The sequence below is a fragment of the Chaetodon trifascialis genome, chromosome 7 (genome assembly GCF_039877785.1).
Source record: "Chaetodon trifascialis isolate fChaTrf1 chromosome 7, fChaTrf1.hap1, whole genome shotgun sequence".
Taxonomy (NCBI): Eukaryota; Metazoa; Chordata; class Actinopteri; order Chaetodontiformes; family Chaetodontidae; genus Chaetodon; species Chaetodon trifascialis.
In genome coordinates this window covers 24,492,501-24,564,589 of record NC_092062.1, presented here as the reverse complement: position 1 = coordinate 24,564,589, position 72,089 = coordinate 24,492,501, and the positions used below count along the sequence as shown (strand labels likewise).

Here is a 72,089-nt window from a genome sequence, read left to right as displayed (position 1 = left end):
AAACCATTAGTCCAGAATCTTATTGATCTTTCAAAACCATCCTTTCTCGTGCACAATTTTGTTTTTTAACCAATCACCTAGTTACAATAAAAAACAGTTTGTTTTCATCTGTTTCCCCACATGCCAAGTGGTGAGTGTGCTTCAAAAAACTGTTCCTACAAACTGTTGCTCAAACACATCTAAAGGCAGAATTGTTCAAACCTCTTTTGAATAGCTGCACTCAAAGTCAGGGCCAGAAGTCCGCCATCATGGAGAGGAGTGAGACTTACACAATTGTTCAAACTGTGATAATGATGCAAACTTTCTAACAGTCTGTCCTCAACGACAGTCATGCTATTGCACTTGATTGTGCAAATGACCATAGATGGAAGTAGTTGTGCAAAAAAAGGAGAATTATACATAGCCCAGGTGGCGACTTGTCCAGCTAATCTTAGAAAGTCACAGAAACTGTCAGCTGCAATTCTGATATCAGAAAGATGTGGGGGGTGATGGCACAATTCGACAATTCAAGCCCTTAATTTGAAGCATGCTGGTTTACTCATACCTTACTATGTGTTACACAGATCTATGTGAGCCTTAATACAGGAAGTGGGCATGGTCAGTCTCTGGCTATAGTGCATAACACCTAGACTATACATGACCAAATGGATAGTTACCAGATGTAGCCTACATGGTTGACAAAGAAACTAGTGAAACCTTCAGGCAAAGTGATCTCTGGGACATGAATCGCAAACGATATCACCATGTTCAGCGCGTGACCCCTCTCTCACGCCTTCTATCTCCCTGTTCTTTAATAAAACTCCTCTGTCTGTCTGCACTCTCCCATCCTTTCCTGCCTCCCCCGAGTCCTCTCTGTGATGGCCCAGCCTGCAGGGGAGGCTTAACCAGGCGCCCCCATGCAGCTAAAGAGGAACCAGATGTTCTGTGTCATGCTACATCAAGATGCTCAGCTACAGCCCTGACAGAGACCTGTCACGGGAAGGGACCCTATGCTCCAGTTTTCCTTTTAATCAACAGCACTGTTTAGGCTACCTACATTTGACCCATTGAGAAAAGGGCCATGTTTAAGTTTTGTTATTGATTATCCTGTCACGTACACACATTTGACAGTGAAAAAGTGAAGTTCTGCTTATTTTTGTGATGTGAAAGCGGTGCCCCTGAAGTAAACACCCAAAAAAATCCAGTAAGTGTTTGTTTGCTTCAAGAGAGCCCACAGGAGAACAACTTCATCTGGGCTCGCCGGGCATACCCAAAGAGAAAGCAGCTGGCCTGGGATCAGAGGGTTAAAGGAAGTTCCACTGTGAAATATGTATTCAGTGAAGTAAACACAAGATAAGAGGTTGATAAATTCACACGGACCACCTTTGAAGCTCTTGGGAAATGAATTCAGCACGCTTACCCGTCAAATTAATCTTTGGACAGATGAGAGGCATCTGCTGCTGACAAGGAACCAACTGGACATCTCTAATGTCCTTCCTCTCTTTCTCTGCCATCTAGCATTCCTCACTTTCTTTATACTAACACCTGCTCTTAGGGGTGACACAGACTAATGATCATCACTGGCAGACTGAAATGTCTGAATGTTCAAACGTTAACCAAAGCTCATTCAAAGATGCCTTTATGTCATGACGCAGCATCTGTGCACATCGATTCTCTACAGTATAAAGCGTCTGCGTGGTCGCTAATGAGCCACGATTCATGACGTCGTCCGGTTCGGTCATTAACCAACACTACAGACGCAGACCTGAAGAAGTCTGTTATGAGGCAGGGCAAAGAAAAGGAGGCGTCGTCCTCTGTGATCCACACAAAGACACATACCGGTCCTTCTTTGCATTATTAATGGACCAAAACAAAGGTCCTCCTCCAGGTCTGCAGATGCATGTTGACCTGGTCGCTCTGCCTCATTAGTCAGAGAGGGAAAGGGACAAATAACAACGTGGTAACAATAAAATGTAAGAGATGGGGCCATGGAACACATTGGGTACTGTCCCCTAAAAGACAAAGCCTGGTAGCCAATTGTAAATCTTGTCACCATTGTGAGGCCTTGAGCGCCATTAGCTGCTTGATCTACGGTTAGAGGTAACCCAAGGGCTTTCTCCACATTCATGTGGAACAGCAGTAGGCCACCTGGGACAAGTTTAGGAACCCTGACCTGAATAGACCTCCCCCCAAACCGTAAAATGGACAAGATGGGCCCTTAACTCACTGCTGCAGCTCTATTGTCATTCAAAGCAAATCATCGCAGAGACAGCTGAGCTACGGAGCCACAAGCCAAAGAAATCAGGCCTGCAGACTTTGAGATGGCAGTGATACGTGCCACTCAGCAGCATGCTGGGTGGTTGTGGAAGTACACAGCACGGTTAGCTAAAGACTAGAAGAAATCTGCAAACGGCAGCAAGAATATTTTACTCACAATAAACAAAAACCTTCAAATGTAACAACTAATTAGCCAGTAAACTAAGAGCTATTAAATCAGCTAACAAGCTAATTATTAGCCCACTGGTTTATAAGCAGGTAAATAATCAATTCATAATCTAATTAGCTTTTTAGTTCATTTTCATTTTAGCTCATTTGTAAGATTTGATGAAATTTTGCTTTATACTATTAAAATAATGAACTTTTACAGTATCATTATTGAATATAAGTAAAATAAATCTTGCACCATCACATAAGAGTCTGGTAACCTGTAACGGGAATTATTATTATACTGTTGACTACATCATAAATCATTTTCTAAAAATCACCTACTTAATCACCTGCTAAGTAATTGTTAGCTGGCTATGTTCCTCTAAACTGAGGTCATAATTAAAGCAATTATGACCATCAGATATAAGTAACAGCTTTAACGTGTGATATAGTCATCTTACGACAGCCATAGAACTGTACACCAGGCCTTTATGAACACTGTCACACCCGTGCAGTGCTAACACTGATAACGTCTGCTGAGATAACACGTTCACATTTATTCTTGCCTTCATCGACAGACTGGCCAGGCCCAGGGAGACTGCTGAGACTGTTGATAATTAAACAGCTCTGACCTATAAAGTTTTATGAGTCACTATTTACCTTTTCGGGGTTGACTATACTCAAGCTTTGCCGAAGAAAGACTCAAACTGACAAAATCTACCCATCATTTCACTTGAAAATGTATCTTAAATTCAGGTTTAGAACATGAGCCTAATGAGAGGACTCATTATCATGGGAAGTTTCAGCTCAAAGTTTGCAATAAGGGACCTACAAGTCACACAAATGATCCAAATTAATTGTCCACACTGCAACGCAGAGACACCTGAACCTGTCTCACAGTCCAGGAATGTTCAGGCCAGCTGTAAAACCTCACTGCCGACAAGGGTGAACTCTTACAAGGAGAAGACGTAAACCTGGATCCTCATGTACGTAAGGTAATATATATCAATAAACTGTATTATTATTAGCATATTGATGAACATGCCTTGATAAGGTCTAAGCCTTCGGAGATGGATCTATTAAAGGGCAAAAAATGTGTCCTAATGGTGGCTCAGAAAGCTGCTGACTCAGCAAATATGCCAGAAAGGTCTGGTGTGACGTGACTCTACTAAATGGACATTAGTGTCAGATGAAAACATTGTGATTTCTGACTGAAGTGTGAATATTAGTTAGTTTTTCTTAGTCCTCTAATTGGTTACTGTCGGTCCGACAAAATAAGCCATTTGGAGACATCAGTTTAGGCACATTTTTCTCTGGTTTCTGACATTTTAAAGACCAAATAAGTCATGAGTTCATCAAGAAAATGATTGTCTGATTAATCATTGTAGAGCTATGTGGTTCAGTTCAGTGTGGCTTTTAAAATTTTAGCCCTGATGCTTCATGTTTGATACTTCAAAAGATTTTTGAACTCCTCTGTTTTACAGCAGTATCTTTTTAACAGCCAAAATCTTTTCTGAACTCTTGCATGCCACATGACCTGCAGTTCCATCAGTGGCCACTAGGGGAGAAAAGGGACAGCGGTGCTCTCTGATTGATAGAAGGCAATACCAGTAAAACAATTTGAGTTTTTCAGTAAATTGATGAATTGAATGGCCAAAAAAACCTAGAATTTCTTTGGCTGAGTGCAGCCAAAGTGTGCAGTGTGTCATGAATGTTTGTGTGGGAGAAGACAGAGAGAGAGTAACAGAGGGTGCAGGAGAGAGTGGAGTTTGTATACCAAGTGCTCAGATCTGGCCTACATTAAGTAGACATCTCAGCTCTGGACAGCACTGTTTAGTAAATTATGACCACCGCTGCTGCTCCCTCCACATGCCAGCCTGCAGGCTTATGTGACCAGCAGTACAAACCGCTGTGACCTACTGTGTGCAGCACAGCCCTGGACTGGGAATGCACTTTGCAACTCAGGGTAACACAGATCTCCCCAAAAAAAGCCTGCCCTCAGGCTGTTTATGCTGCATGGTGCATAGGCAGAAATCTGGGCACATCCCTCAGTCTCCCAGAGTCTTAAATTATGAAGGCCTGTTCCCACACTGTGAACCCTCATTAAGCTCTCAGCTGGTGAGAAGGCTCTGAAAGACAGCACTGTCTGGCGAGCTGCCAGATGTTTTATTTCACCAAGTCGGCACATTTTTCACTCTGCCAGGCATACGTCCGCTTCAACAACGTGATAAAAGACGCTTCAGTGGATGGTGGCTGTTAGACTTGCAAAGAGAGACTAAAATGTCAAAACATGGTGAGTGGAGGTGGTAAATCATACACCTGTGTACCTGCTTATGAGCTGACTGAAATGTCCTAAAAAACATAGCAATAAAAAGCCACTAAACAGTGATGGATAGAAGAAGTGCATACGGGTGGAGATGGTGGCATCCACTACTTCTAGGTTTTAAGACTGACAATGATGAGTGAAAAGCTGGGCACGGGACAGAAGGTTTGGGTGATACTCAGTAGTTGGAAAGCAGGGGGTTGATGCAGAACTCCCAGCAAGGCTGAAAAGAAATGAGTGTAACATGTGCGTAACCCCACCCTCTTCTCACACAGACACAGCAGGTTGCCAAAAGGACATTCACACAACATTTGCAGAATTATTCTAAACACATGCTGCTGATGTTAGCAGTAAAAGCTTAACACCGACTTGCGAGGACTGTGACAGGGCTGTTTGGGGTGGGTTGGGGGCTTAAAGCTGTTCCAGCTGTGCTGTGTCCCCAAACACTGGGTCATCTGTGACTGCAGTGCCAAACCCCATCCAACCCCTCCCCTCCTGTGCTACTACACACTCTCCACCACTTTAAATGTGCCAGCATTGATTTGCTATCTGCACAGCTGAGCGCTGGTTCATAGACTACAACTCCTGATGAGATAAAATGCTCCACTGAAGTTTCTCACACTCTTTATTGGATAAGCAAATGAAGGATGTATCATCCTGTTTTTAATGCACACCTCATTCACTGTATTGAAAGTTGCAAGCTAAAGTGTTGAAGGCCCTATAATCCGTCTCTATCACAATAAATGGCTAAATAACAATCAAGGTTTAACTTGGGGAAAGCTAATCTGCTTCAACAGGAAGGTTAAGGTGAGGTTTTTATTGAATTTGATCATCAACACTTTGATTCAAATGCTGCTGAATCCTGATTGGTGCAGGGAAAGAAATAAGTGACACCTTTTTTTCTGTCCACTTCAAACCAGTGAGAAAAAGCAAGAATGTTGCCAAGAAAATGTTCATGTGGGATCCCATCGCTCATAGTAAAAAGCTGATTCAGAAAGCTTTCAGGGCCTTAAATCCAGCATTAATGCTTTGCAGCCTCCTCAAAACAAAGCGTCAAACAAGCATGACTTCTTCCGACGACACAGACCCTCAACTGAGCTCTTCTGTTTTTCCTCGCTGCCATCTACGCTTAGCTGTTAACCTCCGTTGAACCTGCCAGCTGTCCTCTCTCATTACTGATCGACCGACCTGCTTCCCCATGAACAGCCCCCCGAGTGCCACGGCAAAAGACCCCTCCGTTTCTGTCTCTTCTCCTCCTCCCCTCGTCTCCTCCCTCGCTCCTGTCAGAATCAGAAAACATCTGGAGGAGCCGGAAGAGATCGCAGAGCGGCATCGACGGTCCCCTCCCGTGTCAGAGGGAACGTCCAGGCCTGTGTCGTCTCCCTCATGGTTGAGCGGACGCAGCGCGGCACGGTTGAGCGTGATGGGATGTGGCAGAGCTACAGAGGCGCCCGGTCGGACTGTGAACAATTACGGGGATGTGAGAGCAGCGGAGAGAAGGGCTGCTCTCACAGCTGTCACCCACACACAGGGGACTGTCAGGAGATGGAGATCTGTCAGATCACGTTTCACCATTTCATTGCTCACAATTAATTATGGATTGAGTTATGAGCCCATGGAGATGGGAGTGATGTAAGAGCAGAAACTTCAGGCCTGGGAGAGATTTCAAGACTGATAGTGATTACATCAGCTGCGGTGCCAAAGTTAGATGCAAACATTTGGTGCAAATTTTGATTTCTACTAGCAAGCTAAAACACACTGAAAGACAGTCCTTGTGAATGCAGCATCGTAAATCTTTCAGGGAACAAGCCAGCGAGTAAAGGTTTTGCTCCAAAAAGCTACATATGTAGGCGCATCCATTTAGAAAAATATGTCTGCTCATGAAATTATCACTTCAATGAATATGATTCCACACTCTGGTGTTTACAAAGCACAAGAAATACTAGTTTGGAACATAGATGGTAGGTTTTACTTCTGGTTTCACCCAGCAATCCTTTGCAAGAGTGGGTATTACTCTATCGTAGGGTGCCTGTCTGAAAGGGTTGTTTCTCTGCTGGATGGAGCTCAGGAGCTGTGACTTTTTTTGACAACTTCTTCCTCTTTTTCAAATGTTTCTTCCTGAAAACGGTCGAAAAGGAAGTTCCCAGAGACCGTTGGCACAATGGGCCAAACAAGGCGACAAGGAGCAGTAAAGCTAAATTATAAGCCTGACGGTTTGTGTTTGAAGTCTCACACACTACTGAGAACGTCAACTGTCTAAAACCAGCTGCTGTTCAGCAACACACACTCCTTTAACACAGTGCCGGGGGGAAGATGATGTCATTAGCGGGGTATATTTTCCCCTCTAATTAGAAACTCTAGCCTTTCGCCGTAACTTGGGGGTCTTTACATGCAACCATGCAACAAAACGGGGATTAGACAGAGCACATGTTTGACATCCCCCTTAAAATGCAATGTTTTCATGCTGCACTCTGCAGAAGGGAACACCATGCCTTGAATGTGGCTGTGGTACGGCTGAACTTTAAGTGATAAGAAACACATGAGCGGCCCATTGTGAACTAAAACCATGAAATATCCTGCGGCTTCCGCTTGTTCTCCGCAGTCAGCACTGATGTGGCTCAAACCAATCAGATTATACACTTGTAAAGCCTCAAAAATAGTGTCCAGGAAAGAAGAAAAATCCTGGTGTGCTCTTATACCCCATTATATACTCAACTGTTTGACCTGTGCAAGATCATGCTGAGGTCAGCGATCTGCTGGCTGCCGAGCTTCTGTTTAGAAGGCTTTGATGTGGTGAGAGCATGAACAGTTACTGTATGAGTGAGTTTTCTCAAAGGTCCTGAAGTCAACATGATTTAAAAGTATTGCACCACCAACACCATTGTCATCAATACCCCTGCTGGTGCTATGAGCGGGAAGGCAAAGAGCTAAATTACATTTCATTTAGTCATGTTAATGATGTCAGACCTCCTGTCAACACCCCAGACAGAGACTGCAGCTCTGTGCTCGCTGCCCGAGGGCTCCCTGCTCTGCAAGGGGAGGAAGTATTCTCGTCTGCTCCGCCGGGATTGGCATCAAACACAGTTGCAGCCGTATTACAGCTGGAAAATTAGCGCACTGCCACATGAATCGGGGAGAAAAGGGGAACGGTTTACGAGCGCTCCACACTGTAATTTTGCAGGTAGGTCGTCAGTCAGAGAGTTGTTTGTATCCTGCATTTAAACGTGCACAGTGCGAAGGATTGATGTCGACTGGTGGTGTTTATGATCTGTGACTCATTTGTAGCTTTCAGACAGGGATGCCCGCCAGGTCGGAGTGTGTGCTTAAACTCTGAAGGAAAAACAAAAGCTGAAGCAAGGAAAGGTACAGTAGGGAGGAGCCTGAATCTACCTCCTCAACCCTTACACGTAATGTATGATCTGCCTTCATTTTAACACGTGCCTTGAGGGTGATTAGTCACAAACTATGACGAAAGCAATTATCTTAGATTACTTCATCTTTTAAGCCAACATGGGCGGGAACTCCTTAAAGTGCTCAGGAAAAAATGGGGATTTGAGCTGTTAAATGCACTTTGTGGTGAGATTGTTTTGTCAGTTATTTATTTTTATTATCACTGTCTCATGCAGGGAACTGAAAGATCATCCTCTGCCTCTGGAAATTCAGCCTTCATCACTGCCAGCTCATGATCTGCATCACAGCGCGTGAATTAAACCTCCTGCTGCTGCACGCTCAGGCCAAACCAACACGTGCTCACCTATGAATCTCAGGGTGATGGTGTTTGGAGGACATGTGTGGTCTGTTTAGTCTGGCTCCTACTTTGTTTACACTCCTGACCCCACACTGATCAAACCAACTCGGGCTGCATGAGCCTTAAATATATCAGTGGAGAGTGAGGTGAGGGGTGGGAGAGGGAGAGGTGGGTCAAGGTGGAGCTGACCCCGAGGCCATGTGATTGTCTCCTCGGAGGAGACAGTCTTTACAGTTTTAGAGTGGGTGTGTTGCATAATGACCCCTCAGGTCCCCAACTTACTTTTGTTCTTCAGTAAGTTCTCAGGTGACACTGTTTTAGGCTTTATAATGAGCATATGCTCGAACAACTGAGTACAAAACGAGACATGTATTTTTCTTAAATTAACTCATTGGTAGGAAAATGCTTAATTTAGTTTAAGATCACAAAACCTTTCCTCCCTGATTAGATGTTTGGAAGCCAGAGCCTCATTTGAGCCGTTCCCCTGATTTCATCCAGATGTAAATATTTAGTGCAGAGTAGAGTTAAGATGGAATAAACCTGCTGCGCCGGGTCAGCTGTGTCTGCTTTAATCAGAGCGCAGTGGTCAGTCATCTCTCTCTCCAACCCTCTCCATACCATGGAGCTATTACTGACTGGACTTCAAGGCTGAGTAAAAACAGAGAGTCCACATATAGGTTTACAAGGCGGATGATGAATTGCCACACTTGTCAACTTCTCAAAAATAATAAAAACACAGTTTCAGGTCGATCTATAAACCTTGTCTGTTGTTTATGGATTAACCACCTACAAAAAGCCTGACATCCATCACAGACATGCTGCCAAGGAGAATTTGCCTTGTAGGGCATCGGCCATAAACACACCATAAAGATCTCAGGCATGACTCTTAAGAAGACAAACTGAAGTAATCCTGCAGTAAATTGCAAAAGAGCAGACACGTGTGCTTTTCCGTGCGGTAGAGATTTATCCAATTTAGGATTTAACTAGTTTTTAATAATGGTAATGTGATTTTATACCAGGTAGTGTGGTAAAGTCACTGCTGAGTGCCTTAGACACTCAGTACCACAGCACTTTTTGATCTTTTTTAATTACCAGACTATTGGTTATTTGTCAAGAAGGACAAAAATTTCAAGCACACACTTCAGAAAAGATTCAGTTAATGCGCAATCAGTCCAAACCAATCTTTCGCTGGTGTAGCTAAAATAGTGCTGCCACATATTGAAAACAATATGGAAGCAAAAGTGAAAAATAATCACGCAGGATCACTGGTCAGAAGAATCAATTCATACCCGAATCCACCCTGATCGGTACCGGAAAACTGCACAAAAATACACAAAATAACCCAATCTCGACTCACACACCTGCTTAGAAAACATAAAAGTCCGCTCCTTGCTCACCTTGTCCGCTCAGTTTATCCACTCTTGTTGTGTTTGAAATCCTGGAAAGGTGTGGAGATCCTCTCTGTGACAGACGGTCTGCTTCAGCGTGGCGCTGCGCTCTGCGCTCTGCGCGGACTGCTGGCACACTGACGGACCGCTGCATGGCAGCAGCGCGATAAAGAGGGAGTCCCGACCTCCCCGCCGCGGAGGGGGGTGGGCAGGTATGAGGCTGTGTAAACTGACTCCTGTGTAGCCTGCAGGGAGCTGAGTGGAGCGCTGAGGGGGCTGGGGATTAGGGGGAAACTATAGCGTCCAATACTACATCATAATAAGTGAGTTAGCGTCATAAACATTCTTACAGTTGCAGTAGTTTTAGTGGTAGAAGTTCAATCAAATCAAGCTTAAAGTAGTCTGTGCTGAAATGTGTGATTGAAGTGCACATTTCTAAAACTTTCCCATCTAATGGCAGTATTAATATTCATATTAGAAATATATGGTGTTAATGCATTTAGGTTATATAATCAATTAATAACTCTGAAGTTTCCAGGCTGTGAGAAGTCCATTAACACTATATATCCTGATTTAATTCATCAGGAAGATCCCTCCAATGGTACCACTTACTTACTGGAAAAGAAATTTTAAGAACACCTGCAGCAAAATGTCTTTATTAACAATTTATTAACTTATAATCTCTTTTTAATGTATGCCTGGATAAAAAGTTTACTTGCACTGAAGCCAAGACTAAGAGTTTACAGCCATTACAACAGCTTTGTGACGCTGTGCCTCGGAGCGGGTTTCATGTTACCATGTGTATTAGTTTAGCGTGTTGCTTATTGGCACCAAACACAAAGTACAGCTGGTACAGGTACTTGGCCATAAACCAAAGAATTTGACAAATACTTTGAAAAACGACTCATGGCTGAGAATCATCTCATCAAACTGGCAGATTACTTCACTTATATTAGAAATTTAATTTTAATTACTAAACTAATTGAGTTGCTAATCCTACACTGAAGACTTTGAGAGCAGTTTTGTATCATGGTGATTGATTGTACAGCTTGTTAACTAATGCCAATCCGGCATGTGATTGACTGATTGATTGATTGATTGATTGTGCTTCAAACAGTATTGTTCTCCCGTTGTTGATGAATGAATCTCAACTGTGCACTTCACACATTATCTTATCAGACTTTTAGCTTCAATAGCTTCACAAGTACCACATATCATACATGATCTGGGCAGCTTTAGATGTTACACCCTTTGTTGTTGTTAAAGTCACATGTGAGGCAGTTTGATTACGATAACACCAGAAAATGTTTCTATTCCCAAGCACTGGAACCCATTCACACTGCTCATTTTATCTGATTTCTGTGGTGCTTTTATTTCTTCTCCTCTACTTATTGCAGCCTTTCTGAGTGAAAATCACTTGTTGATTAGCTGTTGGTAATTGCTGATTTAGACCATAATGCCGCCATGCTGTTGTCCTCAACTTGTGACTGAAGGCGCAGAGTAAACAGCAAATATTGCAGCTATGCGTTGCGGCGTTCTCAGGGATCATCCTCTCTCCTTCTGTGTTTTCTCTTCTCGCCCTCCTCCCTTCATCCCCTTCGTCATAAAACACAGCTCAGCACGACTGGCTCAGAGAGGTCGGGAGAGGAGGGGGGAGAGAGAGTGAGAGAGATAAAGCAGTGATCCACACATTTCACACACACCTGTTTCTCATTCCCAAGCTCATCACTCTTGACGGGGCAGACAGGCGAGCGAGGAGGCACAGCACACGCAGAGCCACTGGAAATATTTTACTGAGAATATAAACATGCTGCAAAACAGAGCCATGCTGAGGTTCACATGATCTGTACATAGTGCAAACATCACACATTCACTCACACACACATACACATACACACTCTTTTCCGACTTCTTCTGTGGTGCCCCTGAGGAACAGTTCACACTTCACTAAAACTGTTCCTGTGAAGCAGCTCTGTAGCTCACAGGAAAAGTGTTGAACTGATGTTCCAAGTTTGGAAAGTGTCTAAATGTGACACTTAAAAATAGCAAGCATGCTCAGCAAAGCCTTGAAAGAATCGAGGTTTTAAAAAGAGAGATCAATGCACTCCTGCATCGTAGAGGTATGGCATTTCTCAAAATAGAAGTTCCTGTTTCTGCAGAACTGAGCAAGCAGTCACGCTGCATTTGGGGCACCTCCAGACTGGAGCCACGGCCGTCCTGTGCCACATCTGGGTGCAGTAACGCGATCTGCTGATGCCGTTCCCTGACCTCTGCCCTCACAGCCACGACTCAAGGAAGCCACACTTCCTGCTGAGCACTGTGTGCGAGGTGGCGAGCGACCTCAACCTTGTTTGACGCCATATTTGCCCCCAGGAGGACGCTTCCTGTGCAGAGTCCTCTCTCCGCTGCTATGTGCGTGTGGATGGCCGATGTAGCAGGTGGCTAATTCCTAGCACGATTCCTGGTGCCAGTCAACGGTTTAAGACCCTGTTAACTCGGGGTGATAATCCTGCAAAAGTTGTGAAAGATCACGTACTGAGAGGGCGAGAGAGAAAACAGGGTTACATCCAGGGTCCAAAAGGATCTGTGATGATTCAACAGGAGGAAAAGCATTCCCCAATGTATGTCAGTAACTTTGGGTCATGGACCTCAATAAAAACAGAAATAAATGAATGTTACAGAGATTCAAGTGTTCAAATTCCCACATCTTCACATTTTAGCTCCAGCACCTCCAACAAGTCTTTATTTGATGAGCAGTAATCTTTATATAATGGACTTAGACATTGTTTTAGAAATGAAAGAATGAGGCACTAAAATCATGGAAAAACAAGCGTTTTTATATTCGTAACATGTTGAAGAACACAATACTTGATCAAAAAAACCTGGATAAGATGGCAACTTTTGCAATGAGCATCAACCTTCCTCAGTTTACATTGAAGGATCATATTTACTGAAATGTGTGTGACTCACTCAAGCAGTTTACGACATGGTATTAAGCAACATAAGTTAATGACACTGCTCAAGTATCTCTCTCTGCCACACTCCAAGGATTGATGCCCATTTGAAATACGTTTTACATCATCTTATTCAAATACAGCATTTTCCCTTAAGCCCTCCTCGGGGACAGGGATGAAGGCCCCTCCATGCAGCTCCTGTTTACACGAGTTATTTAAGACGAGGAAACTGGATACCCACAAAAAATCAGGGAAATATTAGAAGTGCGGTTGTCAGAGGTTTTATGTACTTTCTGTCTTTCCATGATGCCTAAAAACCTCTCAACTATGAGCTTCATGGTTGAACATACATTTGTGTAAGTGCTCTTCTACAACTTTTGTTGGGTTTTTCTTGAGAGAGAGGACATTTTTTTTTGCAAAGTGAGGACATTTTGACTGGTCCAGACTTCACAGAAGCGCCTTTTGAGGGTTAAAGGGTCACCTCTGACAAATTAGTTCAAGCAAAAACTGTTCCCAGCGAGCTCTAGGGATTATTCAGAGCAACATTCATGGTGGTGGTAAACATCTTAGAAACAGATATCTCAAAACCTGAACAAAATGAAACCTGAAATATCTTTGTAGATTTGGGTAAACCAGCCTTTTAAATAATAAGTCTTGTGATGTTCTATATACTTTTAATTCTCAAGACGTCATTGGCTTTGATCTTCTCATGAGATCATGACAGTAAGAAAAACAATAATATCACATCACATCAAAATGTGCTCACTCAGGATCTTAAACTCAAACTGGTCCTCACAAAATATATGCACCACACACACACACACACACACACACACACACACACTCAAGCTTGAGGATTAATGACACTTCAAAGGGAGGAAGCCGTACCGTGGCCAGCTTCCTGCCCAGGCCCATCTTGGACCATTTGCTGGCATCTCTGCAGCTGATGACAGCCTTGTGAGCCATGTGGTGGCTATTTGGAGGTGCAGAGCTGATCGTCGAGGTATCCACTGATGTAGTAACACTTTGTCTTCTGTAGGTCGAGTTCAATAATAAGGAGCCCAAGGCATCTTAAGCTGTTGTGGTATTACTCGAACTTTATGGAGCCCACTTGTCTTTATTTCGAAACCAGGAAGTGAAACCTATTTATGAAGTAAATGAGGAGGTTTAGTGGATGATAAAAGGACAGATATCCTCAGGTTTAGGCTATTAAATCAGTTGATTAAAGCTGCATTTATCAGCATGTTCATGTTATCAGTGGATCAGATGATTATGTACAATGTGATGAAACTCCTAGAAGCAACTCTGCAGCTCTCTCAGCATCTTTCAGCTGATTGTTTTGGTTTTATGGCCTACAACTTTACCATTCTGGTTCACCATAAAAACAAACTCTAAAAAACCGCAGGACGCCACATGCTCAACACCAAATGGCAGGCAGACACAGTCAGCAACTAGCTGGTCAACAGAGTGGAGCATTTAGCAGCTAAAGAGAGCTTTCCCTGAGGGGGTGGAGACCAAAACAGAGCTAAAGGAGAGTGACTGTTGGATGGAAGTTCATTAAATCGACTCCAGATGAATGCTAATGTTGCTCTGCTTCATTCAACACAGTCACCATATGAAGTTTATAAGGCAATAATAATGATAACATATCCACAGCTTTACAGCTTGTTTATCTTTCCTGTCTATAAATATTGTTTTATTGTGAGGGAAATGTTATGGTTTGTGTTGACACGTGTTGCCTCTCGCTTCAAGTCAGCATCGACCTTTATGAATATTTAACCAAGATCTTTCCTGAATCATTAAAATATATTAAGTATCGTTATGTTGATTTTTAAAAATGTAATCCAGCTAGCATTAAGTGTTGTCCAAACTAAATGCTGATGCTGATTGTTCAGCTGATTGAGACAGCATGATTTATCTGCAGTCATGTCATTTTCACTGCTACAAGTGGATCCAGAAGCTTTTCTCCACTATAAGATCTCCCATCTCTACATGGGTGTGGTGACTTAAGGCCCAGACCTGGTGGTTGACCTAAACAGGCTCACACCGCCGTGTCCTCCTCTGTTTATTTGGCCCTTTGTGCTGACCTTTACCCCTCTCCCCACCACACTCCTGAGAGTTACGGTGCCTTTTGTTTGCAGTTTACATCTGGTGGAGAAAAAGCATGCTCCCAAATTGTTTTGTTTCAGTGCTCATAATCTTGCCAGAAGAAGGAACAAAAAAGAGAGGGAGATGTTCGCAAAGTCCTGAATCGTACATCAGAATTGTTGACCCAGCGCCACGGTTGTTTGGACCTACATGAAGCATTGTTTTGTTTCGGCTCCAACATGCCACAGCTCTGATCGATGCCTGGGTTGCAGCTGAATCCGAGCGAGGTGTGAAGTGCTGCGTTGTGGATCGGAGCCATCTGCTGACATGTCTCTGGACAGCTCTCATTGTGTGCCGAAGAAAATATGATGGGAATTCAAAGTGTACGATGAGAATGGCAGGAATGCAGTGTGTAATATTTCCTAAATATTAAAGATCAATATTTGATCTTTGAGTACAAAGACAAGCAGCTCACACATAGGGAGACATTCCCTTGGTATTTCAACTTGGCTCAGGGATTCATGGCCTTTGGCAGAACATCTTTCCTGAGGCGAAACAATACCAGACGTCGAAGGGCCTCGCCAGAGAAGGAACTGGCATTATGAAAAGCACGCTGCAGACAGACTTAGAGGTCAGTCAGCCAATAGGTCTCCACATAAACAACCCAAACCAACACATTCAGGGTTTCTGTGAAAACAAACACTGCAAAGTAAGGGATCAGGTTTTGTATGTGGGTCAGTGTCTGTCAGCTGGATGGCTGCAGACGTTGTCATGTCTAGATGGCACCTGCAATAATACTGAACACTGTAAAAGTTGGATCGTTTGTTGGAACAAGGCAAAAATGAGGATGTTGTGAATCTGTTTTAAGAACCCTTTTATGTTGACCTATTAAAGTCCTGATATTAAAGTGATACTACACCCAAAATCAAACATTTGTCTATTAAATACCCACCTTGTGTAGGCCTGAAAGGTGGCTGTAAAAGGTTTTAGTAGTTTGATCCATCACGAACAGCAGCAGCTGTGGTCAGGTTGAACTTTCAACTTTAATGTACTGAGGAGAGATTTGCCCGGTAAAGCACAGAACACAGACTCAAACATGAGATAATAAGATAGTTTACTGAATAGATTAGATAGGTAGAAAATTTGTCAGCGACTGAATTTAATTCAAGCTGAACACGTGGTGTTTTTTATAGAAGAGGAAAAACTCTTAAAATCACCTAAACTAGTGGCTTTTGAATGCATCTAAATTGTTATGCCATATTTTTCCATCTGATGATCTCAAGCGCATTTTTCACCCTTTCAGTCCCTATTTTGCACTTTCTCAGCCTGAAGACTTCTGGACAGAACACCAAAATCATTTTGACGATGTTTTTTACTGCTGAAATACCAAGTCCTGTAATAGAGGATGAATCTGGACAGTCAGCGCTTACTGGAAGTAAGACAGACTTCAAAGGTCTTAATCACAGAAGGAGAGCCTTCCCATACATACGGAGAATCTGTTAAACAGCTGGCACAGAACAGATGTGGATCTCGATCCAGGCTAATCGCCTCAGTCTGCGAAACATACAACCTTCCTCTCAAGACACAGCAGCTAAAACCTATAAACCAGGGCCTATTCTACATCTACCACCAATTAGCATCATTATGGAGCAGTCCACATACTAAACAGGCCACTTCCACCTCAACTGTATCCCTACAGCAAAAGGCCTAGGTGAAATCAAAATGGTTTCCACATGTATTCTGGTTGCCTGGTGATGTATGGCTCCTGTATGCTAGCTAATGAGCTACACCGAGCGATAGGGTCATCTAGGAGAGATGGTCGGCAGATTGAGCCTAAATCCCACAATTAGCAGACAAGCTAAACAAAGCCTCATCTAAGGAGAGCCATGCCGCAGCAGCTTTTCCTGTTCACCCTCAGATGAAGTCGACTGAAAGAGGATGTTGTCCGTCTCTTTCTGGTCCAATAGCTGTCTCTGATGTATCCTCATGGCCTGCAGGTAGATACAAGCCTCATCACCTGTCCTGTGACAGAGGTGTTGAGCAGGGTAAGTGCACTATTGTCCCCTCAGGGGTGGAAGTTCAGTCTTCCTTTGTGCTTCTCCCTCAACGGGAGACACAGGCCTTTTACCACGTCGGGGTCCCAGCCTGTGGGGACACGCACATTCACATTTACGTCATGTAGCAGCTTTTTGAACAGCGGGGTGGTCGGATGTGAATAAACTGGTGCTTATCAACACCTGTTTTGTCCCAAAACACAAGACTAAGTGGACATATCTTGTAGGGACTTAAGATGTGGTGACGTGCCACAGTTTGCTCGTCTCCTGTTCGTTCCTGATTGTTCATGCAGTTGATTTAAACTTTAACAGATAATTTAGAGCAGAAGTCTCTGCACGCTCAAACTAACAATGGTCTTGGTATTGAAGACTGCAAGTAAGCATTATGATATAATCTGAAACGTGGGGTATAGTTAAACACATTTCAGATTTTAATTAATGGTGGCTTGCAACTGTTTGGATCCGCCATGTGTTCACCAAACGGAGCCATAGGCTTCACACCCAGGTGCCAAAGTGTTCTTTGCCTTTTTGACGAGGACGGTAACAAGCAACCAGCATCTGTGCCAAGATGTGAGTTGTAATTCAACCAGTGTCCAAATGACCACGAAACCACAAGTCATGGATCAAAGCCAGGGGTATGGATATGACGGATATGAAGCTCTTTCATGTTTTACTCTTGTACTTGCTGAGGCTTAATTTGAAACGACAGCCATTTATCAAACACACCATTTGAATTTACAACTTTTTATGATGTTAATTCTATTGAGAGAATGTCTGTTTGTCTCTAATGAGCTTGTGGCCCCTGGGAAACAAATTTACAGTCGCTTGAAAGATGTGTCCCCACCCGAACAAATGTTTCATGTTAACTTGTTCAGCTCTGACTTTTCTGAATGTGTCCCAGTGGGGCTTTTGCCGGCACTGTGCGCATCCTTGCAGGAGCTCACCGCGCTCGCAGATCTTTGATTCTGCTCTTTGGCAAATGTCATCCTGATGCTGGCAGTCTGTGTGATCCCATGTTTCATGGCTGTCAGTCACAGAGGTGGTCTTAGCTTTCAGCCCTGTGTAGTTTGAAAGAGAATGGATTTTCCCAGTGCCATCAGTGCTAATCAAAATCACATTGTCTATAGTTATTGGCCCGTGGTGAAACTTGGAGGATTATCCTGAATTTAACTTTGATTAGCCTGGGTCCTTGGATTGAGTTGCCCACCGTCCTAAGCTCTTTGATCTGCTAGGGCTCTCGCAGGAAGCCTTAGTACCCCCTAATCAGCAGTTTGTGGACCAGTCCAAGCTTCCCTGAGGGGTGCATGGAGAAGACTGACCCACGGTGGAAGCATTAAGGGGTGAGACAGGGCCAGATTGGCAGACGCACAGTCTGGCTCCAGCCATGGATAACCTCAGGGTGCTCCCACGCCTAATGTCTCATGGTCATTAAATCGAGGAGCCTCCGTTAAACTGGACACAACTGCTTTTGACGCCAGGGTCTGACACACTGACACCCTTTATGTGACCATTACAGGGACCATTGCCCAGTGCAGAGTTCTTGACATGGAGGGGAAGTTTGACAAAGCTTGAGGGCAGTGGTGAATCCACAGAACACTCACCTTGACCAGTGGCTTAATTGTGTAGCGCATTGTATAAAGTGCCAAATGCAGTGAGTCTCGGTGAGGAATTGACTTTGTGAAGGCACAAGGAGAAATTGTAGAGTTGCTCAGCTTACTTGAAAAATAGAAATTGTGATTTTGACAGATAAAAATATATATATCCACTGTGTTTAGGAAAAAAATAAACTCGCAGAAACCATTAAACTACCAGTTACAATAAGCTGACTGCACAGGGCACATCGCCCATCAACACAAGTCAAACATGCTTCTCCTTGCTTGAAGTCCAGGTCACATGGTCACATATTAATATAATTACAATTTGTGAGGTGCATTAGTCGGCTCCTGTCGGCCACTATCTTTGCAGAGAGTTGTAACATCTGAACGCCATGTGTTGTGATTCAGCGTAAAGGAAGCCAGCAGAGAAGTGAAAATGGATAGTTAAGGTAGTGGATCACTGGCTGAATTGATCAGCCTCTGGTTCTACTACAAATGCAAACTTAACCTGAACTGCTATAAAAAAAAACAAATGAATCCAAACAGCTACAATTCTGTCATTGCTTGTCTTGTATGGAAAATGTATTGTAACATTATTCAATTGGATATAATTAAATGTGTTCAGTAACACCGAATTACAAATCCACTCAAAAGATCACATTTGGAACATCTGAGGGGAGAAATGACAGGAATCCGGTTTTGCTCATTGAATTGATTCTAGGACTAAAACTCGCGTGAAGGGTTAAGAGTTTGACTCCCACTTGGAATTTTTGATATTAATTTTTAATATTGTGAACTTCTAAATAAATGAAAGCATTCACATTTTTGCTGATACCCAGCAGCCTGTACTGCTCACAGTGAAGCATCCTACAGATGTTCTTGGGATCAGACAGTCTTGGATAGGCCTTGATTGGAGACCTGAGACCTTAATGACCTCAAAACAGTGTCAAATGGAGCTTGACCTGCATCTCTGCCTTTTGCCTCAGACCTCCCACTAGCAGATTGCTTTCAAAGGTCACACAAGTCTGCTTTGTTCAGTATCTTCTGTCATTTTCTGCAGGAACATTGTGCTAATTGACCCTTGTTGCATTGTGGGTCACAGAGGAACCTCTTCTTCTTGTTGTATCTGTTCCTGCTGAAACTGTTATGTATGATTGTCCTTGTACAACAGTGAAAGTGAATCTCTATTTCTTATTGTTATACTTTGTTGTTCTTCACCGCATCGATCTTACATTGATTTGTTGTGCTGTGAGGTGAAAACAAAGGTAATCAAGCACACACACTCGACAAGACTGTAAAAGACAAGTAGCACCATGTTTACAGATAGTGCTACGAGATTACTGTTGTGATATCACTAATCAGAGATTAGCTACAGCAAAAAAACACCATCATAACTTCAAATCTGTTTGTCCTCTTGTTATTCTTAATCCTTCCACGGCTCCTTTTATCAGCTGGAGGCTTCTGTGTTGTCTCCGGGGACTTTAACAGCAAAGACGCTATAAACAGGAAACAGAGCCCCTCTCTGGTTTCGTATTATTGCTCCCAGGAAGAGACAGCCCCGTTTCAGTGAGTGACACAAACCAGAACACACACACACACACACACACACACACACACACACACACACACACACACACAAACACAAAGTCCAGCATCTATCTATCAGCAAGTGTCAGGCTTTATTTACCTACTTGACACCTTAATCCGACCTCTTGTCGACACAGTGGGTGGAAATTTACCTCAAATTTTACAGTAAGTGCCCTGAGAACATTGATCCAGCCTGAAAAAGTCCAGGAGTTCATAATCCTGTTCGACAGAGACAAACATGGATGTGAGACATACCTACTGCAGGCCGTGACTTCTCATGGTGATCAGAATTCGGAGAAGACGCGTGAAAGGGAGGAATTTTTAGTGGAAGTCTGGTGATTCATGAATGTGGAAAGTAATGCAGTTCTGTTATTACTCCACTTCCTTGTTCACATCAGTCTGTTTTCTTTTGATTCTCTGGACCTGATATTTTAGGAGAAGGACAATTACTTAAGTCTGAACAATACCTGTGAATCAGTGGGGAACTTTTCCTTGATTAACAAGAAAAGCCCCGTGGAAATGTGCTCCACACATGCTGATAACCACGTCATATGCATTATTTATTCCAAAAAGTGAACTTTCCGCTGAATGCTAGCGAATGGCGGATTGAATGCCTGTCACTTTTGAGAGGAATTTGTCTCTCTCTAACAAACCCTACCTCTTCAGCTTCTGTCACTTGGACAAACACACACACCCACGTACAGCTGAGGCTCGTCCGAGTGGGAGTCCAACCTGACTGACTTGCAGCTGTGTCTGTGGGAGTTGGAAAAATCCAGGAGAAAAAAAGAAAACACAAGGGAGAGAAGAGGAGAGAGGGATGAAAGGAGATAAGAGGAGGGCTGGAAAGGAAGTGCAAGTGTTTATGTTGGCCCGTCTCCTTCAATCCCTGGAGTTTTATTTGACATATGTGTTTGCATGTCGTGTGTGGTAGAATATTTGAGTGTGTTGGTATATTAGTTGGCCATATCCTTTGTGTACCTGCACCATGTTCTTGGGTAAGTGAGTCAGTGTTGCAGCTTAGTGCTAATGGGACTGATAGCAGTGAATGATGAAGCGCCTCTAACTGACAGACCGCTGAGGGCTGATGTGTGCAGGACTGTCAGGCATCAGTAAACTGTGAAATGATGACTCATAACTCTTCTGATAGAGCCTGACTTTATGTGAGGGGAGAAAGTCCTGTGTTGCTCTTTCTACTACTTTCTTTTTAAAACATTTTTGAGAAGTAGGTCAACATGAATTACATGGTGCAGTGTAGTTTTAGATGGATTTCAGGGATGTTTAAGCTACTGCACGCAGTCTTTTACTGCCTGCAACCGATCATGGACTCTTACCTGAATTCATCTTCATACTGAAGAGGCTGATGTGTTCATGGTTGTCTGGCATCATGTTTGCACAGCTGATCTGCCCTCTACACATTACAATATGCATCTCTAAACTCTACTCTACTTCTCTACTTCAGGTTTTAATCAGCATTCGTGCTTGGAGAACACACTGCTTCTCTGCTCATAGTATGAAGTCACACTGTACACAAACACAGAACCCAGCGGTCGATTTTGTCAGTTCACAGTTTCTGTAGTTTTATTCAAACAAGATGGACGCTGCCTCAGAAATGTTGACAAAACAAGAGAAAGTCTGTGTTACTTTAGGCAATTCTACTTTTAACAGAAAGCAAGAAGACAAAAGAAAAGTATGTCACCGCAGCCAGTTGGAAGATACAGACAATAATATGGTTTCCAGCACAGTCTCAGTCAAAATATTTGAAGCCACAATATGTAAAATATTACTCCAATAATATTAAAACAATCTCACTAGAGTTTGTAAAGGTTTCTTTTATTGCAGCCATGGAAGAAATCAAATCAGGAACAAAGTGCAGGAAAGGAAACGTTATCAGTCGTCTGTGCTCACTTACATTCTGTCTGCGTGCATTTGAGTACATGTGTGAACAGCCATGAATCTGCCTCTTGGTTGAAAAAAATCATAGCTTGTAATACTGTAAGGCAATAATGAAAGTGAAAACAGCCACACTCGCATCTGAGGTTACCAATAACCATAATAATAAAGATACAGAGGTTGTAAAATGGAAATATAAAGCGTGCTGAGCTGATCATTTCAAGGCCCACAGCGCTGCTCTCCTACATAGACTCTCCTGTTTTCACGCGAAGATGTGGCTCATCAATAATTTTGCAACTGATGGTGATGATAGACCGAGGCTCTTATTACCACACAGACTTAGTTACAGAAGCAGTGACCCGAGAGCAGCAGCTGTCCTCAGATAAACTCTGGACGGCTCACTGGAAAAACTCGTTTATCATTGAATGCAGTAGGTCAAAATTAACATTTTCACACAGTTCGTGCGCAGAGCTCACATGGAGCTGGAGCCTGCTCCGAGAAGCATGTTGATTCAATTATCTGACTGACTGAACGAGTATATGTTGAAGATATGTTTCCAGGTTTTATCCAGATAGAAATAAAATATGTTTTTGTCAACTGCTTAGATTCATACAGTGGGAAATAGAAGCACAGGCCAACTAACATGGTGATTGTAGTTTGTAGATGATTCTGTAAAACCCTGTAATCTAAAAAGTTTCTTTTTCTCAGACAGTCCTGGGAATGCAATCTTTAAATACTGCATATTGCATGTTTCTTCACATTTTACTTTGCACGTATGCATAATGTGCTGCTATGTTAGCCGAAGGGTCTGACCCTAAACTAGTCCCTTTAAATAAATAATAGTATAGAGAGCTTCAACCTTAGCCTGAGCTCAGCAAAAGTATGCTATATGCATACTTTTGGAACACGAGGTACAGACATGTGTACATTTTCTGTCTGTCTGCCTCTCTGTTACGTAACGCAAACATACCCATTAAAATGTGTAATTGCTGTTTTTTGTTATAGCTTGGATTGTATTTATGTGTAAATGCGTGCAGACATACATAAAGCTGAAGCTGACACACACACACAGACCATTCCCACCCATCTGAGAACACACACATGCACACACCACATCACACAGTCCCCTTACTCTCTTCAATATTAGGAACTGCGGTTCAAGTTCTACCCCAAACAAGCACCATGACACGCTCCTTTGTTTCTCTGCCCCCCTTTTCCTTATGATCGCTGACGTGTAGAAACTCAACAATCGCTCACTTTTCTCTCGTCTTCCTAAAACAGCACAATTGTTATTTGTTTCCGTCATCTTCCTTTTTGTTGTTGTTGCTGCTGCGGACCACAGACTCAAGACAATGGCTCATTCAGAGCAGGCCTTGTGAGTGTATCTTCTTGTACGAAACGCAGACGATGTGGTCAAGACAAAAGAAAAGTTCCTGTGTTGCTGCAGCGCAGATTGAATACATCTGGATGACCTCTTTCCCGTTTTCAAAGGCTTTTTCTTAACTCCAGCAAACTGGCTTTTAGTCAGTCTTTTCGGAGCACCTTTCCTGTCTGAAACAGCTTTCACGCGCAGTTTGGAGATTGAAAACAGCACAAAAGCAGCTTGACTGTGGCTGTTCATGTAACATATTGTTAATCATCTACTTTCCTGTGCAGACTGAGTCAGCTGCAGTGCTCCGGTCACAAGCCTGTTTCTCCTACCTTTAGGCTAACACGTCCTCTGTTTTGCACCAGACTAAGTTCCTGTCAACATTATTGTTTTCCTCACAGACTTGTGTAGTAGATGACATCTTCATTTGGAATCCATCAGTGGGCAGGGCTGATTACAGAGCCGTGTTTGTCTATTGTGTTGCTTCCCCTGGTTGCCAACGTGTCTGGCTTTCCAGTGGGCATTGTTAGTGGCTGTGACTCAAATGAACACTCGACACAATGTTGTTTTAAAAAGCTTTACCGAGCATTACGCTTTACAATGCCTGTTGTGGTTAATGGTTAAATCTACTGCACTTTGGGCTTTGTACTTGTGTTTTGTGGCCTTTTTTTTGTTCAGTTAGATCATGTTGAGCTGAGCTGCCAGATGTGCCTCCAGCATCTCTCTTTTTCCCATTTCAGAGGTGGTGAACCCTTTTCCTGTGCCCTACTGTGAGCAATATTAGCTTTAAAATGTTGACGTATTTGCTCAAGCTAGCTTTGAATCTTTATTCCCTCCACGTTCACTTGTATCTGGGTCTGAATATCCTGCACTGATGTTGTTTCCCTCAGGAATTCTTAGCATCTTTCTGATTTCAATATGCAGATCCTTATCCCTACTCTGCAATCCTGCAGAGTTCAGCTCAGCCCATGCCTGTGTGCTCCCACCCTCGGCCACTCTATATACACTGGGCTTTGTGGTTTTGGGTTTGGTCCAGAATGCAACTCTGCGGTCAGCCACTACTTAGACAGGCTGAATGAAACAGGAGCTCAGTTTCCCTCTCCTCACAGTAGCACCTTCCTAACATGTCATCACATTTACACAGACAGACACACGTCAGCAAACTGTGGCTCATACTCAACTGTAGAAAACACTGAGGAAGACTCTGGTCCGACTCCATCAGCTCCAGAGTTATCAGGTCAGCTGAGGCTGAGGCTCTGTGGTGCCTTCCCCCCAGAATGAGGGTTTAAGACTGGGTTAGAGCTCCACAGAGCCTTGGGGGTACAGGGAGAAAGCTCCAGTGCTCTAATGCAATATTCAAATCCAGCCTGTGTCTGATGTTACAGCGTGCCCCACTGCTGTAAAGCTGTCCTGTCTCATCACCGTCCATGCTGAGTCACGCTCCCGTCGCCCCCGCTGCCTCCACAGCCTCTTGACATTCTCTGTAGCGCTCGAGGGCCGCGGGGGTGAACACACATGCAGGAACATGGACAAACACACATACGTGCGTACATGTGTTTTAAGACAAACATTAGCAAGCCAGCTTTGTGCACATACACACGTGCGTGGGCTACACATACATGACCACATATGCTTTGAGCAGAACATTGAAAGCATGAATCCTGTTTGACCCACTTGCTGAAGATGTACAATAATGGCTTAATGCAGCTACATACAGTGTATGGTCCTAATTTGAGTTAACTGGCAGTGAATGTAGACACAGATTCTTCGTAACTGCATTGACCTTAATATAGAACCTCACCCATGAGGACCCTTTTTAGTAGCGCTGGTAGTGTTTTTACTCAAATACTTACGTACAATTTTGAGGTTTGTCCTGAAGTATTTACATTTTACTTTACTTAAGACTTCACAACACTGCTGAGAGAAGTATTGTACTTTTTACAGCCCAGCTTTTATTTATCTGACAGCTTAACTCATACAGCATTTGAATCATATATATATAAATCAGTTTTATAGTATCGGTCGACATCTCAGCATGTAAGTGAGAAATGTCAATACAGAAATCCCACGAGAGGTGCGTTTGAGGTCCTTCAGACACACTGTCACCATCACAACAGACTGTAAAATGATGATATCTTGATCACAATTCTTTAAAACTTTCATTGCAGATGTTAAGTGTTTAACATCATCAAAAGTGGAACAAAAATGCCACTTAAATACTAATGAATCAGTCATAATGCAGCTGATTATGACTGATGATGTTCATTGAGTTATTTATCCTCGCTCCAGTAAAGCAGCTTTTCAGAACCCTCCTGAGTGAACAGTTTGCATTAAAGCTTTTTTCATTTGGGAGGAAGCATAATTCAGATATACGGTATGGTGGACAGAGATACAGTGAGAACCAGGAAGGATGTGGCCTCTCCTGTCCCGAACTGTGCCAGCTCACTCTTCCTGCCTCTGTCCACATACTAAATACTGTATGTTCACAGGCAGGGTTCACATTCTCTCTCACTCATAAAACAAGTCATCACATTGTAACAGTGAGTCTATAAACCAGTTTTAGGCATGCCCCTGTAGGTCCCACAGCTCCCCTCGGTATAAACGTGCCATCTCCCAGAAATAGTACCCTGCATATTTTATGAGGACCTGTATTTTTATCATTCCTGTGCTGAAATTGGGGTGAAGACGAGTTTTGTGGTTCTTTCTCTGCAACGGGCTGCTCCTTTTATAGACTCAATGGTCACTGTGTCTCTCTCATGTGGTGTATGCTAAGAGGCACAGTGGCAGTGAACCCTGGAATTGACTCGTCACCCTGTGCTGACACAGTGGCAGCGGTTATACGACTTAAACTGAGAACTGCTGGACTGATTAAAGAGGGCAGCAGAGCACGGTGACATATTTAGCAAAGCAAAGGTAAATGACGGTTTACTTAAGAGTAACAGGGTTTAGAAAGAAATGTACAGCGTCATGACACAGTGAGCCAAGACGGTCTGTGTATGGGTAAGAGTCACATCAGTCAGAAAAATTCTCATCTTCCCTGCCCAATCAGAAAGCAGCTCATGTTTGAAGAGAACAACCGAAGCGTAACATTGCTGTTTAATGTTATCATCTGGCAAATTGTGCATTACGCACATGCCTGGAGATATTAATAACGGCTCTGACATAAGACAAAATAAAGTAAAATTTACTCTTAAAGTGTAGAGCAGGTTGTCCACCAATCAAAAGGCCGATGATTCGATCCCCGGCTCCTCCAGTCTGCATGTTGAAGAGTCCTTGGGCAAGACACGGAACCCAAAATTGCTCCTGATGCTTTGTCATTGGTGTGTGAATGGGTGAATGTGGCATGTGTTGCAGAAAGTACAAGCGGTCAGATTCGAAAATATATAAATAATATATAAATGCAGTCCATTTACGATATATATATATATATAAATTGAGACCTCCTATGAAACAGTCAGAGCTGTGTGGATGTAATTGCACAGTGAAAACAGTTCCGAATCCAAATGACGGGTTATTCTGTTTAATAATACATGAAAGAGGAATTTTTTGCCTGTGGTAAATTATACATGAAAACTGTGGTGGTGAATTACAGAGCCGCCATGTCAAGGTACAAGCTGGAACATCTCCTCCTGGCTGGCTGCACCTAGCTGAGAGGATGATTTGTGTTCACACTCGTAGGTTGTGAGAGCGACGGCTGAGTCAGAACGCCAACCACTTTGTGAGTGGCGTAATGTGTGTGTTTGTGGGTGGAGTGTGGATCTGTGAAGTATGAAGAGAGCAGCAGATAATGGGCGCGTGTATTTGGATAAGAGAGAGAGACCTGATGCTCTTTGTTGTTTGCACTCTTTACGTGTGAATTTCTCTTTCCCAGCCTGTAGAGGTACTGATATATGGCTCAAATCACAACCGGCCTTGACTAGTGCAGTCTGAGCTAAGCCAATCACTGTCTCCCTCTCATCCACGGCCTTGAGGATGAAGTCATAACTCCAGCAGATGTTCACTAGCAAACATCACTTCAGAATTAATAGGTCCCTCTACAGGTTAAGTAAAAACTCAGCCTGATAAATTGTGGCATAAACAAACTCGCTGAGTAAAATAATCCAGTGGATAATCAGTCTTCTGGTGTGCTCTAAATTCTGCAGGCAGTTAAAATATTCATGGACGGCGACGTGTGCCTTACCTCTCAAGTGCTCAATCCATGCTGAATATAATGTCATGTGTGTATACAGTGGAATACCTCCAAGCAAATTTTACAGCCTGCTTTGAAGTTCAAAGTGGGCTCCCTTCCCCATCTCGTCTATTCTGGGTGGTGCCAGATGTGACCTGGGCAGAATCGCTGAGCGAGCGCACCTTTCATGGTAATGAGGTAAGAGTTATGGTTTGCCCCGGAGCCAAAAGGTCTGCCTGGATCACAAAGAGAAGAACACCTTGGAAACCTCGACCTGACAGCGCGGAGTGAAGCCCGGCTCGGGTGCGCTTAATGGCTTTTATTAAAACAGTGTGTGTGTGAGCAAAACAACATGTGATGTTTCATTTTGGGTAAGGCCACATGGCTCCCATCTGAATATGATTTACACCACTCAGATATTTAGTGCGTCTTTGCTCCGGGATTCGAGCCTGTCCTCACTCAAGGAAGGGAAGTCATTTCTTTTGTGATGATAGACAATGACTATTATTTCATATAAGTGTGTATTTTGTTGCTGCTCCTGTCATAAACTGTCTCTGATTTCATGTTAACAGAGGATACATGACAGGAAAGTAAAAAAAAAAAAAACATTTAGTATGTAATGATGAACAATCATTAGAAAATGTTTCATCCTGTCGACAAGACCCAGAGTTTGACTTGTGTGCTGTCATGTTAAATTTCTAGAACAATGGCGCCACCCTCAGGCAGAGAGTCGCACATGCACATTTTCACTACAACAAACAATGACGTCTGGTCGACTTTGACTTTGAGGGGTGGCGCTGCATCACCAGAAGACAGTTGGAGTGAGTCAGGGGTTTTTTTGTTTTGTTTTTTTAGATAAGAATGTCTGTTGAAATATATTCTGCACTCAGGTGGAAAGAAGTGAGCTTAGCGGACTTCTGTGGAGGACGAGACATGGAACAGAGAACTGGAGGAGGGAGGAGGGAGGAATGAATGCTATCTAATTAATGAAGCTCTTGCCACAGTGGACAGGCAGTGGGTGTTGATCCACAACAAATTAAGCCCACAAACACATTAATTTGGTTGATTTTGTCACTTCCTCATTTGTCACCAGTTGGTTTCCTCATCTGGCAATTTCACAATGCATTTCTCCATCGTTGAGGTAGGTCTTGCAGGTTGCGCCGAGAACTGAAAGAAACAATGAAGGACATACAACGTGAACACAGTTTGTTTGCACATGATTGCATTCTGATTTTATTTACATTTTAAACAGTAGCCGCAGTTTTTTTGGAATCAGGGTTGTAGATTAAAGAGAAAAATAAGAACAAGACAATGCAACCCACATTTTATAGTGATTACAAGAGCACTCTAGCCAGTCTAGCATTGCACTCCGACAACATTGTCACTGGATCAAAATCCATGCAATAGAGAGATAAGGATAACATATTATTATTATTATTATTATTATTAGTAGTAGTAGTAGTAGTAGTAGTAGTAGTAGTAGTAGTAGTATACTTTCTTCCTCCTTGTCAAAACCTTGTGCTTACATTACTCACAGTGCACCTTGATCTCCATAAGTCAAGTAGTGGCTAATATACCCTCAAATTGCTATCCTCAAGTCAATACATCCTCATATCTAAATGAACAAATAGGTCGATTTCCTTTAACTCTCAAAATGACAAATACCATTGTTACAGAATACCGATGACAAAAGTCTACCTTTGTCAAGGCTGAAGTACCAAAAACTGTTGTTCATCAAATGGCCACTTGAGACTGACTCCAAAAGCAAATCGATCCCCATAGACCCCCATATTAAAATGCCCAGCTTTAAAGCAGAAATAAACACGTTTACAGGCTTGTACAAGAAATGGTTTTGGTCTCTTTAGCTAATTTCTCTGTTCATAACAACTGTACGGAGATGACGGACAGCTTGATGTGTAAAATCAGTGGAGTCACCCTTTAAGACGACACTACAAAGAAAAGAAAATCATTTTGTCAAGTAATTTTTGCTTGGTGTTAGGCTTACAGTTAAGACACAGCGCCACGCTAATCTGCACACACCTCCTGCTGGGTGTGGCATTTCTCTATGCTCCACATTATGATAGTTCTCGGTCATTGAACAATCACTGGCTGCAGCATGCTGTCAGCCACAGTAAGCTGCTGAAGACATTCACGTCACACTGGTAATGTCGATTCTCAGCAGCCACCAAATTACACCAGAGACATTATGTTGATCACTGTCTGACCCTTGGCGTGCTTTGACCACATGGCCATAATTATGAAAATAGGCCTTTGCCTTAATCTAAGATGATGGGAATGATACACTAAGGACACCAGTGGTCTGCAGGAGATATACTTATCGAGCATGATGTGATCTGGCATTAGTTAGAGCAGTGATATTTGCAATGGCTTAGAGTAAATGTGGGTGAAGAGGTTTGCAGCAAAGGAACCTGTACGAGCAAGAGACAGAGAGAGTGAGCTGGACGTTGTCTAGATGCTTCAGCTCCATGTCAGAAGTGACTGTGCCCAGCGAATCCACAAATGACCGCCTCTGCCAAACAGCATGTGATTAAAGCCGTCCAAATATTTTGCTTATGTCTTTGCTGACAGACATGCTGTCAGAGCGCGTCATCATTTACAGAGCTTATGCGAGGAGGCGTCATGTCACCATTAGTTTTTACAAGTCTCATCCCAAATTCCTGCTGGGTTTTTGTCACAAATCCAGGAGATGACAGCGCTTGATCCTGCGGTGAGCCTCTACTGAAAAGCCACGCTGATACATACAGCCAGGAACACATCAGTGATGCAGACAGTTTCTGAGCAGCAGATTCAGTAAAGCAGTCTGCAGATAAACTGTAAATTTGGTGGATGTCTTACTGAAATAATCTGACCCTGTATGTGTATGTAAAGCAGGATTTAAGGTCCCACTCTACAAGGTTTCACCATAAGAGCCTCTTTTTCCAAATGAAACACACATAAAGACAAACAAACAAATAAAACAAATTGCAAACCACAAAGCTTGTCAATTGCCTTGTTTTTAAGTCCAGTGGAAATAATAAAAATTACAGCCAGCTTTTTTTCCCCCCTGAAGATTCAAATGCTGCCTGGCAATAATTGACTTGTTTTGCTCCACATCGCGTGGTTTGTGGGAGAAGACACAGTGACTACTACCATGCAGATAAAGGCAGAAAATAGAAACATCAAAGCTGACGTATAAACCATTGGGGTCAGGGTGAGCTTGGTAGAGTTTTACGATCTGAAATTGTGTAATTGCACAGTTCAGAGGAGAAAATGGACTTCTATCACTGAGACTGTACTTTCTTTAGCTTCAGGAATATGAAAGACAGCCTCCCAAAAGCAAAAGCAAACAAGCTCTGGACTGCAGGCTTGGTCACTAGGGTTCAATAAAATTGTTTTGGCCCATTCTTGGATGAATACAAAGCTTTCAACAGGCAACTCCTTCTTCAGGCGGAGGATTTATTTTAGTAGAGTACAATTTATCTTTGATCAAATCTGAATTTCTGGCTTCAGCTGCAGGGTGCAGAGTGGCCTCGACTACAGCACTGAACCCATTGGGCTTCTGGTTCATGTGGCCTCGAAGCACATATTCTACCTTGCTATAAGTAGTCTTAGCATAAAAACGATAGACCAGGCATGTGTTTAGCCCGGTCCTCCTGAGCAATTTCCCTCATATCCACTAACCACAGCACCATGCCTCCTATTATTTTCTCCAACGGTTTGATGAAGTTTGGAATCATGTTGTAGAAATCTAAGTTCGTGCAAAGCTCTTGGCATCACAACATCACCACAACAGAGCTGAGGGGGCAGATGGAGGTTCTGTATTTATGTGTTCCAGCAGACTTTAGAGAGGTTACCACGTCTTTTGTATGGGGAGGTAATTTACAAACTGGTTTGGAAAGTCATGCTTGGTATGGTGTACGCATTCGGTTTCAAAGTCACTGTGCAATAGTGATAAGAACAGCAGGAACCTTCCAGATACACTAAAAGGGCTGAAATGACAATGGAAGCATTCCTACAGTAATGTTGTTGACATGTATTATCAAACCATTATCTTAAAATCTTAAACTAATAAACACCAGCATAACAGACACACACGATAACATGATGAAACAGCGGGATGAAAGTGACAGTATCAGCAGCAACATCACAGCATCTAACAGCACCCCCGAGAAATGACATGCACGAGTGCAAATAATGAAGACCTCCTCTCAAAGTGCAAACTGCTGCTGATCCTGCAGATATACGAATGAATGTTGTGTGCCCAAATTTCATGGCAATCCATCTGATCGCTTCACTTTGTTTTTTCAAATCAAATGTCTATCTCAAGTCATTTTAAATATACCCACGCTTAATATACGCTTAAACTTCAACTAATCCACTTTAAAGTGTCCTGCTACAAGTGACAAAACAGACAGACAGACGGTATGAATCGTGAAAACTTCTGAAACTCTGTTGTGGAAATGGTTGTACTACTCACAGCTGAATAAATGGAACACTGCTCCCAGTAAGCCTTGACGGTGTGACAGTGAGGCGCCATGCACGATAGCAGGACCCAGAAAGTGGAGCAGCTAAATTAAACTTAGCCTCCATTCACTTTATTATTTACACCTGTGCTTCTCCAACTGTGAAATGTCAGAATACCTTAAAAAGAATAAGAGTTGAAGAATGAAAGTAAATGTTGATTAAATAATGAAAAAAACAGTATACTACAAAGATCACTATGTACTCTATATTATCAATCTATGAAATGAAATCGTGACCGTGTCTGTCAGAGGAGGTACGTGGCTGTCTACACCCACCACAGGACTTAGCAGTGACCACAGTACAGAGGCACTGGGTGTTCCCTCTGTGCTGTGTTTACCAGGATCACGATGCAGTATCTCAGTGTGGTCGTAACTATGTGGACCAACAGCAACAGGAAGCTGTAAAACATGAAACACCTTAAAGACAGAGAGAGACAGAAGTGACGAACGGCATAGATGCTTTATCGCCCTAACTATGACCGTGATGGTGTTTAAGTGTGTGTGTCGTGCAGCACACTGTTATCACCACTGACCATACCTTATTAATGCTGCACCTCAGATCAGGCTGACAGACCAGACATTATCTAATTTTTTGCTTAACAGTTTGGCCTCAGAACAGTTAATGTCTTTCGTGTTGCCTTCACTGGCCAGAACTTGTCTAAAGGTCCAGAAAGCAGCTATTTGAGCTCAAAACTATAATCAATCCATGTGAGTCCTCATTTCTGGTCTTGCTGGCCAAACGGTTGTGGGCTCCAGGCACTTTAGACAAGGTGGAACCACTTCTCGACAGTTATTACTGTAACTCCATGTTACATCACAGTCGAGACAAATTGACCAACCGGAGGTTGTTTGGAGTCTTATACATCAATGGAGGGAACTGGCTGTGCAAAAGATGAACTTTATACTTGGGCTGCAACTAATCATTTAATATATAAAAGGTCCACATAAAAATGAAAAATGTTCACTGCAATCACTCCAAAACCTCATATTTGAGAGGCTGAAACCAGCTAATGTTTGTCATTTTTTGCTTGAACAATGACTTGAACAATCAATTTATTAAATTTCTTTTATTGCTCAATCAAGCAATCATGGCAGCGCTACTTCATACAGTCTGGGACACCTTTGTGCTGCTTCAGGGTGAGCTCTGAGCAAAGACACTGCTGCCTCCATAAGCCTGTAATGTCATTTGAACACCTGTAAAACAAGTCACTGCTTTTGTTATTAGGGGAATTATATGTTGCTAAATATGGAAGGCGCGCTTGGAAATTCACTAGTGGGTTGAGTCATAATTTTGAACTTGCAATGCGAGTCGTTTCCAATGCCACTCCCACAGCTACACACCAGGAACAAACACCAAAAAGAAGCTGGCATGCTGATCAGTGTGACTATACTGCGTGTTTTATGTGTTAATACATGTGCTGTACTGAAGTGTCCTTAAGCAATACTGTGCTCCTTCCTGCTCCAGGGGTCCTGGTTGGCAGCTGAAACTGACCCCTGACCTCTTAAAGGAGATTTACAGCCAGTTTTCTATTACAGCTATATTCAATTTCTGCAAATGTCTGCACCCTGGTTCCTCTGTCGGCCATTGTGAATATCACTGCTTAATGTTAAAGCTTTGGTGACATCTACAGAAAAAATGCTCTACTCTCTGGACTGTGGTCTGTTGTTGACCTATGACCTGATGGAAGCTGGGTCAAATAACAACCCAGTGACGTCAAAACCACATTACCAACACAGAATATCCCATTCATTAAAGGACTGTAAAGGAGATATTTCTTTAAAAGGCAATAGTTATGAGGATGCTTTTCTGTTGAAGACACCTTAAACCTCCATTCCTATAGGTGTCACTATAGTCCCCCATCCCCCTCCCCTTCCACTGTACTCCTCCTCCTCCTCCTCCCACCCACCAAACCTCCGCGAAAGGGTGTGCGTTTTGAAGGTTGTATGAAGCTAAACACCACCACGGAGAAGAGCAGTCGCCACTCGGCTTGGCAACCCGTGACAAGCCTCTGAATCCGTGGCGGAGAGCACCCCAAGTCCTCCGCCATCCTCCCTTTAGAGCTGAGCCCCCGGTCAAGGTCCCGTCCTCCTGGGAGCACGTTGGAAATACCGCATAAACGGACTTTAATATATATGTATATATAACAAAAAAAAAAGTTAAAACACATAGGGTACACGGCAAAATGCAATGTGGCAGCAGTGTGGCTTCTCTTCAAGGTCAGTATCTGAGCACCGCCGCCTCACGGACGAGTTTCTCGGGCAGTCGGAGGGAGGAAGAGGCGTGGAGGGGATGCCGCTGTGTCTCGCTTGCCTCCAGCATCAACAATGACATCTTTCACCGACATGGACATTGATAGTCACTGACAGAAACGGGCAAACTTGTGAAACACCGCTGTAAAAAAAACAGGAGAGGTTCGCTCTTTACAGCATCGTTGTCTGCCCTGTGGTGAAAAGAAACTCTTTATAGCCTTTTGACATTTCCTGCTTTCTTCCAACGGCCTGTGCCAGTGCAACCGTTTACCTGAGCTACAAGCCTCAACACTGAAGTCAAGCTAGCTACCGTGGACTCACAGAATGGGCTTCTGGTTCGGTTTAAGCTAGTCGAACCGGCCGTTAAAGTCAGTTAACCAGAATGTTCGACAGTTGAGGAGTTGGTTAACTAACGTAACGTTACGAAGTTGCGTCCACATTTCTTGAACTTCCTTGGTTGTCAAGCGGACTTTTAGCAAATATTTTCTTTTCACGCTACATCGGCTTTTTTTGCTCGACAACATGCCTTCGATGGCGGGTTCACACAGCCCGGCTGGCTTCGGGAAGACGTTACCAGAGCGGGGACTGCTCCTGTTGATGGTGTTGGTGTTTCTGGAGGGCTCCCTGCTTCCTCTCGGAGCCGCCAGCTCTCCGGATGTCAAACATCATGCAAAGTCGGACAACATTACATCGCCGCACGCAGGGCATAACCTTACCAAAAAGCCTTTCCCTGTGCTCAGCCTCGATTACCATCACATTCAGACCCCGTTTGAAATCTCATTATGGGTGCTGCTCGCCTCTTTAATGAAATTAGGTGAGTATCATGTCACGTATGTTATGTTAATGCTGCCGGACGCCCGGTGGCATTTGTGCTCAGCCTTTCCAGGAAATGCAAGCTAAGAGTGTGGTAATGGCTCCAGGTGTAGTCATTCCAGGTAAGTTTTCCATTATTGCAGCCGGTTTATCAGATGCAGAATTACCTGCATGTCCAAACAAATAAAGGTAGAGTCTTTTTATCTGACAGCTCTTAGACTCAGTGACATGTTGAAGAGCAGACTGGGTCAAACTACTGGTGATCAGATAATGGACTTTTGACTCCAGCAGAGGTAGCATAGATACATCAACCGGTATGATAGTCTTCATTCAGATTGCAAGGCTGCAGAAATAGCTATTGATGTGCTCATAATGATTGACAGAAAGCTCAAATCTACCACTTTACAGCTACACGATGATCTCTGACCACCAGGCTTGCTGCCTTGTGTTCTGCACAACAATTCAAGATGCCACTGGCACGCTGACCTAACAGTTTCACCAGAATAGCTCAATTCAGTCAAGACTCCGAGGGTAAATCTGCATTGCTGGTCACGCAGATTACTCATCAGTTCTGTCAGCCTCGTGTGGAGAGGGTCTTTTTCTAGTACTGTTCTTAGTCTCTGCTACAGTGATGACTAAGCAGCTTGATGCAGCAGTCTGGATGTCAAACAGCAACATGCTGGCAAGTTTTCAACACAGGAGAACCTCCTGCTACGCTGTTGTGAGCCTTGCAGCATTGCTGTGAATGGTGTCTCAAAATTGACAAGCGAATTTGAGTTGGGCCGCTTTGTGATTTTCTTTTGTGATTTGTGGTTTGAAGCTTTTCCCTCGCTGTGATGCACGCTGAAAGACTTCTGTCCAGCTCTTCAGGTCCCTCATCAGCGTCTTCTGTGTTCTCACCTTTTGTTGAGTCTCACTTCTTCACTCCTTCACGCTCTCTTTCCTTTCCTCTTTCTTTCTGTGTACTGTCCTGTCTCTCATAAATCCATCCTCACATTGTGCTTTCCACAGAACACTGCATTGCCCCCTGCCATCTTTTTCTGAGAGCCAGCAGCTTGTCAGTTGCCTGTGACATCAGAGGCCTGACTGAGCTCCAGCCTGTGGCGAGGAGACGATACTGCCTCACTGTCTGGGCGAAAAGCCCGGTGTCTCTGGGGGGAGGACAAGCAGAGAGGGACCACCTGGCCCCGGTAACTCTCTGTTGGGACGCAGCTCAAGGGCATGAAGTGAACATGAGAGATGAGGATGAGGAGAGAGAGTTTAAGGAATGATTAAGGTGTAGAAAGCAGGAAGGAGGCAGAAAAGAAATCAGACTGGAAGAGTGTAAAGGCTGACAGCAGCAGCAGACAGTGGTGACCTTAAGCCTCTGATTATCCCAGGAAGGCTGAAAATGGACTGTGGATAATTCAATGTGGCTGCTACGCTGCTCAGCCTTGGGCCAGCGACTGATTCACGTTCATGGACCTAATATCTTACAAGCCTAAAAGCACATTCTCCGTCTATTTATCTCTTAAGCAACCTTGCCTGTGTGCACTGAGCACCTCTCTTGAATTGATTATACCCAGTGCAAAATATTTTCATATGAATCAAAACCATGGGGATGTAATTTAGATCAGATTATGCCCTAACAGTAGGTGGCAAAGTCCTTATTTTTATGAGACATCTTCTATTTTGGCCCCTGTAATTAGGCTGCAGACTGGTATTAACCAGAAATAACTATTCTTTATCAACCTATGTCAAATGCTTTATTTGGCACTGGAAGCCTGCTACATAGTAATAAAGTGATCCATTTTTTGCCTTTGTTCAGATGAAGGGTGTGTTTAAAAGGATCTGTTTAGTTATAATCAGGAGGAATGAATGCTAGCAAGCTTTATCTAAATAACGTTGCTCCACATTTATTTTGTGAATGTAATATGTAACAAGACACTCATAAACAAGACTTACCCTGCAGTTATAAAGAATAATGAGTACACTGTAGTAGGGTGGAGTGTTTATCAAACATCTACCTGGCGCTGACTTTAACATTGACCTTTTGCATAGGGTTTTCTGATAATCTTCACTAGTAATACATGTGTGGGCAATGGCTCACACCTTTTGGCAATAACCTTGATGGTTGTGAAGCCGCTTGAGTCCCGTGTTCACCTCCTTCCAGCCAGGTTCCCTGTAACATGTCTGACAAGTCCATTTAGACTTACCTTCCATTTATAATTCACAACCGGCCAAACAATTTGAAGAGAAGGTGTGTGTTACTTCATTGTGACACTCCATGAAAGCCACACACCGTTACAGGGTTGCTGTTATCTGAGTACGGTTTTTGTTGTAGTGGGAGTTGGACGGCAACCTGAATCCTGATTCCTGTGAGTAAGGAGTGAAGAAGAGGGAAGGAGCATCAGCTGAGCAGAGTCGAAGAGAAATGAAAAATATCCCCCTTCTTTTTTTAGTTTGTCGGGTAGTTTGTGATGCTGTGATATGGATCTCTTCAGCAAGAATGCAGGATGTGGAAGCACTTTTCATTTCTAGAACCTTACTTTATGGAGACCAAGCCAGACTGTGCAAAGCTTGCAGTGATTTAATGAGTAAAGTAGGGTATTACAGTACACTGTGGTATGAAAATTGATGTTCAACCAAAAAACAAACTACTTTTTACTTGTTTTCAGCCTTTTAAGGGTAATTGTAACTGATAATAATAATAACTGTATGATAGCATGATATTTACGTGGATGTTATCTTACAGTGAAACTCTCATTGCAACACTGGAACATGGTCATGACAGTGTTATTACCCCTGTTGCCAAGAATGTTTTGGCAGTGTTTATTTAACAGGTTGTTACCAACACAAACTTTGTTTATTATTAACAGTATCGTAGTATTTGTAGTTACAGTTATTATATATGCTATGCTCACTGCATTTGTCAAAAAGTAAAAGCTATTAAAGCACACCCAGAAAGAAGAATGACCACAGAGGAAGTACGGATATTTTTAGAGTAGTTGAGTTATTTGTTATTTTGTGTTTTTGTTGTTTATGTAGACAGCAGGAAGTGGCATTAGGGGAAATGCTGGAAGACTGTACTCATTCCAGAGGTGTGGGAGTGAACCACTCGACTGTGAGTGGGCATCTAAGTGCAGACTTTGGAAGCCTGAATGGTGAAAAGTGCCCTTTGTCATTATGGTGTAGAAAACTACACGACAGCCCAGAAATGCAACTTCAGCAGGCATAGATTGACCATCTGCGTTAAACATTGCTGTAACCTGGTTTTAACCAGATACAGTGAAACCCCTCTCAGATTTTATCAGTTGTACTAGGGCTTACAGATATTTATTGAATTCTTTTGCCCACTCCTTTGGTTGTTTCTGGTTCTGTCACCTAAGGAACCTTCGAATTACCAGACATGAATCTGTGATCTTAAATCTAGTTTTATGGTGTGTACTTTAATTTTCTAAGATCCATTATGTCCTGATTAACATTATTTCAGGAATGCTGCAGTTGTTTGACTCCTTTGTTTGCAGAGTAAATGGTTCTCTCAGAGACCTGCCCATTTCTTTAAGGACTGCTTTATCTACAGTAAACGATGATAACTCAGGTTTGAGATATAGTATCACTGGGTTGACCCACAAACCACCTGTATAATCATTCTTGAACTGAACGGGTCTCTCATAGCACTTCCTGCTTCAGTTAATACATGTTTTAAAATTGAATTAACATTTTGTTGATGAAATTGAAATTTTAAGGAGTGCGCCAGAATCAACCAAGGGTTGACTTATCGTGAATTTACAGTGTAGCACTTAGTGTCTGGCCATACTTTGATTGTTAAGTATGATTATTAATTTACGAATTGATACATCTGTTGTTTTGGAGTCCTGAGTTACAGGATTTGACAAACCCATTAAGAAATATGAGCCTTGATATTGTCCTTATCTATAAGGCCTGTGTGGGAAGGTTTCCAGGTCGGCCATCAGAAACCACACCCTTGACAAAGCTCAATGTTCCACAAGTTGTACACATCTTAAATGTGTTACCGATGTTCTCACTTTTCACACTAAGTTTTCCTAAAGAAAAAAACTGACATACCCCTCATCTCAGAAATAGATATCTTTGCCTCACATTCAGTAAGACTATTCAATATAGTCAATATCCAAGACATTCAAGTAAGTCACCTTTAAATCAATAACAGCTATTGACTGGTTTCATGGTTCTCCTTTCTGTGCATGGGTCACTGGGTTGCAAGCAATAATCATCATTTTAGGTGTCTTGGGTAAGGACATTGTAGCTATAACTGATTGCAGTTGACGCTATTTTCTGTTTGATTTTTTTTTTAAAGGCCTTATGGGTAGATCAATGGCTTGGACTCTTAGCCATCATAGAAATAACGGCCTTATTTAAAATGTTGTTGTTTTCTCCATGAAACAAGACTATCTCCTGGCAGTCACAGGACAACCATAAAGGTAGATACAGTGTTCGCACTAATGTTAACTTATCCTTTTGTTTCCCCCTGAGGCCAAGTCTTTCCCTCTGTTTGCTTTCACTCCATTGAAAACATCAGACGCTGATCACTAGAAGGCTTATGTACAATACTGCTTGAAACAGACATTTGATACTGTCACTGGATTGTACTCCATTCAGTAGTTATAGTGGAGGATGTGCTTGCGAAATGCAGTAAGGATCAAACCTTGCGAGAAATCACCCACATGAGCCTGTAGTATTGTGCAGATATGGCATCAGGGATCATACTGGAATATACCAGCAGCAGGCCATTATTAATAATTTAAACCAGTGCTGGTCTTGCACAAGCAACTTGAGAAGCACAATGATCTGCATCACACAATCAAACAATGCCCCACAAAGGCTTGTCTTTTACACAGCACTGTCGTCGGGAATAAGGCCTGCATCACTCTGAAACACAAGTGTTTCTTGTCCTTCCTGTGAACCTCGACGTGTTGCACTGTTGGCGAACTGTCCAGCCAGTTACACATCTTGATTTCTATGAAAAGAATCAAACGAATGTATCATCAATCACCTTTTGTAACAAAGGAACTGTTTAAGTGTTTTCTCTCTTTTGTGTTTGCTTGATACAGCAGACCTGGTTGCCAGAACTATACAATTAGTCACCTGGCAACAGGACACACTTCCTGGCTTTGGAAAAGATGGTGTGTAGCCAGTGCCAGGCTGGTGTGACACTGGGTACACAAGCAGAAGTGAAAGAGTGGTTACCCTTGGGTGGTTTTCAATAACCTTGTTGCATAAAGGCTCTTAGGAGGGAGTGGGGCAAAGACACAGCGCATGCCATTATTGATAAGCAGCCAAGATGAACCGTCTGGCCTGGTCATAAAAATCTTTCCATGCATTGCATCATTTTTTTCCTTTTTTACCCAATACATTGAGTGCACCTACCACTAATCTCCTTCATACATATGTCTTGACTGCAGTTGTGTGTCATGAGTTACTCTTTGAATTTCACTGCCCTCCTTTCCACTATCTTATCTTCCTCCTTTGAAGAGCACTGAGGGCCATAATTGGAGTCACGCAGGAGAGATTTAAGAATGTGTTAACTGTCACCACTTGGCTGAGGTTGGACCTTTCAGGCTTCCTCTACTGAGCCTTTTGTCCCTACATCCTGGACGTGTTGAGAGTTTTTACATGTAGCGTTTCATCTGCTTCCTGGTTGTCCAGCATGCACAGTCTTCACTTGTCCCTCCTGGTCAGCCATGAATGATAATGGGTCCTTTAGAGTGTCACTGCTGGATTCAGTGTTGAGTGTGCGACTGCTCGAGGCACCAGCTGTAATAATGTTTAATCCATCCAGTCATGAGCTGTTTGCCCTTTCCTCGAGGACAACACTGCCCATCTTGTTATTGAAGGTTTGGCGCAGAGCATGGTCATTAGACCAGTTTAGGTATTTTCTCCCCTTGGCAATGGAAAAAGCATTCCTGTGACCTGCTGCCCATTCCACAGCTTCTGCTGGGGTGAGCAATATGTACATTGTGTTATGGTAATCACTGCAGTATTCAGACTTACATGATAAAAACTAAAATTCATTTCCTGTAACCATTGATTCAAATGGTTATAGGCCAGTGTTTTCCTAGACTAAAATGCCACATTTTTTGCAAAACCTACAGACTCAAGAATGTAAGATCTCATGCTGTGACAGATTTAAGATTAAGCTTATCTTGTATTTAAATATTTGTGAATTGCGAGGCTTTGCTATGATATGGAAAGATGATAAGTGATAATGTTGAATTTGCTGGTGTTTTGTTTGGAAAATCTATCACCGTCCTCATAAGCCTGCCATTTTTTCCAGTTTATTTTGGCCTATTCATGAATCATGATTGAGGGAGTGAAAGCTGTGAACCAAAAGTACCCTTGCTAAGGTTCATTACTTAATGTCACTCGGAAGGACACTTCACACAAGGGATTATAGGACTCCTTGTCATCTAATAATAGCCCCACTTGGTTTCCCATGCCACCCTCTGGATTCAGTCATGTTTCTTTTAGTAGAGCTTTGAAGTATGGGTAGTTCTAGTATGAATATTGAAAAACTGTGTGTGACCAGATGGGCTTTCTCAAGTCAAATGATCATTAAATCTGAGCTGCTAAGTGGCTAACAACAGAGGAAGTTTGTGAAACTAGGCCCCTTCCAGGTATAATGGTGTTTGGATGTAGGAATTCTTGAAACCCTGCCCACCATTGCAAGTAGTCCCTGTAGGCATTGCTGAAAATAAGCATGTGTTTCTAGTCAAGACGCTTATTTAAATAAAGTTGTAAAGAGCATTCCATTCTCTGTGGTTTCTCAGTCACATGCTGTAGACATGAGGCTATCGCTTCTTAGACAATATTAGTAAGCTGCTGTCCTCTTGGCCTTCAGTTTCTTATAGTAGTGCAGCCTTATTGCCCAGTATCATACAGGTAGAATTTGTTTGCTTAGAAATTATGAGCACGTCCCCTCACGGTCTGACTTTTAGAAGTAAATAGTCTTTATTTGCAGATCTGGTTTCTTTGGATCCAGTAGCACCTTGCTGTATGCACTGCCATCTGCTGCCCTCTGTCCTTGTGCAACAGGCTGAACATGCTTGTTTTCCATTAAACAAGAATGTAAAATACAACATTTTCTTTGTTAACGAGGGAATCTTTCCTACCCACATTACATTTGTAATGACGCAGGATGATAACAGGCTGATATAAACTCTCAGTTGCTTGCAGAATTTGTGTGGAAGGCACTGTAATCTATTCTGTTCTTCTTGGAACCAATTAGTTTACTGGAGGTGGGCAGGCCCTCTTGTGTAATCTGGTGTCCCCCACACTGAACGGAGATCTCTGTGGTGTTGACGTCACTTTGAGACACAGCTTTTTAATTATCTAACAGTGTCTGCAGTGGGCTGAGATATTGTGAACGTTAATGAGCTAATTTATGGTGTTAATTTAGCTCTCATTTTGAAGCCTCCAGTAGACCCACAGATTGATGCTTCCTCCTGAGGAGACAATGTGCTTTGCATCATCTCAGAACTTGCTGCGGAATTTACATCCTGCTCGCCACTTCAGCCTTTAAGGGGAATCACATATGGTTTCTGTTTCCTGTGTTTCTAGCAGCTACCACAGAATATCTTTGTTAACCCACCTGGCTGCTAAACCTTTGCAGAGTTTTGGGTGGTGCCTGTTTTCTGCTAAAGTGCATTGAAAAGAGAAGAGCATTCCGCCCACGACATCCTGTTGTAGGGAAATTGGGTCTCCTTAGACCATTTAAGATAAAGGCTTCCTCACTGTCTTTCCTCAGAGCTCCAGCTGCATGCAGCTGTATAATCCACAGACATGCATTTGTTGAGCTTGTGTGCTGGAACACTGATAGTGTTGTCCTCAAACTGGCTGAGCATAAACACCCCTCCCCCTACCTCAGATGCCTTGTGTTCCTGCAGAGGATTTCTCATGCTAAACTTTCGCACACTGTTAAGACAAAGCCCTGCTACATTGACATGATCAAATGAAAATTCAGAATGATTCCAGTTGGTATTTGTCAATTGTAAATGATCTATTAATTTGCAGTGGTAATTCATGTTTACTGGCAGCGTGTTTGCAAGGACTGGCCGTTGCATAACAAACTGTGCAATGTACTAATGAGTGAATATTAATTAGCTTCTCTGGGATCCTCATTGTGCAAACATAAGCAAACTGGGCCAGGCTGTTCACCTGCCTGCCCCTCCTTCCTTGCTCAGGAGGGAACGCACCCTGTGGCTACTGGGCAAGGTGGTGTCTGCACCATCCAGCCTTTTACTAAAGAGCTTGAATTTTGTAGCTGTGGTGCTTATTGACGTGCTGTTGTCGGTGCTTTTATCCAAGCTTCTAACAGCACCATGGGTTAGTATTCTTTGTGCATGTTACCATTTGAATGTAAAATTATCCGGTGGGTGGACAGCATATTTCCATGTCTGTAGCTTAGGCCGTTTGTGAAAAGCAACTTGTTGACATGGCTCAATTAACATGTCAGTCTCTCTCTGTGCCTGGAACGCACAGACTTATTGTGTCATTCACAAGGGCATTGAGTCCTTACGGGGCATGTAATGTAAAGCAGGTAGCATTTCTCACAGGTGAGCTATCAGATGCGATTGTATTTGCGCATAATTCTAAGTAACTGCAAAAATGTGTCAAATTCAGAGTGTTAATAAAGTTTCGTAATTGTTTGCAGTGCTGCCATTTTGTGTCTCACCATGATCTATTCATGTGATCCATTATGTGTCATCTACCCCTATGAAGAAGATAGTCAGTGTGTGGACATGTAGCCCTATCTGGTTCATATTTCTGTGTGTGTTTGTGTGTTATTGTTATTGCACCATGTTGTCAGCTGGTACAGTGCCAGCTTGAAAATGACATGTCCCTGTGCTGCCGTCGTGTACAGTAAATATAGCTGGGGAAAGACTTGTCACTATGGGATGCACACTGCTGTCTCGTTAAAGTTTTCATCTTCTTGTGCTAACTACTTATGCACAGGCCACAGTTGTCCCCTCACCTCACTGTGTGTATGTGTGTAGCCTTGTCCGTGTTTATAGTTTCATGTGAAACCTCACAGCAGCTCAGGGTGATGATATTTGTGGCCCCAGCCTGTTAGAGTCAAAAGGCAGCCTTTTATAGTCAGACAGCTTTCGTCGTTTGTCAGGCAGTAAGTCTTGCTGCTTGGCATTAATAGTCTCTGGGAGCTCCCCTGCAGAGCTGCTTGTGCTGTGACATGTCAGCCACGCAGGCTCAAATAAGAGCAGATAATTGCAAAAGTTTATTTCAATTATATGGAACTCTTCAAAAATTGGATTAGTACGTAAACCAGACAACAAATGGAAGTTAAAAATAATCTCTTCTCATTTCACTGGCAGTACTTTTTATGTAAACCTTCATCTCCTGAATGTGGGCTCATGGCAAATATACTGAAATGGGGAATGGGGAACTGTCGTGAGATCTGTCTATAATAAATCTTTTGCATACTATTTCCATTTTCTCCTTCGAGATTTGAAAAGGCCATGGTGTTAGTTATGTGTCACACCAGTAACTACACACAACATACACAATACTCTCCCGAACGACAGCATCGAGACCGAAGATACCACTTTATATTAAACACATATGCAGAGAATATTGCCTGTCAAAATAAGCAATTGGGGCCAGGCAAGCTCTGATATGTCTGCACAGCCTACACAAAAATCACAAGTGTTTCCCTCTGCATTTCTAACAAACATTAAGTCTGCAGAGTACTGATATTTATGCTGAAATTGAAATTGATGTGTACAAGCCCTGCATACAGTAATGCTTCTTTTTTTTTACCTGAGAGAGCTCTGCATCATCAAACAAGCTGCTAAATCTAAAGCAGAGGTTAGAATTTGTTACCTGGGTGGTGCTAGTACTCACTGAAGTGTGGTATGTCACTGCTGATTGCTCTTGTAATATTGTGTTAGGGAGTATTCGGTCTGCTTTCACTGTGTTACCTTTAATAAAGTGAGAAAAAAAGATGTCAATAATTCAAGTTAATCTCATCACTCAGGCAGAGACACACACAGAGAGACAGACAAATACAGATAAGGCCTAAAGCTGAATCCTGCAGTGACTTCCAGATACAGAAAATCACTCTCTCATTCTTGTCCTTTGTCTCCCTCCATTCCTTTGCATTCCTGCATTATTCCAGGGTTCCACCTGATTCCTCGGCTGTCCAGCATTGTGCCAGAAAGCTGCCTGTTGATTGTGGTGGGCCTGCTGGTGGGGGGGCTCATCAGACTAGCTGGAGAAAAGGTCCCTCCAGTGCTGGACTCCAGACTATTCTTCCTCTGCCTGCTGCCTCCCATTATCCTGGATGCTGGCTACTTCCTGCCCATCCGTCCCTTCATGGAGAACCTGGGCACCATCCTGATGTTTGCTGTTGTGGGGACCTTGTGGAACGCCTTCTTCATCGGTGGCCTGCTGTATGCCGTGTGTCAGATCCAGCCAGCCAATCCATCCAACCTCCACCAGCTCGAGCTCCTGCCCTGCCTGCTGTTCGGCTCCATCATCTCCGCTGTGGATCCTGTTGCTGTGCTAGCTGTCTTTGAGGAGATCCACATCAATGAACTGTTGCACATCCTGGTGTTTGGCGAATCACTGCTCAACGACGCTGTCACTGTGGTGAGACCTTCATGCTACCATTTGCGCACATAGGCCTGTCATGATAATTACATTCCAGACTTGTCGTACGATATATGATCTTGATCATTTTAGCTGGCCTCGACAGTTTGTTTGTGTTAAAATGTCATCAGCATTTTACCCAACGTGATGCCAGAATAAATAGCAGGGTTTTCCTACCAATTTTGGACGCAGCACTAAAGTGTTTTTTTCTCTAAACTGAAAGAGCAGAAAACACTGTGCTTAGACATGTTTCACTGATATTTCTGGTCGCACTGCTTCTGCCCTCTTGTCTGCTCCCTGTGGCTGAGTTTCACCATGGGTGGGGCTTAGGCATCCCTTTCACACACATACACACACACAGCAACAGTGAACCACGTGAAGTGAAGACAACATGTTTCCTCAGGCTATTGGGTGCTTTTCCTGATGACTGCATAATTCCAGCCAGAATGTTTGGAAGAATAAGTCCAAACGGACTTGGTTTCAAAGCCACACTGTGTAACTCCATTGTGGGAATATTTTGGGTTTAAGCCTAATGAGAGAGGAGAGCCCATTAACGTGTTCGAGCTGGTATGGCGACTTTGTTTAAAGTCGACATAAAGTAAGTGGCAACGAAAAGTGGCAATTCAACTAACCTAAAAGCTCATTTAAAACATAACCATGTTGGATTTTTTAGATTTTCTTTCACATTCCAAATTCCAATGTCTGATATCTTTATTAAAAGTTCATTGCTCTTTGAAAGGGTGAGCTTGCACTATTATGTTATCATATTATCATGATATCAGATGCATATAATGATCTTAAAATAACAATAATGTTGTTTATTGCAGTTATTTCTGGGACAATATATCATCCAACAAAAGTACAGTAGTTATCATGACAGCCCCATAAAGACAATGCTGAGGTGTGAGGCCTTGGTTGTAGTTCCTGTATCATTAACCATAACTGGGTGGCACTTGTAACTCTTCAAAGGAACAACAACACTGTCTCCGTATGTGGAGGATCTTGACACAAGTTGAAACTTTGGTGTTTAGCTGAGCAGTCTGAGAAACACATGAAAACTGTTTTTCATGGAATTTCACTTTTAACCTTTGCTTAAGCTGTCCACACACAGCTAGTGATCAACTGACTAGCTTGATACCACACCATAATCCTCAGCACACAGCACACCAACTGTTTGCTGGCCTGTTCCCAGATAGCACCATCTACATTAAAAATTGACTGTTAATGCTCGCATTATAGCTATCTCAGACACCAACCTGAGTTTTAACAGCCAGTGTTTTGGACAGCTAACACTTGCCAAAGTGAATACTGTGTTAAGTATTTCCATTTTCCCAATTATTCCACAGTGTGTTCCTCAAATACTCATTCACCTCGGGCTATTGTCTGCAGGTCATGTAGTCAGCTTTGCTGCAGTGCGCACTTAAACAAGTTGGACTGCTGTGTGCTGTTATTTATGATAGCCTCTGGTGAGAGCCAGAGCACAGCTCATCAGCCTCAGAGTGCTTCGCAGTTGATCTGCACGATTAGTCTGTCATCACAGGAGGCTGTATGTCTCCATGGTGAAAATGCGTGAGAATTATAAGTATCTTTTTATCCATTTGGTACAAGCCAGATTTTGCAGTTGTGCTTTCCCTTACCCACGTCATACGATGTGCTCTGCCTTTATATATTCGAAAAGCTTTAAATTTGCTGGTTAGTAAGTGCTTTAACCTCTGTATTACCTTTTACTATAAAATGTCCACTTAAAAAATGTCCCAGTAACACAAAAAATACAAAAAAGATTGCATTTGTCTTTAGTTCTTGATGATGTGATGGCCTTTGGGACCTGTGGTTGTGGATTTGTGAGCTTACCGGTTTTTTGTGTTTGTTTTTTGCAATGTGTAACCACTCCAGAGGCCAGTCTTTATTCTTTGTTCCTCTGCTGAACATAGCAGGTGGTGTATAAGAGTATAGCAGGTGCAGTTTTCACTACCCTAACAGACCTTTTTTGGCTTTTGTTTTAATTTGGTGGAAATCACTCTATCTGTCCTCTTCTCATTTCCTCCCTTCTCTCTCCCCCTCCTCCTTCTTCAGGTGTTATACCACCTGTTTGAGGAGTACGCAGGTGTTGGCACAGTGACAGTGATGGATGGTTTCCTGGGAATCATCTCCTTCCTGGTAGTTGCGGTGGGTGGTGTTCTAGTCGGAGCCATTTATGGAATCCTGGCCGCCTTCACTTCACGCTTCACCTCCCACACCCGAGTTATCGAGCCACTTTTTGTCTTTGTGTACAGCTACATGGCCTACCTGTCAGCTGAGATGTTCCACCTCTCTGGCATCATGGCGTAAGTTTGGGATTGAAGTTTTAGGACTGAAAATAATTTTCGTACCTGCGCAATCCCCAGAGAAATGACTGTATATACTGAATAATTACTGTGGTGATCCCCTGACCTTTCTTTAGCACCACCATGAGGCTAACATCTTTGGTTTAGGTGGGCTGCCAAGAAATTTTGTATATCCTTGCAGAGCCACTATTGTGGCTGTAGACTGCTAATCTTGCTAAATCAGATTTATTTCTTTCATCTGAACCAAACATTTCAAACAAACACTAATGAATTACCTGATTTTCTTAAGCTCTACAAACTGAAAATGAAGAATCCTACTATATCTTTCTTTTACACATGCAGCGTAAGCATTGAGTCCAGACATCTTAAAGCGTGTTAGAACATTGGCACCATGTATTTTGTAGCCATGTATGTAGGATCCCTAACATCGGTAGCACTGCTACATTTGTCTGCCCTGTGAGCCACTTCAAACGGGTTCAGCATTTAGAAATTGACTATCTACTTTATGTCTACTCTCTGGTATGTGTGAAATACTCCAGCTGTTTCAGGGACGTCCCTCTTGTATTGCGTATTTTTAATATATGGGTCTATGCGCAGTGATTGGATGACGTGTTCTATATGCAACCTTGCCACAGCAGGAAAAATCTATTTCAGTCTTCCCCCTATGACAGTAACTCAGCGGTGCATCTCCGTATAACCAGTGATATAATGAATTAAACTGATCTAAAGGCACCTAAACCAAGCCTGAATTTACCGGCACTCTAACATGCTCTGAGGTGTCGTTTCTCATCAGCTCCTCCAGCACATGTCAATTAATTTTCTGTTTAAGGTGCTGGCAGTTATTGATGCTGCAGACAGGAGGTGATGATATACTGAGTCGCCCCTCTGTGTCAGGGCCAAAGGATGTGTAGCTTCAAGGACATTCTCTTCCAAAGCCTGTGGCTGTCTCCTTACACCTCACATCAAAAACTGGATTTGTCGAGATGTTTTTTTAAACATATATATATACATTATCAGTTTAGAAAGGGGATATACAACTTACTGGTGTGAATCCCTTTCATTGTTTCCCTGTAGGCTTTAGAGCCAAGCTAATTATGGGAAGAGGAATGGGGACGGTGAATGTTGAGCAGCTGCTGTGGGTTATGGGGCATGGATGGCGTTCATTTCTGGCCTCCACGTTTTTCACATAGAAGCATTTCATGACACCAGAATGGAATAGAGAAGTGGTCACCAGGCAGGGGTGGAGATCATGTTTCCATAGTCAGTGTGAAACTCAAGCTGGGTAACTACAAAACTCTGATGTCACTGTTAGTGACAAGTAAAGTCAAACTAATTAGCTTCTCTCTGTAACATTCATAGATTCATCTTACTTGGCTTCATTTTGATACTATGTTCAATAATGTTTCATTTTGGATCTCCTCTACACGCACATGTCTTTGAACTGAGCAAACGTTTGCCTCTTGTCCCCCCAGGTTAATAGCATGCGGAGCAGTGATGCGACCTTATGTGGAGGCCAACATATCCCACAAGTCCCACACCACCATCAAGTACTTCCTGAAAATGTGGAGCAGCGTCAGTGAGACACTCATCTTCATCTTTCTGGGCGTGGCGACGGTGGACGGACCTCACTCCTGGAACTGGACCTTCGTCACCGTCACTGTCATTCTGTGTCTGGTGGCACGGGTTATAGGTCAGCTCTACTGCCGTTTTTCCTTTATTTGTTTCACCTGTGTACACTATTGCTGTATAAAACGACTGTCAATATGCAGCAGAGGGCATGTTCCTGCAGGATTTTTGCAAAAATGGTTGGCCTTTGTCGATTATTATCTTTGCATGAGAGAGTCCCTTTAGATTATCTCTCAAAGTGCTTTTGAACATGTCATTAACAAGGCGTAAATGCAAGTCAGAAAGCACAAAGGTGAAGTTGCACAGCATTTATTGCCAGAGGAGGTAAAAGTATTATAGTACACTTTGAAGGGAAGTTAATTTACACGGAAAGGATTTCTATGAGTGTAAAAATACATTGTTCTCAAAAAAGGGAACTGGGAACGCTGACAGGAGTAAATATTTCCACTATGTTTCATCAGACGGCTGTCGGCGTGTGAGGAAGTGCCTCCAAGGATTTCCATGTTGACTTTAAGCCGTCACAAGTCCTCCTGTTGATGATTTGTCATGCTAGAGTTATTAGTGTTGTTGGAATAAGAAAGCGAAAGAATGATGAGGTGTTCAGCCACGCCACGCTTAGTTCTCATCTTTAGTTCACATTTTTAGGAGCTGATGAGGCTTTGAGCAGACTTTCTAAACACAAATATGCTGTCTGTGACTGAGTCGTTGCAGTCGATAATCATGCAGCTCTTACTTGCATCACATGATACAAGATCTTGTGATGGAAAGCAGTTCAAGTTGCTGTGCAGTTAAAGGGACATTCTTGTGATTTTGACACGGTTTAAGTTGTTTGCTATAAATCTCTTTCACAGTACTGCTAGCATCTTTCCAAAGGGTATTTTGTTTTTCTTCCATCTGTTCATACATACATCTGCACATACGCATCATTCTCCTGAAAGCGATATCTCAGGAACGCTCAGAAGGAATTTCTTCAAATTTAGCACAAACGTTCACTGGCAGTCACAGATGAACTGATTAGAATTGGTTGTCTAAGGTCAAAAGTCAAGGTCACTGTGACAGCAACTGGTGACATTTATGCCAATGTCAGTGGCTGTGTGAAAGATGAGGAAAAGCACACTGAGAAAATCCTAAACATGTTACAGAAAGTATATCATGGCGACTTTCATCTACTATAAGTCTGTAACATTTACAGAAAATCACAAACAAATCCAACCTCAGTCTCTCATTACATTGTCCTTCGCAGGTGTGGTTGGTCTAACCTACGTGATCAACAAGTTCCGCATCGTCAAACTAACAACCAAGGACCAGTTCATTATAGCCTACGGTGGCCTGCGAGGTGCCATCGCCTTCTCCCTTGGCTTCCTGTTGAAGAGGGAGCACTTTCCCATGAGAGAGATGTTCCTTACCGCCATCATCACTGTTATCTTCTTCACTGTCTTTGTTCAGGTACAAGCACTCAGTTTATCCTGTTTTGGTCTAAACAGACTTTAGAAGGAGAAAATCTCTTGTTCCGCCTGGATTACTGTGTTGTAACCTTCTGCAAGCATTATCATGGGATGTTAGTGTGATCATAATCAATGCACAACAACAGTTTTTGGTAAAGTAAGGCCTATTTAAGCAAGAGATTCCTGCACTTTCACTCTTCATTTACAGTGAAAACATTCCAGGTTAGACAATCTTCATCCTCTTGTGCACTATTCAAAGTAAGAGACAGTGTGGATTTTAGTCATCACAAACTATATAGATTTGCAAAAAAAAAAAAGCTCCTTTTTGGTGGAGTGTATTTGCCTAATAAGTCTAGTTTCAATTTTCACTTCCATCAGTGTTTAAGTTCGTACTGACCAGTACACTAACAAACCCAGTCTGTCTCAGAGCAAACATGTTATTTGCAACGTTCAGTTAAATGGGTGAATCTTGTTCCCACTGGTCAGACTGAGGACTGAACATCAAAGGAACCCTCATGTATTTGTAGGAAAAGGTCAGTTTATTACTTTGCTTATAAAAAAAGGTCTTGTTGATGTCACATCAGATCCTCAGCCTCAAGTGGTCAGATTTTTCTCGATGTTTTTATCTTGAAGTAAGCAGCTCCAGATGGTTTAGGGAAATGCAATAACAGCTTCAGCTTTGAAGTACACAGACAGACAGACAGACAGGCAGGCAGGCAGGCAGGCAGGCAGGCAGGCAGGCAGGCAGGCAGGCAGGCGGCAGGCAGGCAGGCAGGCAGGCAGGCAGGCAGGCAGGCAGGCAGGCAGGCAGGCAGGCAGGCAGGCAGGCAGGCAGGCGAGCCAATTCATTCATGGAATGTGAACCCTATCTAAAAGGAATACATACATGGTTCATGTAGAGGCACATTCAAACTGAGTGAACCTCAAGATAACATACAAAAACAGTACAGGAAGGCAAAATGATGACAAACAGGCACTGAGTGCATAAATATATTGTGTGCGTCCATTTCAAGCACCACGTTGGAAAAACCAGTGTCTTCGTGAAACTGAAGAACTTTGGATATGAATTGAACCCAGAGTGGAGGCAGCTAAAATAAAACCTTGACACGACATGTTCTCTCCTTCACTGAGGCTAGATCAGAAACATGTTTTATTCATGCTGCTGGATCCAGCAGTGGCAGTGTGATGCAGACCAGGAGGGAGAGGGTAGAGGCCCTTTTCCCCTGCAATGTGGAGTCAGTTAAAAGTCTGACTCTGTGAGGGAGAATGGGATGGAGTGTGTGTTTTAATGGATGTCATTTCCTTTCTTGTGGGTGCTTAATTGTGATATGATTGTCCTGATTAACTACAGTATAACCAGTTAAGATTTTACTTTTCTGGATTGCCTGTAGATTGATTGGCTAGATGAATGTCTTCGGTTTCAGAATTTTCATCTGAGTAGCATAATGTCATTTTATGTCTTATCCAGCCCTCATTTTGTATTTCTGTATTTATGAGGACCAAACACACAGCCACACTCTGGAAAGATGAGGATTCATTGTCAATTGAACTGAGGTTGCTGGTCTTCACTTCTTTAAGAGGATGGATTTGTGGGACTCAAACACTCAGTATGAACATGAAACATTAACTTTCCCAATGTTTAGGGTGAAGACATGCATGTAGTCATTGAATATCCGAGTGTCATGTTTTGTGTGTTTGAGTGGATGTGATAGAAGAGTAGGTTCCTTTGCATTCATGCCTGGTCGCAGGACTGGGTACGATTAAAGAGCATGAATCTTCTGTTATCCACTTTAGGCTATTACAGTTAACCAGATGGCCTGCTTAATCTCTTTAAGAGGCAGAATGATACCTTTGAGCTTTTAGGTGCAGACAGGCACGAGCACACACACACACACACACACACACACACACTCACACACTCCTGGTTATAATCCGACAGTAGCCAAACATCAGACTGATGTTTGATTTTGCATTCCAGGAGCCATTCTGTTGTGTTTTTCTTAATCCTGTTGGTAACTGACTGAAATAGACCGCAATGAGTTAAAGACACATTTTCAGCCATTTTAAATGAAGTAAAAAAAAAGAAGACGACTCCTTGAATTGTTTGCTTATCAGCGTGAGATGAGTGTTTAGTAGCCCTGCTTTACACCTGCTTTATACACAGGAACAAACACAGTGTGTACACACGGTTTAAGTGGTTCAGTAGTTGATGTATGCACTCAGCAGTTGTGTTTATGATCAAAGGTCACAGATTATAACCGCAGTGATAATTTTAGCAGTTCGGGATTTCTCATCAGCTGAATGTGATGTGTTGCCTTACTTACCCCTTACCCACTTGTGTGCTTCAAAGAAAGTCTGTGCAGGGAACAGATATTGTTTTGAATTGCTGATGATGAGAAGGATGTCATTGTCTCTGTCATAATTAGACGTCGATTTGCACGTTTGCTAAAAATGTTGATTTTTTCAAGCAGGAATCTGTAATGCTGTCACCCTCTAAAGATTGAGATTTGCAACAACAACAGGGTTGTTGTGAAAGGGCATGTGAAGGTCTGCTGTGTTTGTTTATCAGCACTTTTGGACTTTTTGCCAGATAGTGAAGTGTGATACGACCGAGCTTACTGTACGCTTGACTTCAGTGAATGAAACTGCAAGCCTCTTTTTTTAAGCTATCTTTAATGGCGGTAGAAATAGAGCTGCTGTTCCACATTACTACATTACACACTGAAAGATTGTAAAACACGAGAGACACCAGCTTTAAAGCACTTATGCAAAACCACATGCAACCTTCTCATTTCACTCTTGCTTAGAGCGGTTGATAAGAGCCTCAGTCTGTCTTGAGCTAAGGTCAGGAGGTGTTACCGTGAATAATGTCTTGTTCTTCCCGTCCTTCTTGCAGGGCATGACCATCAAACCCCTGGTGGAGTTGCTGGCAGTGAAGAAGAAGCAGGAGGCCAAGCGCACGATTAATGAGGAAATCCACACCCAGGTACGACTTTTCCCCTTCAACCGTCCTCAGCCTTCATGCTCAGAATCTGATTTCTTGATAGGTTCATGCATATTAATGATCCAGAGCTTTTTGGTATGCAGTCGATAAATGAAATGTCAAAATGGTTTGAAATGTTTTGAACCACTGGTCATCTTCAGTGTGAATGAATGTGATGCATTTAAAAATGCTCATGAATTTATCAGTTTCCTCTTTTACAGCTACCTTGTTGAGCCATAGCAGTGCATTCTCACTTCCTGCCACGTTCATGTATTCACACACTGGCAGAAATGCCAATAATAGAAATAAAAGGGACTGAGAAATGCACAGCGTTTGCACAAATCATTACATGTTCATACTGAATTTACAGTCATTTCAGTTGTACTTGTATAAAAATTGACATCCTTTTCCATCAAATTTTGATTGCTGCTTCCACCTACTGGCTGTGTGGTGGTACTTCATCTCAGTAATTGAACTGTACAGTGTGGTGGTGCAGCAGTCAACGTCCATCCAAACGAAGGATGATTGAATGATTTTTACTCTGTAAAATGTAACTTGAACACTCTCTCTCTATCCCTCTCTCTCTATGACACACACACACACACACACACACACACACACACACACACACACACACACACACACACACACACACACAGAGGTTTCCAGTTTCCAGTTTAAACACACCCATGACTGACCACCATGGTCCACAATTCCTGAGTGTTTTATAGCTTCTAATACAGCTCAGATAAGTACATACATGCGCCCACCCACACACACACACACACACACACACATACACACACACACAGCCTGTCTGTGCCTTCGCGGTAAGTGACCAGCGCTCAGGGCTAGAAGAGGGGGCTGTCCTAATGGCTTCTCCGCCTCTGTAAAACACCACAGATTAGAGTTAACAGAGCTGGCTGAGGATACAGTCATAGCTACAAAGAACAAATAGAGTGCTCCCCATTTATTTATTTATTTTGGTAAGCGGTGAGGAGGCATACATATTCCACCTGTTACACACATGCTGCAGATCCTTAAGTGATTTTACTGATGTTATTTATAATTTAGTGGAAATTGCATGACGTCAGATTTGTACAATGAAAAGTTTTTGCCCCTTCATGCTTAGCACAGTCACTTATATACACATATAACTATAAATGTATACACCCAGAAAGTAGTAGTAAACATCCATGTCATTCATTTATGGTGGAGTGTGGGGGATGACTTGAGTCTCACAGCTTGAGGAGAGAAGCTGCTCTGTAGTCTGGTGGTACGACAGTGGATGCTTCTTTATTGCTTGCCAGACGGTAGCAGCGTGAACAGGCTGTGGCTGGGCTGGCTTTTGTCTTTTATTATCCTTTGGGCTCCATGCAAGCACCTCACTGCTGTCACTGATGCTCAGTGGATGGGCACAAATGATTTCCATGGCGATCGTAATCACCCGCCGCAGAGTTGTTGCTCACAATGACAATGGAATCACGATACAGGTGATATACTACTATATGTGCTACATACAAATGAGGTCCATTACAGTCCTGTATGGATCATAATAGTTGTGCGACTGAACAGGAAAACATACCCTCAACTTTTAAGATCTTTTTTCAGAAATTAGCATTAATCCTGTATTTGTTTAATGGAGGATTTTTGGATTTGCATACTTTAATAGTTGGGTTAAAATGAAATGATTTGTAAATGGAATGAGCCTGAGCCCTTTTTAGCACACATACAGCAGCATGTAAACCTGTGCCATTATGTAAATGACATTCAGATGTACAAGAGACTGGTGAAAGGAGAAGCTGCAGAGTCAAGATGTCTGTAGTAAAATAAGAATTCATCTTTGACCCAGTATCAGTATAACCAGAGGAGAATGTGTCATAATCTATTGCTGTCATGTCTCCTTTCCTTCCTGATCCTCTACCATTAACACTCTACAGAAACCTTTCATTCTGTCGCTGCTTTTTAAAATTAGACTCTTCACCCCCGCCCCCGCAGCGCTGGGCAGTCTTTCTATAAGTCAGTCAAAGCAGACATAAATTCTGTGGTTCGCTTAATGGCGTGTTCCCATAGCAACACTGCCCGTCAGACTGTCATCTGCAGGCTGAGAACACCAGGGCACCCCGCGGCCGGCTGCAATCTGAAGTCCGTCAGTACATTTCTCTGGTTCTGTCAGCCAGTGTGCTGCCACTGTTAACTAAGCAGCGTCCAGTCAGTCACCTGGCTGCTGCCGCTGCTGGTTTCCTCTCATGCCCATCATTTTACAGCTTGTCACCTGCTGCTGTTGTTGATTATGATGTCGGTAGTTTTACCTGAGAGCAGTTTTTACTGTGAGGAATGGTAACTGCGGTGAAGCGAAAAGGTACAAGATGCAGCTGAGGAATGTCTGGTGCCAGATGATTACTGTTGTTAATGATAAGTGAGAGGTTACACACAAAAACAAATTCACATTTTGCCTCCCAAGTGGTGCGTTGTATCGACATCAGAAGAACAGCAAGTGTTGCAAACATCAAAGAAATAAGCAACAGTTACATTTCTCTAAATGATGTTGTGCTACAGCAGCGGGGTCCTCGAAAGTCATGCATATTAGATATAGGTTTGTTCACAGGCAGATTACTTTTTTATAACGTGCTAACTCTGTTTCATAATGGATGAAAATACTCGACGGAGGAGGCCGAGGGCCAGGCTGAGAGTCTGATTCACTAAAGTCTTTTTTAAAACTCTTTTTATCCACAGTTCCTGGACCACCTTCTGACAGGGATTGAAGACATTTGTGGACACTATGGACACCATCACTGGAAAGACAAGTATGGATGTGACAGTGATCTGACATTAACATTTGTTATCACTAGACAATGGGCAGCATTATTTCATTACTAATAAACCATTTAACAGTTTTTTCCAGTTACTTTGCCCCTCATGTCAGCACTCTCCCAGCGCTCTCTATCCTGCTCTTACCCCCATGTCTGTCTTTTGTCCCTGGACTCTCTTTCCATCTGTTATTCCTTTCCTCCTCCCAGACTGAACCGCTTCAACAAGAAGTATGTGAAGAAGTGCCTGATTGCAGGCGAACGCTCCAAGGAGCCACAGCTCATCGCCTTCTACCACAAGATGGAGATGAAACAGGCCATTGAGCTGGTGGAGAGTGGAGGGGGAGTCAAGCTGCCTTCTGCGGTGCCTTCCACTGTTTCCATGCAGTAAGTACTCAGTCTCCACTGGCTCAGCATAGCAGACAGTCCACATTTAAGGCCTTCAACCTGAAATAACAGGCAGCGGAAACAAGTTGTGAACACAACATTGACATATTATCACCCAGACCCCATGAACCGCAGCGCTTTCTATCCAAGCTCTAAATGGAGCACAAGTAGCAGTTTCATTTTCATGCATAGTTTCACATAAGCTGCAGTACTCTTATAGTCTGTCATGTCATGAGGATATGATGATGGCTTTAGTGACTTCCTAAGATTAGTTTCTTTTTTTATCATTCATTAGTCTGAAAATCTCTTTTTTGAAGAAGATAGCACAGCATTACATCGTTTGCCAGTTTGCTTGTATGTGTAACCTAAAAAAAAAACAACCACTGTAAACAGCTACACAGACCTCATTAATTTCACATCTGCAGTGCTGCCGAGCTGCTAAATTTAGCCTTGGTAGGTCTTAATATCCAGTGTAAGAGAGTGAGTCCTTCTGTACTAAATGTAAGTAAAAGCTGGGGACTGGTGGGGATCCTCAATGCTCACACTTAGTTTGTGTAAATGGCACTTTCTTTTTTCACTTTACTGCCCTTAAATCAAGCATAGACAAGAACAGACCTGAACAGGTCACTTTCTTTATTAATGTTGAGTATCACAGAATCAGCTAATGTCAGCTCTGACATTTCCTGGTTACCCATTTTCCAGGTCTCTATGCTAGCCACGTTAGCTGTTCATTCACAGGAGCTGTAACTACCAGCAAAAACTGTTCAAAAACTGTCACCTGATGGTTAGACACCAGGAGGAAATAATAAAGGGAAATGGGATATTCAGTGGTTTGATTATTATCACAACAGATTGTCATGTGTTTGGATGAAAGCAACTTTTTCTTGCATATTTCTCAGGAACATCCAGCCCAAGAAGCCTCCTCCTGCCAAGCCTGTAGAGAGAGCTCTGCCCCAGCTGCCTAAAGGCCGAGAGGAGGAGATCAGGAAGATCCTCAGGAGTAACCTCCAGAAAACACGGCAGAGGGTGACACTCCTATATGAATAACTGGAAGCATTATAACATGTGCATTTCTTATTGAACAGCCCTACTGTGTTACAGTTTGTTACAGAGTTAGAATCAAATAGTACATCAACTCATGCATTAAAGCTGCAGTAGGTAAGATGGAGAAGAGAGCAGACTTAGCCTGAAAATTTGAACCAACACAAGTTCCACATCACTTCCCCTCCCTCACCGCTCCGGCGTCTGCGCGCCCGCCGTGACAACCAGTAACGCTAGCCTTAGCATCGGAAACAAGCTAACTCTGCCCAGCCGCTACATCACAGTCGCTAACATACCATACATGCTGTGGAGTGTTACCGTAACACTTACCATATTAGCTTTATGGTTATTTGTTGTCTTAGCCATATATGCTGTTGTTGGCAGCGTCAGTATGGGCATTTTCTCCTTTGCGGGTGGCTGTTGCTCCACCATAGCTTTCACTAGCCTCCTGACGCCGCTCACAGAGCTGTTGAACTGAGCGGCAGCCAGCAGCATGAGCAGAGGTAGGGGCGGTTCACAGCGTGTGTGAGTAGTGATTGACAGATGTCAGACACTCCCTCAGACGCTCCTGATTCTTGCAAATCGCAGTAGGAGCAGTAGGTGGGACCAATGGAGCTGGGGGTTTTTCACAGATTACATGTTTCATGTACTGCTGTCTGGGCATAGAGACAGTTTTAGCAAATATGGCAAAACAATACTTTTATACAAGTTACTTACTGCAGCTTTAAGTGTTACTGACTTTAATTTGTAGGGACACAGAAAAACACTGCATTGATTAACACAGGTTAATAGGTGATGGCTCTCTTGGGGCAGTGGATGAGCAACAACATCACTGAAGGAGTCCAGCATCTTTTTCTTCTACCCGTCTTTGTGTTTGTAGTCTTTCATCTGCAAGTCTTTGAGATAATCAAAAGCAAACAGTGCAAAAGCCTTCTTTTTGACTTTCATCTTTTCCTTTTCAGCTGCGCTCCTACAACAGACATACTCTGGTGGCTGATCCGTACGAGGATGGCTTCGGTGACTTGCTTATGAAGAAGCAAAAGATGATTGAGCTGGAGAAGAAGGTACGATTGGCTCAGCGAGGGCAGCGCCTCTTGAATGAAGAATCAGCCCGAGCCAGCTGTCTGCTTTGTCAGATGTTATTGACATGATTGAACAAAAAACAGGTTTTGTTGATTAGTCAGCGCTGAATAAGACATTTCGTAATACCATAGCAGTGTGCCCCAGAGACTGTTGTGCAATCTGGTGTATAAGAAAGTAGAAGTTATACTGCAGGAAGCAGCTCGTGATAAATCCAGAGAAGGACGGTCAACTCCAAAAACTGACAGATGAAGATCAGCTCTTCTAATTTCATTCCAGGCCTCCAGCAGTTAAATGATTCAGCCAAAATTATGATTTGTGCTCTAATTAGAGTCCACCTTCAGTCTCCTAAATTAATTTTCTCGACACAAACGGGGGGCTGATTCATTTGCTCGATTGAGTGGCCCTTCCACAGACTTCCATTTCATCAGTCTGTAATTACATAATCAAAAGAGACTCTTGTTTTGGGTAAATCGAATGTACTAGAAGCTGTTGCAGACTCGACAGGATTCCTGCTAACAAAGCAACACATCATTTTAATGAAGTTTCTCTAAGATACTGATCAATGCTGAGTTACTGACTGATTTTAGCTGAGCTTCAGTTGTTTCTGAAACAATTCAATGAGGCACAGTGTGTATTTTTTGTCATTTTTCTGTCATTTAAGCTTTACACATTAAAGCCGAGAGAAATCAGATAAACACACAAAACATACTGATCCAGAATATTTCTAAATGTAGAAACATGAACAAAATATTTCTGAACATTCCATCAGTAATTTCAACTATCCACTATAATTTTTTTAGTTTTTGAGATACGCTGAGAAATGAAAGGAGTGCAAAGATGTTTTGATAGATTCATCCACACTCGAAATATGTCCCCTGTGCTGACATATTGTTGTTTATTGTGATGTCATTTCTTGGAGTATCTTTAAATTCTTTAGATCTTTAAAGTCTTCGCAACCTAAGATGAAAGGTTATATAAGTTAATAAACCATAATAATTGATGAAAGTATTGAAATTGTGTCACCGTGTTTTGCACTGAACATAAAGTAGCATAATGACATCAGCACATGTGTACAATGTGATGACTCAAGCAATTATGGTTCTTATTTTACATCGATTAAAAATAGGATCAGGCAAACAATGGTCTCCTGCAGGGGGGCCACCGGTGGGAGGTCTGTTTTCATGAGGTTAATGACTGTGGATGTTTCCAAAAGTTGCATTGTATAACTGTTTTTCTTACATTCAGATGGTTAAATCATCCCATAAACAAACAATATCCCTGTGTTTTCCTAGATAAAAGACATGAGTAACTACCTGACGGTGCCTGCTGCTCCTCCTGACTCCCCGACCATGTGTAGAGCCAGACTGGCCTCAGGTAAACACATCCATCTTGGCCACAGCCAAATGCAAACACTCAATAGCTACCGCCATTCCACTGAAAGGTACAACGGGAAGCAGTAGAAAATTCGCCATGTCACTGATGGCGCTAACAGGGATCAGACATATTTTGTTAGGCTCACAAGACAGCTTTCACCAAACAATAAAGAGACTGTAGAAAGCACTGCTATTCACAGCTGCAGCAGTAGATATTTCCCCACTGATGGAAAATATACGTTTGCAAACCAGTGTGTGGTTTCATTTTAGGCAGAGAAACTGATTTCAAACCCGCTCAGCAGCAGAAAGGGAACACAGTCTGTCCAGGTATGTAGTGAGTGTAGAGAAGATTCATTTTGAGTTGTGATAACCCAGCAGCAATCCTAACATGCATGCGTCCGTTATGTTGCTTGTTAACATTGATTATTCATCACTAATGAGGGGATCTCATGACATGATTGACAAGGTCAAATTCAGATTATTATAGCCAAGGAACTGATTAGAGTCAAGCATGATACACATATGTTGAAATTTAAGCCTGCGGTTTTCATGTAGGTTTTAGATAAAAGTGGAGTCATTCCAGCATGTGTTGCATTATGAATAATTTTTGCCTTATTTTTGTTGTGATGTAAAATATTTGGAAAGGTCTTGAAGCCTGCTGTTGTTGAGCTTGTACAGTGACTGTACTTGTAGCTTTGTTGACCTTAATATTTGTTGATCACTTTCTTCTCCCCTTGTACATCATATGTTCATGCACGCTGAAGGAATGCCTGACTGATGTTTGATCCCTATTTAAAGCTAATTCCTTGATATTGTACCCTTGTCCTGCCTGTAGACCCCCAAGCCTACAGCATGAAGCCAGTGTCAGACAGTGTGCCAACCATCCAGGTAGACCTTGCCTCTCCTCAATCTCCAGACTCTGTCAACCTGATGGATGAGTTCAGACAGGCGGGCCAGCAGCAGCAGGAGGGGGAGGAACAGGGCCTGATGATGAAGCCTCCCTCTGCGCAGAGTGGACCTAACAAGCCAGGTGAGGCAGATGGATCCAGAGAACAGCAGAAGCTGATGAGGTGCCTGAGCGACCCGGGTCCCAGCGCAGACGAGGACGAGGATGAACCCTTCCTGCCTTGATATGGCAGACTGGATGTGGAGGGGTCAGACTGTGTCCCACCTTCACTGGTTAGATGAGAGAGGGCTGCTTCACTGCTCTGCTCTAAATTATTTTCTTGGTTCAGAAACCAAACAAGCCAAAACTGCTAATGTTGTACAGACCAGGAAGAGAAAGCAAAAGAAGAAAAGAGGGAAAGAGGAGGAAAAAAAAAAACATTAGTTTGTTATTGTCATTACTTCTTTTTTTTTTTAGACAGGATTGGAACAGCAGCCGCTGCTCTCTGAGAGATGATGGAGTTAATGATTGATAGTCTGAGACATTCAGGAGAGAACTATGCATTACCAAAGGTTTGGACTGTTTCAGTGTCAGACAATGTCATTTCTACTGTCACACATCTTTCTCAATGATTACACAGTTGCTTTTTTTTCTGTTTGTTCATGATTTTTGTCTTAAAGCTACATTCTTTGAGACATGCTGGGCCTCTAATCCTAAATGTAATCAACAAAGCAAACTACTTCAATCCGGTTTTCACTTTCAAACATTGAGTTTAAGCCGTTTGATTTAATCCAGTATCTCACTGAAACCTTCTTTCATTCTGTCACTTGAAATTGCTGGATATTCAAACATTTAGAGTGTAGCTAGTTTAAGATATTTGGCCTTATTTTATGTCAAACCCTTTCTCTTGGTGCAGTTTTACCTTTATTGTGTTTAAAAAGGTATTTTAATTTCAGGGTTACGCATGTCTGTTTGCAATCAGTTTGTTACAGTGTTCGTGGGATGTGGGTTGAAAGCTGGATGCATTTAGTCACTGTGTAAAAGAACCAAAGTTCTTTACAGTCATGCATACCTTGTCCTATGGCTGTGGAGGGAGTTACCGTGTTTCCTCAAATAGTGACCGGGACCCTTACTTACCTCAACTGCAGAAGGTACGAGGCCTTAAATTGAAGCAGGCTTGTATTAGAGACAGGCCTTTATTCCCTCTGTTTGCTAAGTATAATTGCTCATATTTTACTATGAAGCCCCATCTGTTCTGTCTTTGCATCACGCTGTTAATACAAACTCAACACTTCCTGGATCTGTTTCAAATTAAAAGCCCTCTAGTGTTTCAGTGGGCAGAAACCCCTCATTTCTTAAAAAGGCTTTTATTGTGAAACATTTGCAGGAACTTGTTAAAGAATACTCATTGACTGGAAAGGTTCCCATGCAGCACTTCCATCTTGTGGTGCCTGTATGTTACTACAAAATACGACAAAGTCACCTCCAGTGACTGAAACTGGGACAACACTTTAGATGAGTCAAGCAGAACTATTATATTTTAGACTTTATGAAAGCAATGAAAATATATGTTATTTTTAGTTGGCATGCACATAAAATGATAGTCACCGGGTGTGTTTGTTTTTTCATCGGCTGATATTTTAGCAGGGCCTTTTATTTGTTTGTGTTGACCACGCCCCCTGCCAATATTCAAAACCTGGCTTTTCTTTGACTGCCAGTCGTTATTGGAGGAAATGCGGTATGTGAAATCCCTCGCTGTGGTGTAAAGAAGTTTTGACCTACAGTACAAATACAGAGTAAAGCTGAGCGAAGGGGAGGCTTGTGAGGCAGATGGTGATGCAGCACAGATGTTTTGATGTCAGTGATTATGCTTGAATCCCCATCCAAGTCTTCTGAAAAGAAATCACACTTTGTCATGTCACATTTCTGTGTATATGTTTTATGTTTTACCTCAATTTTAGAACCCCCTTTAAAACTCACTCAAGTAGGGGTTGAGTTGTTAGAGTAAATATATCTCTCTATATGTATACAGTATATATTAATGTAATTAACAAGTGCCCATCTGAGTCACCGTCACACTCCTCATCACATGAGCTGATTGTAACATACCAAAATAATCAGTGATCACTTTCTTGTACATGCCTATTTGCATTCTTCAGTTTTTGTTTTTTTTACTGTTATCAGTTTTTGTCCGACATCACTGTTTAGCTGATTACAGGACACAGCAAGTGGAGGTTAGTTTGTACAGGAGTCCATCTGCACCTCTTAACCTTCTTGAAATCTAAGACTGTAAGCATGTCATGGCAAAAAAAATCGAACTCTATGCAGTATAGATGTGTAAAATATGTAAATGAATTATAATATCCTATATTTATGAATACCCTTTAAAACTGAAGTCTTGTAATCTTGTTAACATGAACCACATTGAAACAAACCACTGCAGAAGTCAAACGCTAAAATCAAACATGGGCATTAAAAGAAATGGTCACAAAAAAAAGTTTTTTGCACATCTGGGCAAGACTTAAAAGTTCACTGCAGGCACGAAAAAACAATCTAGTGTTTTGTTGTTACTGTAAGTCGTTCTCTGCTGTACTGTATACAGTGTGTAGGATAGCCAGTGTAAAATATATTGCACGTCTTTTTTACACGGCCGCTCAGTGAACGGGAATATGACATAAATGGAGATTTGCTGATTCAAATCCATCTGGACATCTTAATAATAATCGCACCTTGTTGTTAGTGTTTTTTCAACGGAACAGCTAAGAGCTGCAGCCAATGGCTGGATTGTAAACCCACTATTATCCCTGTCAGAGTGTACTTTCTGCATACAGGCCTTCCAAAGAACAGTCCTTCTGAAGTAGGCCGAGTGATTTACGGTTCCAGTTCTTGGCTGTTTTCTAGGTGTCCGTGACCTTCCTGATCCTCTTACATCCAGAAGGCTCACATTACAGCTGAGGCGAACTAGCAGAAGAACTTGACAGGCTCATTCATTTTCCTCAACTCTTCTTCTCTTAAGCAACTAGAAATGGATTTCTATGGTTATTGTAGCGACAGTAAGAGGATGTACTGTGAGTGCACATATGCGCTCATGTAAATCCGGGTGTATAGACATGTAAATGTGACCATACTTGCACTACTCTCAAGCACTCACCAATTTCTGAAAGGATCATTACAGCAGAGAGGTCAAACCACGAAGCATCTCATTTTCCTGTCTCCGCCAAATTGAATTTACTTTCTGAAATGTCGGCATGCGTGATGGAGTGTCGGCGTGGAGACGTGTGCTGAAAATGTCAACAAGGACGAGGTCAAATAGAGAGGGGCTGTTCAAACCCAGAATTGACAAGCCAAACGACATGCTGCACTTTTACCTATCCTCAGATCCTCCTTTTATGGTTGCGTAAAGGATATGAACATGCAGCATTGAACTTATGAAATTCTAAAATGGTTTTTAAACTGCCACCACAGAAGCCCTGAGAGCTGTTTCTCTCCGCCTGTGAACAGCCGCCTAATGTTTTTGCCGTCGAGACTATTTCTCTATCATCCTCCCAGATGCTGTTTGATTTGACTTCCATTTAGCGGCGGTTTGTCACTGTCTTCACCCTCAGCAGCTCTGCGGAGACTGATAAGTAGGTTTCAAGAAGGTTGCAGCAAGTAATGCATTTCTTAATGTACTCCACGTTGTGAATACGTGGAACTGTGTGAATGCAAAGCAGGTTGTCTCACGCAGAGAGTGTGCATCATTCTCTGTATAGATGTTGTGTGTTTCATATCAAAACTCATACACCAAAAACTTAGTGATGTGATCAAATAGAGGAAAGCCAAAAGAAAAAATGGATTTAAATTCATACAATCCTCCAAACTGCAGATCCCTGATTACTTCACATTACTCCAAAAGAAAACAAAAAGCTATTTTCATACTTTTCCTTTTCATACCAAATGCAGCTTTTGGGGCAAACATTCTCTTTGGAGGGAAATGTTTGGTGCAGAAAACCTTAATCTGAAGCCATACAGCCTACAGAAGAACCTATTTCATTATATTCACACATTGTAATGTGTGCATGCATCATGTCTGCCTTTGTTTTGCACAAAGCAATCAAACCTTTACATTTAAATCACTTGTGTCTTCAAATGAATGCGTGCTGTTATTTTAGTCTTTTGTCCACAGTGCTGAATTGTTTGAAGTGGCGGCGGTTGTTTTCATGGAATATGTTGGACTGAATTATAATGTCAGCACTGTTGCCTCACCAGCAGTCACATCAGCTTTAAGGTTTTTTTTCTTTGCATCTCTTTGCTTTTTAAAAATCATGTGCTTTATTGCTGAAATGCTTTTATTTTGCCTTTACAGGGAAATCTAATTCCCTTGCTTTTATTGTCAAGTGCTTTATCAGGATTCATGTGCATTGCATCATGTGCTTTACAGAAGGTTTTAATCTTCACTGTGGGGTTTTTTCATCTCATGTTTACCTTTAACCTCACTCCAAAGTCCATTTGTCACTCAAACTTTAAACTTCAGGTCTGAGTAGAACGAGACTGAATTTACAGCTATAAATGATAATCAGTACAGTTTATAAGCTTTACACTCAAATTCCGTGCTTTGAAAGTTAGTTTGTTCCAGTCGTGAGATGAAGGCATCAATTATAATCAGACTCTACTTTAAGGCCGCATTGGGGTTTTTGCATGTTTTAGATTTTTTGTTTGAGTTGTTTTTCCCTGGTATCCAGGCAGCCATTAGTTTCCATTCATTCACTGGAGCGTAACACCATCTTATATCTTAAAACATTATAAACATGAACACAGAAACAGCTGTGGCCACAGTATCTGTTTCCTGTGTCCATGCCGGCCTGAAGGAAACCATCCTAAAGGATTTTCAGTTGAAGCGATGGAGGACAAAATAAACAGTCCACGGGATTCTTAATTTTAGCTGAAGATAAAATGAAGTTTAAGTCTTTTTAGGATAAAATGTCCCCTTTGTGTTTCTGTCCCTCCACTGCAGCTCGATGATGAAAAGCTCTGATGAAATTTTAGTGTAACTGTAAGTGGGAAAATACCTTCTCTTTATTTGTTGAACTCAGACTGCTGAAGCCTCGTATTAACTGCTGTGGCAGTGCATAAAACGAGGACTTTGCTTTTGTCCCCGTCACTTCCACTGAAATGGCTTTAAGACGGGATCTTTTAAGGGTCAGTATGAACAGGAGGAACAATTACAGCAACCTTTTCAATATATCCTTAAAACTGCAACAGTGAAATGAATGGAAATAAATGGTTACCAGTGAAGACGGAGAAACAGACACAAAATCCTTGACACTAAAGGTGCTTTGAAAATCTATTAGCACTATTTGCTAAATGATTTGTACTACATGGGCTAAAATATGCAAAAACAACTGGCATGTTCCTTTAAGTACTGTAAGCTTTGACCAGCCGAGCAGTGCGAGCTGGACGAGGCCAGACACTGCGGATGAACATTAGGCACATACTGTGCAGTTATAAAGGCAGTAATCAAACAATGACGCACACGTGCACGTCATCAACATAATGACCCTGCAGTGTCATTACTCCACCACCCAAAGACTGTTCTCCACCCTCCTTTACCTCACCGCTCTCCAGTACGCCTCATCCGCTCCGCTTGCACTCCACCGTTCTCCACCACACCGAGCACTTTAACAGAGCTGTACTTTTATCTGAAAACACCGACGTTAGAAGGAGCAATAAGTGGCTTTAATGTAGTGTACACGTTGTGCTTGATCATCAGGTGACACGCCATCGGGAGAAGGAATGTACTTTCTGATGGGCCTTATAAACAGGGATGGGATGACAGTGGATCATATTTCCCTTTTATTCATGTTGTTCTGTTTTTCATTCATTTCACGTGTTTGATGAATTTATGTCGGTCATTTGTTTTCAAATTTTGCAATAATTAAGAGGTTTTTTTTATTTTATATACACATGAATGGGAATATATACAAAAAAGAAAAAAAAAAACATGTCTTAGAGATTTATTATATTGATGTACAAATCAGAGCCTGAAAGGTGACAGTGTGCACTTTCTTCTTGATTAATCTTTAGCTTTCAGCATTCCATTCCTGTAATGACCAGTGAAACAACCAGAAATGAAACTACGTCAGATATTATTATACCGAATTAAAGTTTTACTTTATAGCAATGCTGTGTCCGTGTCTCACGATCGTGTCCTTTGAGCACATCCTCCCATCTGATGACCACATTCAGGTTCACGCACATGTTGGAAGAGTATCCAGATCCTTTATGGAAGTAAAAGTAGTAATATCAAAATGCAAAAATACTGGATTACAAATAGAAATACAGAGATGTCACAAGTGACTGTGTGTTCCTGGATTATAATTTTAGATACATTAATGTGCAAACACCATATTGTATCTTTTTTTTAAGATGATATATATACAACATATGATACACACAACACCCTGTTGTATTTGTAAATATACAAAATCTGAATCTGCAAACTGCAGTCGGCATGTATATGTACATATGTGTAGCATGCAGTAGAATTTATACAAAATACCATACAGAACATAGAAACCATTAAGGAAAGCCTGAGATGCTGCTTATGTTATCATATCCAATTTAAATGTACTAATTTTAAAAAGATGTTACTGTTGCCTCTTTCTGCTGTGCAACTGCAAAATAAAGAAGAAATTAAAATGTTTTGGTTAGCATGCTGTCAGCATCAAAAGACAATGATGACGATTAGAAGCCAGGAAGTGTTGATTATGACTTCCCTGTTTTTGTCTGAGCTCTATGACAAGAAATGTTAACATCATTTCATACAGAGGATCTGACTTTGAGGCGCCTCAGACCCTGATCAGTGCTCTGGAGGCCAGGCTCAGGAGGCATACCTATCCATCCATTACATCTTATGTACCTGGAGGTTATTGAAATCTTAATCTGCCACTTGTAACCACAGCTGTCAGATAACTACTATAAAACAGCATAAAATGCAAACACTGGGGAAAAGTAAGTCAAATTTGTACATCACACTCGCAGGTATCTCCCCCTGCTGATGAGTCCAGTGTGCAAACATCTTCCTGCAAGATCAACAGAGGGGTCTGAAGCACCTGCAATAACCTTTTCTGGCCAGAAGGGAGAGTGCTGCATAATGAAAGAGAAATAAAATCAACCAGCATTCTGAAAACAGACACAAAAGAACGGCTCCCAGAAATGAAATATTAGGGGAAGAGTTGAATTTAAAGACCTGGAACACATTTTATAATTGGATACTTTGTTGAGTCGAAGTCTGAGCTGAGTCAGAGTGAGCTGTCTGCCTCGGCCTGGCAGCTCGCATGAAGAAAGTGAGACATGCAGAGAGAGCGCTGTGACAGCTCTGCCTGAGATGGTTTTTCCAGTTAAATGGAAAATCACAATGACTTGTGTACTCTTTAACCAGCTTGGCCTCGTGATATGTTCTATTTAGGATTTCCTCTGCTTTTAATTGTCGGCTGTTGTTGCATTCTAGCATTTTCTCGCGGTGGCCAAGTTAATTTTACATCTGAAGAGTCTAATTTGAGACTAATTACTCGAACTGCTGTTGGCTGAAAATCCTCTTTTATATTTGCATTTGTAGGCATTTAGCTGATACTCATCCAGAGGAATTAACTGTAAGCAAACAGTAAAATGAGCTTAAATTCCCAGATCACCAACATTACAAGAGAGCAGCAGCTAAGTTGTTTTTGGGAAGAGTTTGTCCTGTCCATGAATCAACTCATGATGTCAGTGATGTGACACAAAGCGATTGTTAATGTCTGTTAATCAGAGTGTATCTTGTCTGGATGTAATAGTAAATGACTTTTTTTTTTTTTTTTTCAATATATATTGTGTTTCTCAGGGGCGGATTAGATTACTATCTCAGGGGTCAAGATGCTGTGTTTCCTGCAGATTAAAGGAGTAGTTGACTGAACATGGACAAGAAAAAGTGCAGCACATGGCACTCTAAAATCACAATATGTCATTTCTATGTGTTGGTTACACAAACAAGACATAACGTGAGCTTTAGAGGTGCTTGTACATCTATGTATGAGAGCCACGCTAGCTGTTTCCCCCTGTTTCCACTCTTTATGCTAAGCTAAGCTAACTGACAGCTAAAGAAAGAACAGAAAGAAAGACATCCTTTATTTGTTACACCACATTACATGCGCACACACGCCATGCTTAGTGAAATTCTTCTCTGCTTTTGATCCATCCTGGCAGTCCTTCCTCCGCGGCAGACCAGGAGCGGTGGGCTGCCAGCCGACCGGCGCCCGGGGACCCAGTTCCTTTGTCGTCACCACTGGTCAGGTGGTGACCTTCATGCATGTTTTTAGAGGGGGGTTTCATTTTTATGGAGGATCCCCCAGGTGAACACAAGGAGAACATGCAAACTCCACACAGAAAGGCCTCTTTCCTTGAGATAAGGGGCAGCAGGCACCGAAGGCATGGTGGAGGACACGCCCTCAGCGCCCACAGCACCCAAGGTGGGAATCGAACCCGGGACCTTCTAGCTGTGAGGCAACAGTGTTGCCACCGTGCAAAGAAATGTATTTCTTTTTTTTAGATTGTGACTATTTCCCATGGTTTTTAAGAACTAGAAACCCCTAAAATGATCCAGTAAGTCACAAGAAAAAGCAAATATGAGAAAAAAGTATTAGTGATACTCTTGTTCTTGTGATCCATCAGACTGAACTTGAACCTCTTCCAGCCCTCTTCACTGGGAGCCACAGAGTACAGCAAACCATAAAACCAACACCTGCACAGTGCAGCCTCTAAATGTAGCCCCATACAGCAGCACTGCAGTAAATATGACAGAAATAAGACTTTTTGGGCTCTGGGCTGAGTTTTGATCGAGGCTCTGGGCCGGCTGTGAACCATTTTTCACTCCCTCTTCACTCTCATCACTTCCTGAACTCTGGACGTCGCCTCTTTATCTGACCTTAACTCATGTTGACACAAGCTGTTTCCTTCCAACCTGTTTTGTAAGCAGCCTTGATATTTATAACCACCTCCTTGTTTCCATGTCCTTCTTCTCTTATCTCAAGCTTTATGGGAGCTTTTGTTCCTGGCTACATGCTCCTGTGCGCTTCATTAAACTGCAGAGCCTTCGTGAACTGAACTCTCTGTCGCTTGGTGGTCTGTGGGAACTTCCGGAAATCACCTCTCAGGGGTCACAACAGTGTCGAACTCAAAACTTTCTTGTAACTTAATCAGGAGCCGCAAACAGAATTCCAAATATCAAATGGAGGGAAACAAGTATTTTCTGCCGGCTAAGTGACTGACTTCATTGGTTGTTGTTGCAGTGGAATAAACACACAACAAACAGACGGCAAATATTTAACTGCCCTTACCCAGTGCTGCAAATTTATATGTGGAGTGTGAAATGAGCCTGAAAGCTTTTCAAATGGACTGGTCCGAGTGTTTATTCATTTCTATTTTGCTGTAGTTAAATCAGGGGGCCTCGTTTGTCTGTCAGCTGGGGTCTCACCACAGTGGAGCTGCTTAAATTGGTTTGGCCTGCATGAGGGCTCTTCTGTTTATTTTCTCCTGATTGCTCTTTAATGTTTAGAGCGGCTGCCCTTTACGTATAATGATGCTGTTTGTTTTGAGTATTGGAGCAGTCTGACTCTCTCTCACCTCTTAATATGTGGAGAGTTTCGTGATTGTTTGCCAGCTTTCATGGCAGTCGTTCAGTGCAAAACATGTGCACGGTCGGTCTAAAATATAATCATTTTTAATGTTGTTGCAAATGAGCGAATGCTAAATTTTACACCAATCCAAATTCATCCTTGATGACAGCTCAGGCCTCTGCCTGCGATGCCTAAAAGCACCAGCTGGTGGCACTGTGCAGCCATAAACTTGCAGCTCCTTGCTAAGTGCTGTCATCACAGAACAAGCTTCTACTTTTTCACTTGTAATTTCACAGTAGGAATGGTTAGTGCACTGAAAGCATACTGGCATGTTTAATCAGTGTGTTGGGGAGGGAGTCAGGCTTTCTGTGGCCCCATTCCATCAGCTTAATGGTGTGTTTGCTATTGCATTCACTCTCATTTACATGGCCCATATACCCCCTCTAATGTATGGCTAATTGTTGTGTTTAGCCGATAAAAACGCTCAACTTGTACTTTGCATCCGTGTTCCTCACAAGCGAACGCTCTGCTTTTCAGCGTCGGCTAATGCGCTTTGAAAATATTTTGTTACACAACAAGAAATGTTTTGATTATGAATCTGGTGGAGACGGGTCACTGGAGGGCCGCGAACACACGGCAGTTTGCTGCTTGTCTTGTCTATAAAAGGAACAGACAAATATAACTTCAGCGAGGCAATAATGCTGAGCTTATTGTTCCACT

The 72,089-nt window shown here is 42.5% G+C and overlaps 2 protein-coding genes across 3 annotated transcripts in view; one reads left to right on the top strand and one right to left on the bottom strand.

The window, feature by feature from the left end:
* The window catches only part of fam110d (family with sequence similarity 110 member D), a 17,911-nt gene extending 7,907 nt beyond the window's left edge, over positions 1 to 10,004 (bottom strand). The window contains exon 1 of the mRNA XM_070967266.1: positions 9,875 to 10,004. The gene's annotated coding sequence lies outside the window, so the exon portion shown is untranslated. The remainder of the gene's footprint in view (positions 1 to 9,874) is intronic.
* Positions 10,005 to 34,019: 24,015 nt separating this feature from the next.
* On the top strand, positions 34,020 to 66,762 carry slc9a1a (solute carrier family 9 member A1a). 2 transcript variants are annotated; one of them, XM_070965749.1, is made up of 13 exons: positions 34,020 to 35,157; positions 45,310 to 45,782; positions 47,856 to 48,106; positions 49,579 to 49,796; positions 50,976 to 51,178; positions 54,074 to 54,163; positions 56,897 to 56,967; positions 57,181 to 57,357; positions 58,257 to 58,383; positions 59,361 to 59,462; positions 60,774 to 60,855; positions 61,125 to 61,181; positions 61,690 to 66,762. In XM_070965749.1, the coding sequence occupies exons 1-13, from the start codon at positions 34,866 to 34,868 to the stop codon at positions 61,983 to 61,985; spliced, it is 2,439 nt and encodes an 812-aa protein (XP_070821850.1). In that variant the 5' UTR covers positions 34,020 to 34,865; the 3' UTR covers positions 61,986 to 66,762. The 2 variants fall into 2 exon arrangements, with proteins under 2 accessions (XP_070821850.1, XP_070821851.1); XM_070965750.1 differs by lacking the exon at positions 61,125 to 61,181.
* Positions 66,763 to 72,089: the final 5,327 nt, after the last annotated feature.

Bases quoted from the DNA above. Each gene is read 5' to 3' on its own strand.
- slc9a1a (XM_070965749.1), top strand. From the start codon at position 34,866: ATGCCTTCGATGGCGGGTTCACACAGCCCGGCTGGCTTCGGGAAGACG. The intron at 45,783-47,855 runs GTGAGACCTTCA...CTCCTTCTTCAG, and splicing joins TCAACGACGCTGTCACTGTG to GTGTTATACCACCTGTTTGA. The intron at 58,384-59,360 runs GTGACACTCCTA...TTTCCTTTTCAG, and splicing joins TCCAGAAAACACGGCAGAGG to CTGCGCTCCTACAACAGACA.